This window comes from Sarcophilus harrisii, chromosome X (genome assembly GCF_902635505.1).
Source record: "Sarcophilus harrisii chromosome X, mSarHar1.11, whole genome shotgun sequence".
Classification (NCBI taxonomy): Eukaryota; Metazoa; Chordata; class Mammalia; order Dasyuromorphia; family Dasyuridae; genus Sarcophilus; species Sarcophilus harrisii.
The window spans coordinates 13,715,624-13,787,458 of record NC_045432.1 but is presented as its reverse complement, the minus strand read 5'-3'; the positions used below and the strand labels follow the sequence as shown (position 1 = coordinate 13,787,458).

The 71,835-nt window shown below is 41.4% G+C and overlaps 1 protein-coding gene across 1 annotated transcript; it reads left to right on the top strand.

Moving 5' to 3' along the window:
• Positions 1-38,845: 38,845 nt before the first annotated feature.
• Positions 38,846-64,139, top strand: LOC116420230 (HAUS augmin-like complex subunit 7). Its single transcript, XM_031944581.1, has 8 exons — positions 38,846-38,900; positions 44,309-44,424; positions 50,118-50,185; positions 54,590-54,651; positions 57,034-57,128; positions 59,902-59,986; positions 60,133-60,198; positions 63,554-64,139. The coding sequence occupies exons 4-8, from the start codon at positions 54,598-54,600 to the stop codon at positions 63,737-63,739; spliced, it is 486 nt and encodes a 161-aa protein (XP_031800441.1). The 5' UTR covers positions 38,846-38,900; positions 44,309-44,424; positions 50,118-50,185; positions 54,590-54,597; the 3' UTR covers positions 63,740-64,139.
• Positions 64,140-71,835: the final 7,696 nt, after the last annotated feature.

Sequence of the window (71,835 nt, the reverse complement as noted above, 5' to 3'; positions counted from 1 at the left end):
TCCAACTGATGGGCATCATCCACTCAGTTTCCAGTTTCTTGCCACTACAAAAAGGGTTACCACAAAGATTTTTGCACATGTGGGTCCCTTTCCTTCCTTTAAGATCTCTTTGGGATATAAGTCCAATAGAAACCCTGCTGGGTCAAAGGGTACGCACAGTTTGATAGCCCTTTGGGCATAGTTTCTGGATTTTTTTTAAACCAATTCTGGGATGGTTCTGATAAATGCTGCTTTATAATATAGTTTGAGATCTGGAAATGCTATTCCCCTTAGCCATGAGCATTGAATTATTTAGGTTGTGATTTATATTTTTAAGTGCTTTGTAACTGAATCTATACAAGTCTTTTTGTATTTTGCTAGGCCAATCCCCAGGGAGTTAGTTTATGCATTTTATAGTTATTTGGAATGAAATTTTTTTCTATGATTCTTTCTTATGTTTTGTTATTATTGTATAGCATATTTTTAGTATATTTAGCATATTTATATATAATAATATATTTGTATTTAGCATATATGCTAATATAGTATAATATATTTAATATATTGTGTATTATTATATAGTATATGGTAATGTTGTATTTTATATGCTGTTGATTTTTGAGGACTTATTTTGGAACTTGAGACTTTGTTAACGCTATTGTCTTAATTAGTATCTTTGCTGATTCCCTAAGGTTTTTCAAATATACCTTCATATAATTAGCAAACAGGAATAGTTTTTATATTTTCTTTACCTATCTTTATGCTTTTGATTTCTTTCTCGTCTTCTTGTTGTTACTAGCATTTTCAGAACTATATAAAATAGTACAGGGGAGATTGAGTATCCTCGTTTCTCTCCCATATTTACTGGGAAAGGTTCTATTGTATTGCATATAAAGCATTGGTTTGGGTATCTGTGCTATTTATTTTACATATTATATTTATATATTATTTATCTTATATTTTAAAAGATTCTTTTATCCCTTTAGTTTGTAAGGTTTTAGCATAAAAGAGTGCTGTAGTTTGTCAGAGGTTTTGGGGTTTTTTTTGGTATTTTTTGAAATGATCATGTGGTTTTAGATGTTTGAGTTTTCTATATAATCAATTATATATATATTGTTTTTCTGATGTTGAACCATTTTTGTTTCCCTCATATAAATTCTTTTTGGTCATAATGAATTATTTCTTAGATAAATCACTGTAGTCTGTTTGATAGGATCTTGATTAAAAATTTTGATAAATATTAATATAGTTTTCCTTTTGATTTTATCTTTTCTTGGTTTAGGTATTTGTACTGTGTTTATCTCAAAAAAAGCATTCTTTGTCAATTAAAAAAAAACAATTTGTGAAATATGGATACTAATTATTCTTTAAAAGCTTGCTAACATGGAATAGTATTGTTCTGTAAAAATGACCAGCAGGATGATTTCAGAAAGGCCTGGAGAGACTTACATGAGCTGATATTGAACGAAATGAGCAGGACCAGGAGATCATTATATACTTCAACAATAATACTCTATGATGATCAATTCTGATGGACGTGTCCATCTCCAGCAATGAGATGAAATAAATCTGTTCCAATAGAACAGTAATGAATTGAACCAGCTATACCCAGCAAAAGAACCCTGGGAATTGAGTATGAACCACTACATAGAATTCCCAATCCCTCTATTTTTGTCTGTCTGCATTTGTGATTTCCTTCACAGGTTAATTGTACACTATTTCAAAGTCCGATTCTTTTTGTACAGCAAAATAACTGTATGGACATGTATCCATATATTGTATTTAATATGTATTTTAACATGTATAACATGTATTGGTCAACCTGCCATCTGGGGGAGGGGATGGGGGGAAGGAGGGGAAAAATTGGAACAAAAGATTTTGCAATTGTCAATGCTGAAAAATTACCCATGCATATATCTTGTAAATAAAAAGCTATCATAAAAAAAAAAAGCTTGATAACATTCACCTGTGAATACATCAGGACCAGATTTTTTTTTCTTTGATAGTTCTTTTACAGCTACTATTTCCTTTTCTGAGATTGGATCATTTCAGATTTCTATTGTCCTAATAGTTTGAGTATTTTCTATTTTTGAAGATATTTCTCTATTTATTTTGTGGTTTTGGCCTTGTTGGCATATAATTGTGCATAATATGATGTGATTATTTTTATTTCTTCTGGTTTTGTTGTGATTTTTATCTTGCTTATTTACTATTTTATTGATTTGATTTTTTGCTTTCTTCTTTGTAATCACATTAGCTAAGGGTTTATCAATTTTATTAGTCTTTTCAAAGAATCTGCTTTTAGCTTTATCATTTCTATGAAAATTTTTTATTTCCATTTTTTCTATTTCCCCTTTAATTTTTAGTATTTCATTTGTGTTTATTTTAATATTGCTTATTACTGGCTTTCTAATGTTTAAAATGGATATTGAGTTCATTAATTTCCTTTTTCTATTCTATTAAGGTAAGAATGCAGTTTTACCCTTGAGGACTACTATAGCTGCATCCCAAAAATGTTGGTATGTTATTTCATCATTATTATTTTTATATAGTTATTAATTGTTTCTATGATCTGTTTCTTGACTCAGTTGTTATTTTAGGATTTCATCATTAAGTTTCCATTTGTGTCTGCATGTTTTGTTTGTAGATCCTGACCGATTACTACTTTTATTATGCTATGGTCTTTGTGTCCTAGCACATGGTCAATTTTTGTAAAAATTTCATGTGGCTCTGAAAAATCTGTATATTTTTTGCCATCTAGGTTAGAAAATGTAAGTCTTTTAACTCTAGTTTCTCCAGCATATTTGTTCAGTTTCAACTTTTCATTTCATCTTTCTGTTAGATTTATCCAAAACTGAGAAAAGGATCTTCTGTCACTACTGTGCCGTCCTTTCTATCTTGTAGACCAGATAACATTCCCTTTATGAATTTGCATGCTAAGGCATTTAGAGAGCATAGATGTTGGTTTGTTTATGTATTTTTTCAACATGATGTAGTTATTTTGATTGCCCCTTTTTACTTTTTGGTTGTTAGTTTTTACTTTGCATAATAGCAACTCTGAATTTTTTTCTTTGTTTTGAGTTTTTATATTCTCTTGATTCATAATAAGTCTTTAGATTCTCTTTGAAGCATAGGAAAAACCAAAATAATGTATTACGATAAAAGCGACATTGAAAAGACAAACAACTTAGAAATATTTAAGAACTCTGGTCAATGTAGGGACCAATCAAGATTCCAAAAGATTGATGATAAAACTTGGTGTTTATCTCTTAATGGAGAGGGGATAGACTGAGGGGACAGATTGGGACATAGATGTTTCACTTAAGCTAATGGGGAAGGGAATTTCTTTTGATAGTTGATAAATATTTGTTAAAAAGGATTTTCTTTTTTCTTTGCAAATTGAAGGGGTGAGTAAGTAAAAGGGGAAAAATAAATTCTTGTTAATTAAAAAATGAAATAGACTTCCAGGGGTAGAGCCAAAATGGCTAAAGTCAGGAAGCTGCTGGAATTCTCCCAGTTTCCCTCAAAAACTGCATGAAACCGAGCCTCTGAACAGAGTTTGATAGAATGAAACCACCCTCCAGCTCAAGACAGACTGAAAAAATTTCAATAAAGGCTAGTCTCATTGGGGTGAAAAGGGTATTCAGCCCAGGTCAGATAGACTCTGGGAAAGCCAGTGAGAGGATCTTAATCACAGCAAATAAGCAACTAAGACCCTCAGTCCTGACTCAATAGAGGAGCAAATGGGGGGGGGAGCTCCCAGTTCCAGCTCAGAAGGCAAACTCTGAAAAACCAGGCTGTTTACTGAACAGAGCAGTCAACACTACTCCCTACAAACACAAGGGAACCCATGCTCAAAGTCAATGCTCAGAACTGCACAGGAAACTTGGAACAGTGCCATCTTTAGCCCAGGAGCAGAGCTCGATCTTAAAAGTAAAAGAAGAGGAAATACCAAAATAAAAGAAAAGAAAATGAACAAGAAACAGGAAAGAACTTGACTATAGAAAGCTAGTATTAGTGACAGGGCAGACCAAAACACAAACTCAGATGAGGACAGAATGTCCATAGAGGAAATCTCAAAGAGGGGAATAAATTGGTCTCAAGCCCAAAGAGGCTTCTTGGAAATACTCATAAAAGATTTGAAAAGGTACATAAAAGAGGTAGAAGAAAAAAATGAAAAAGTAAATGAGAGGCATGCATGAGAGAATCAACAGTTTATAAAAGGAAGGAAAAATTGTCTGAAGAAAACAACTCCTTAAACAGTAGAATAAGCTAAATGGAAAAAGAGATGCAAAAGATAACAGAAGAAAATCACAGATTAAAAATGAGAACAGAGCAAATGGAAGCTAAAGATTTTGTGAGGCAGGAAGAATCAATCAAACAAACTAAAAAGAATGAAAAAATGGAAGAAAATGTGAAATACCTCCAGAAGAGACAATTTAGAAATTATTGGCCTACATGAAGGCCATGATGAAAAAAAAAAAGAGGCTGGATAGCATTCTACAAGAGATTACTAAGGAAACTGCCCCAATATTCTAGAAACAGAGGGGAAATGCTAATTGAAAGAATCCATCAGTCACTTCTGGAAAGAGAATCCTATAAGGAAAATCCCAAGGAACATTGTTGTGGAATTCCAAAACTATAATCTCAAGGAAAAAAAATACTACAAGCTGCCAGACAAAAATAATCCAAATATCAAGGAGAAACAGAAAAAATTACTAAGGATCTAATAGCTTCTACAATACAGAATTGGGGCCTAGAATACCATATTCTGGAAGGCAAAGGACCTGGGATTACAACCAAGAATTAAATACCCAGCGAGACTCGGCATCATCTTTCAAGGGAGGAGATGGATTTTCAGTAAAGTAAGAGATTTTCAATCATTTCTATTGAAAAAAACTATTCTCTGGGAAAGCCAGTGAGAGGATCTTAATCACAGCAAATAAGCAACTAAGACCCTCAGTCCTGACTCAATAGAGGAGCAAATGGGGGGGGTAGCTCCCAGTTCCAGCTCAGAAGGCAAACTCTGAAAAACCAGGCTGTTTACTGAACAGAGCCGTCAACACTACTCCCTACAAACACAAGGGAACCCATGCTCAAAGTCAAGGCTCAGAACTGCACAGGAGTTTCTATTTCTATTGAGAACTAAACAGAAATTTTAATGGACAAATCCAGGAGATAAACGGGGGGAAATATATATATATATATATATATATAATATATATATGGATGTAAAAAGTTTAATATATATATATATATATATGTATATACAGTTTAACCTGTAGATAGATAGATAGATAGATCTATGTGTGTGTGTATATATACATGTTAAACTGTTTACATCCCTGTTTACATCTGGAAAAAATCTGTAACTCTTAAGAACTGTATCTATTACTGGGGCAGACAAAGGAGGGCTCCGTATGGACTGAAGATGTGGTTGTGAATGGTCCGTGATGTGATGACATCAAAGAAAAAGACATTAAAAGATGAGAAAAGGTCTGTACTGGAAAAAAAGAAAGGGGAGGCATAATGGGACAATTAGTTCACATGAAAGAAGGAAGAGGGATGAGCATTGTCTAAAGGCTGATCTCTTCAGTTTTGGCTCAAAGAGGGAATAGCATAATCATTCAGTTGGGCATAGAAACATATCTGACCCCATAAAAAAGTAAGAAAACAAAGAGGAAAGAAAAAGGAGTAACTGGCTATAAGGCAGGGCAGAAACACTAGAGGGAAAGGGAAAGGAATGGAGAAGGGGTGATAGGAGATAAGATAGTGGGTGTAGTGGGTAAAAAATACATAACTGAGGATAGGGTGGAAAGAAAGAACAAAAATATATACATGGGAGAAATTAGGATGGAGGGAAATACAGAGCTGGTAATCATAACTGTGAAGGGGAATGGGATGAATGCTCCCATAAAACAGAAGTGAATAGCAGAGTGGATTAAAAAACAGAATCCTACAATATATTGTTTATAAGAAACACATTTGACACAGAGAGACACATACAGAGTAAAGGTAAAAGGCTGGAACAAAATTTTATTATGCTTCAGCTGAAGAAAAAGAGCAGGAGTCACAATTCTAATCACAGATAAAGCAAAAGTAAAAAAACAGATCTTATTAAAATAGATAAGGAGGTAAAGTGAATCTTGATAAAGGGCGTCATAAATAATGAAGTAGTAATGATGTTAAATGTGTATCATCAAGTGATAGAGCAGGCAAATTCCTAAAGGTTTTAATCCAGTTATAGGAAGAAATATATAGGAAAACTATTCCACTGGGGGACCTCAACCTTCCCCTCTAAGAATCAGACAAACCTAACTACAAAATAAATAAGAAATAAATTAGGGAAGTTAATAGTATCCCAGAAAAACTAGATTTGATAGACCTCTTGAGAAAATTGAATAGGGACAGAAAGGAATATACCTTTTTCTCGGCAGTACATGGCACCTACACAAAAAATGACCATGGATTAGGACATAAAAACCTCACAATCAAATGCAAAAAGGCAGAAATAGTAAATGCTTCTTTTCAAACCACACTGTAATAAAAATTATATTCACTAAAGGGCCAAGAAAAGATAGAATAAAAGCCAGTTGGAAACTAAACAATCGAATTCTAAAGAATGAATGGGTCAAACAACAAATCACAAAAACAATCCATAATTTTATCCAAGAAAATGACAGTGATGAGACACCGTACCAAAAACTATGGGATGCAACCAAAGCAGTTCTGAGGGGAAACATAAATAAAGCAGCTACATAAATAAAATAGAGAAAGAAGAGATCATGAATTAGTCATTTAACTAAAAAAGCTAGAAAAAGAACAAATTTAAAATTCCCAATTAAATACAAAATTAGAAATTTTGAAATTCAAAGGAAAGAATAATAAAATATAAATTAAGAAAACTATTGAACTAATAAATAAAACTGAGTTGGTTTTATGAAAGAACTAACAAAATAGATAAATCCAAAGGTTAATTTGACCAGAAAAAGGAAAGAAAAAAACCAAATCACCAGCATCAAAAATGAAAGGGGTGAACTTACCACCAATGAAAAAGAAATTAAAACAACAATTGGGAGCTATTTTGCCCAACTCTCTGGCAGCAAATCTGACAATCTAATAAAAAATGGAAAAATATTTACAAAAATATAAATTGCTCAGAGAAGGAGAGAGGGAAAGAAGAAGGGAAGAAAGGGAGGAAGAAAGAAATTAAAGAAGGAAGGAGACAAGGAAAAAGAGGAGAAAGGAGGGAAAGAAGGAAGGAGAGATGGAAGGTTGGAAAAAAGGAAGGGAGAAAGAAAAGAAAAAAAGAAGGAAGGAAGGGAGAAGGTCAAAGAGAAAGTTAAAAAAAAGAAAGGAAGTGGAGGAGGAAAAAGGAGGAAAATAAGTAGATAAAGAAAGAAGGAAGGAAGGAAGGAAGGAGAGAAGGAAAGAGAAAAAGAAGAAGAAAGAAAAAGGGAGGGAAGGAAGAAAAGAAGGCATGGAGGAATGGAAGAAAAGAGGGAAGGAAGGGAGGGAGGATTGAGGAAGAAGGAAAAGAAAGAGATAAGGAAAGAGGAAATGAAAAAGGGAAGGAAGGACAAAAGGAAGATAGAAAGGAAGGAGAAAGGGAAGAAAAGAATAAATAAAAGAGGGAAGAAAAGAGAAAGAAAAAAGATGAAAGAAAAAAGAGGGAAAGACAGAAAGAAGGAAGGAAGACTGGAGAGAGGGATATAAAGAAAAAGGAAGGGAAGCAGTTAATAAAAACAGAAGAAGAAGAAAAGGAAGGCAGGCAGGCAGGAAGGAAAGAAGGATGGAATGAAACTGAAAAGGAAAAATGGAGAAAAGGGAGGAGGAAAAATGGGAAGAAAAAAGGAGTGAGAGAAGGAAAAGATAAAAGAAGGGATCAAAAAAAGGAAAGAAACAAGGAAAGAGGGAAGGCATGAAAGAAGAAAGAAAGGAAAAAAGGAAGGAAGAAGAGAAGTAGGAACAAAGAAAGGAAGGAAGGAGAAAATGATCTAATGAAAGATAGAAGAAAACAGATAGTAAAAAAAGAAAAAAGGAGAAAAGGAAGGAAAGAAAGAAAAGAGGAGGGAGGGAACAAGGGAAAGTCAGAAGAAAGAAAAGGGGAGGAAGGGAAGGAAGGGAAAAGAAAAAAGAAGAGAAGAAGGAAGGGAAAAAGAAAGGAAGGGAGAAATGAAAGAAAGGAAGGAAGAAGTGAGGGAAGGAAGAAAAGAAGGAAGCAAGGAAAGAAGAATAGGGGAAAAGAAGGAGGGAAGAAAGAAAGGAAGGAACTAAGGAAAGAATGAATGAGAAAAAGGGAAGGAAGAAGGGGAATGGAGGAAGAAAGAAAGAAGGAAAGAAAGACAGAAAGGAAGAAAAGAAGGAAAGAAGTAAGAAAAAAGAAGGGAACAAAGGAAACAAAAATGATAGGAAGAAATGAGGGAGAAAAGAAAAGAGGGAAGAAAAGGAGGGAGGGAAGGAAGGAAAGAAGGATACAGTGAAGGGAGAGGGCAAGGATGCTGGCAAGGAAGATAGGAAGGAGGCAGGGAAAAACAGAGTAAAGAAAGGAAGAATAGAGAGAAGGAAGGAGGAAAAGAAAAAAGCAGAGTGAGAAGGTTAAAAAAAGGAAGAAAGGAAGAAGGGAAGGAAGGATGGATGGGGCAAAGATGGAAGGATAGATGAAGGAAGGAGGGAAGAATGGTGGGAAGAAAGGAAAGAAAGGATAAAGGAAGGAGGGAGTGAGGGAAGGAAGGAGGGAAAGAAGGAAGCAAAAAGAGAAGGAAAGAAGAATAGAGAGAAGGAAGGAGGGAAAGAAGGAAGCAAAGAGAGCCTTCTCTTTGAAGGCTTTGAAGGAAAAAAACAGAAAGGGAGCTTAAAAAGAGTGTATAACTCAGTTCATTGAAAAGAAAAGAAAAGAGAAAAGGACTGAAGGAAAAAAGGAAGGAGAAATGGAAGGAATATATAGGATAGAAGTAGTTAATGGGACCCAGATGGAAAGATAGATGAAAGAAGGAGAGAAGAATGATGGGAAGAAAGGATAAAAGAAGAAGGGATCTAGGGAAAGAAAGAGGGAAAGAAGGAAGCAACGAGAGAAGGAAAGAAGAAAGGAGAAAAGGAAGAAAGAAAAAGGAAGGAGAAAAGGAATGAGGAAGGGAGGGAGAGAGGCGAAGGAAAGAAGGGAGGGAGGAAGGAAGAAAGGAAGGAAGGAAGTAAAGAAAGAAGGAAAGATGAATGCAGCAAAAGAAAGAAGGCTGCAGCAAGGGAAGTAGGAAGGATGCAGGGGAAAACAGTGAAAAAATGAAGTAAGTATGGAAGGATTGAGAGAGGGAACTACAAAAGAGTATTGGAATCAGTTAATTAAAAAGAGAAGAAAGAAAAAAGGGAAGGAAGGCAAGATAGAAAAAGGGAATGGGGCAAAGAAGGAAGGCTAGACTAAGGAGGGAGGGAAGAATAAAGGGAAGAAAAAGCAAAGGAAAGGAAGGAGGGAGTGGGCAAAGGAAGGAGAGAAAGAAGGAAGCAAAAAAAGAGAAAAAGAAAGAAGGAAGGAAGGATGGATGGATGTATCAAAAGAAGATAAGAAAGATGATGGCAAGGAAGATGGGAAGGATGCTGACAAAGAAGATAGGAAGGTGCAGGGGAAAACAGAGTGAAGAAAGGAAGTAGGTAGTGAAGGATCAAGAAAGGAAGCCAAAATTAGTGGGAAAGAGATAAGGAAGGATGGAAAAAATTAAGGAGGGAAGGAAGGGGAAAAAAAGAGCGAGGGAGGGAGGGAAGGATACATGAAAAGAGGGGAGGGAGGGAGGGAGGAGGAAGGGGGAAAGGGAACAGAGGGAAGGAAATAAGGAATTAAAAAGGGGAAAAAGAAAAAGCTAAGGAAGGAAGGAAAGGAAGACAGAAAGAAAGGAGGGAAAGAAGGAAAGGAAGAAAGAAAGGAATGAAGGAAGGAAAAAAGATTAGGAAGAAGTGAGGGAGAAAAGAAAGGAGGAAAGAAAAGGAGGGAGGGAGGGAAGGAAAGAAAAAAGAAAGGAGGGAGGGAGAGATAGAGGAAAAGAGAGAAGGAACGGAGGGACGGAGAATGAATAGGAAACGGGAAAAGAGGAAAGGAAACAAGGAATTAAAAAGTGAAAAAAGAAAAAGAAGGAATGCAGGAAGGAAGAAAGGAAAAAGGAAGGAAGGATAGATTCAGTGAAGGGAGATAGGATACTGGCAAGGAAGATAGGAAGGATGCAGAGAAAAATGGAGGGAAAAAAGGAGGCAGGTAGGGAAGGATCAAGAAAGGGAGCTGAAAAAAAGTTGGTATGTATCAGTTCATTGAAAAGGGAAGGAAGGAGAAAAGGAAGAATGGCAGGATAAAAGGAGAGAATGGGGTAAAGAAGGAAGGAGGGAAGAATGAAAGGAAGAAAAACAAAAGAAAGGAAGGAGGGAGCAAACAAAGGAAGGAGGAAAAGAAAGAAGCAGAGAGAGAAGGAAGAAAGGAAGGAGGGAAGGAAGGATGAAATGGGGCAAAGACGGAAGGATAGATGAAGAAAGGAGGGAAGAATGGTGGGAAAAAAGGATAAAGGAAGGAGGGAGCAAGGGAAGGAAAGAGGGAAAGAAGGAAGCAAAAAGAGAAGGAAAGAAGAATAGAGCGAAAGAAGGAAGCAAAGAGAAAGGAAAGAACCAAGAGAAAAGGAAAGAAGGAAAAAACAAAGGAGGGAAGAATGGTGGGAAGAAAGGATGAAGTAAGGAGGGAGCAAGGGAAGGAAGGAAAGAAAGAAGGAAGCAAGGAGAAGGAAAGAAGAATGGAAGGAAGGAAGGAAGGGAGGGAGAAAGGGAGGGGTATTGCCCAACTGAAACTGACCACTTTGGTCTTCCAGTGGGCCAGCAAAACTACTCTTCACAGATTGTTTTTGTCCTTTGCTTTTGAGGACCCTCAATGATACTAGGAGGGTGATAAGACTTGTAAGTGATGGTATTTAAGTGAGGCAGGGACATGGAAAGTCTTCAGCCTCCCTTTCTCTTCCAGAGTCATCTGAGTCTAGTGACAAGACATAGGTCAGGACAACTGGAGATGAAGGGAGATGCAGTAGATCTTGGCCTTTTAAAATTATTTACCAGGTCTTAGTTTGTCTGAGGTAACACTTACTGAATGATTTCCTTCCTTCCCTCCTTCCTTGCCTCCTTTTTTCTCTTCTTCCTTAAATTCTTCCCTCCTTTCTTCTTTCATCCTTGTTTTTCTTCCTTCCTTCCGTCCTTCCCCCCTCTCTTTTTTCCTCCCTTCCTTTTTTTCTTCCTTCATTCCTACCTTTTCTTTCTTTGCTTCTTTTCTTTCCTCTTTCATTACTTTTCTTTTCCCCCTTCCTTCCTCTCTTCCTTTTTCTTTCCCCTTTCTCCTTTCTTCCCTTTCTTTTTATTGTTCTTTGCTTCCTCTCTCCATCTCTTTCTTCCTTCCTTCTTTCTTTCATTCCTTCTTTCTTTCCTTCCTTCCTTCCTTTCGTCCTTTATTTCAGTTGATCAGTTGATCCTCACATGGCAGGAAGTCATGGCCCTTCCCCAGCCTAACTCCCCTCTTAAATGCTCTGCAACTTATCAGCAACTTTCCTAAAGTGTTGCACCTGGGATGGAACACAGTATTCCAAATACGACCTGTCTAAAATAGAGTACAGAGAGACTATCATGTCTTTATTCCAAGTGTCAATCAACACTGTTGTGAGCTGGGATTAAAAGAAAAAAATGAAATGTACTTTCCTGGAGGGCACTCTCTAGGGAGACATGTCCATATATTTAAAATATATATGAGATGGGTAGTTTGAGGAAGAGGGAGACAAGGAAAGGCTTCTTCCAAGAGGTGGTACTTGATATAAATCTAGAAGAAGCCAAGGGATGATCATTATTCCTAAAAGCTAATAATAAGAGCATTTATTTATATAGCACTTTAAGGATCGCAAAAAGCTTTATGCATGTTATCTTATCTGATCTTTCCAATAATTCTGGGAGGTTTTTTTCCCCATTTTACACATGAGAAAATCAAGACTGAGAGACATGAAGTGATTTGCCTAGGGTCACAGAGCTAGCAAGTTTCTGAGGTCAGATTTGAATCTGGGTCCAATATTCTTTTCTCTCTACTACCTAAGCTTGGCTGCTCTCACTAAAGTTCAAGAGCCCATTTACCTTTTCAGGAGCCATATTGAATTGTTGATTCAATGTGTGTGAGCTCACAGTCCACAAAAAAATCTGCATCTTTCTTTTGGCATTGAAGATTGCTCAAGTACCTTAATCAACTTGGGTCAAAGTCACAGAAAACTGAGATTTAATTATTTAGGTCTTTCCTTCTATCATACACATATAACTATTTCTAGAAATGCCTCCGGGCTAATGGATCTTTGGGGTTAGGGATGTTTTGGTGGGATCAGTCAAGCAGTAAGCATTTATTAAGCACTTATTCTATGCCAGGCATTGTAATCAAAGACATATAAAAGACAATCCCTATCCCTGAGCTCACAATCTAATGTTCAAACAAGCTACATCCAGGATAAATAGGAAGTAATACAAGGGGAAAGCACTAGAATGAACAGGGCTTGGGGAAGGCTTCCTGTGGAAGGTGGGATTTTAGCTAGTATTTTAGGGAAGCCAGGGAATTAAGATGTAGTAATGAGGAGCAAGAGCATTCCAGGCATGGGAGGACAACCAGGGAGAATGTCTGTAATAACTGGGAAGAATTTCCTCTAGAAAATGGGTCCGATTATTTGAGGGGAAACTATTCTATTGTGCTAAGGCCTGTAAAAAGGAATTCTTCATGGGAGACTGGGGGGCCTCTGTGACTACCTTTTCCAAGAACATGCCAGAAACTCAGGCCCTGAGAAAAGACTTTGATCCCTCAGGGGCACCTATTACATGGAAACCCTAAGAACGAAATTGTGTGTGGGGATGTGTGTGTCTGTGTTTTTCTGTAGATTGAGACATAATGAATTGGGCATTTGCTTTGTATTAATATACTAACTTACTACTAAGGAGTGGGGGGTTTTTCTGGAGGAGGGAGGGATGTGGAAAAGTGATAATGGCCTCCTCCCCCCAACAAAAAAAGGATAAAAGAAAGGAAAAAACAAAGATGCATTTTTTAAATACGAAGTTAGAAGGAGACACCGACAAGTGGTATAGCTCTGTCATTAACAAATAAGATTTAATGCAAGATGTCCTAAAAAATTCTTCACTTTAAGTTATTAAAACAGGAAACTGCCCTAAGACTTCTAGGACACCTTACACATACTGAAGGAAACTAGCATTTATTAGCCATTTACTATGCATCAAGGTTTGTAAAGAGGGACAAAAATGCAAGTAACATGAAAATCCCACTAGAGCCTTATTTAATGGTGAGTGAAATGGGAAACTGAGGACTTCTCAGAATAATCACTTGATAATTCCAGACCCAATTCCAAAGGTCTGTTAATCCTTAAGGTTATGGGAAGATGAACAAAAGACTCTCTTCTAGCAGAAATATCCGAGGTAATCTCCTGGACCTTTACTTAACTGCTTAGAGAAGAATCTGACTATTTAATGGCCTGGATCAAATATTCTGAGAAGTCAACAAACTGATAATCTCTATTTATTGATTGAGGAAGCCTGAGGTAAACAAGGTCTCTCTGGTTATTCTAGTTCAATGGATTACTTACCTCTAATGGTTTCTCATAAAATTATTAACTAAGGTAGATTGAACCTATAACTTGAATTTAGTTTAAATTTAGGCAAACATACCTGCAAACATTTGTAAACCTTGTGAAACTGACCACCATAAACTCAGGTAAACGTCTGCAAGAAGCTAACTATATTGGCTTGGCTAGAATTTAACAAACCTGTGCTATTTCCATCTAAACAAGCAGTGAAAATTAACTGGATAAGGAGAGAGGGCGTCACGGATTCTTGTGAGTTGTGTAGTCATAACACATAATTATATAATTATAGAAAATAAAGACGTCTTTATTTTGTTAAATTTAGCCAGTTTGTTGACTTCTCAGTATATTTGATTTGGGGATCAATTGTCTAGGTTGGGGGAGACCCAAGAGATTAGCTCCCACTAAACTGAGGTGTGTGTGTGTGTGTGTGTGTGTGTGTGTGTGCGTGTGTGTGAATGTGTTTATTGTCAGACTGCAGAGGTCCCAAGGGAAAGGACTCACTGAAGCAGCTCTTGGTTGACCACTAGTAAAGAATGATCTTTACCAAAAAGATTGGGGCAAGAGGATAGTCCTCTCCAATCATGGGGAAAGCGCAATCAAGGTCCCCAAGCCAGGAACCAGGTCAGGGAGTGCCAGCCAATAGTCCATTAGGGAACCAGCTGCAGAATTGGAATGAATTGCCAAAGTACAAAAAGAAAAAGAAAATGATAAAGTATTGCTATTTTGTTTGGTGTGGACAAGATTTGGGCGGAGGAATCATTTGGCCAAAATATGGTTCCTCCAATAATTGGACATGTCAACAACTAAATTTGTATGTTAGTGGGAAAAGTCCCTTCAATCCAGAAGAATCAATGTATGCAAGCCTCTGGCTTCCAGGGACAAAATACTGACCGTTTTTAAGCCAGGCAAAAGAGTTGGAAAAAGAGCCAGAGACTGAGAAAATCCCATCCCACCCCTGGGATCTTTTAATTGCAGTCCCTCCATCTTATGAGGAAGCAGAACCAATAGGGCATCCTCCCTTGATTAAACTAGAGAACCAAGGGGCAGCAGGAGCCTACAAGGAACTAGTATATAGACATTTGGAAAGAGAATTACAACAGCTGAGGAGAGAATTATTGTATATCTTAGCCATTCTCTTCACTTCAGAAAAAAACTCAGCTATTAGAAAGGCAGGTATGGAAGAGTGAGAGAGACATCATCCCCTTGCAGAAGGAGTGATGGCTGTGGAACAAAAATATCTGCTAGTAAATCCAGGATGGGGTAATAATAATATTATTTGGGATAGATCTGGGATAATAATAATAATCCAGCATGCAGGCAGAATATGCAAGATTTAAGGGATCTAATTATTACTAGGACCAAGAATTCCTTTCCTGAAAGACAGAATATTAACAAGGCCTTAGAGGTTAGACAGGAAAGGGATGAATCTCCTTGCAGATTCCTAGAACATCTCAAAGAGGAGATTCAAAAATATTCGGGAATAAACTTAGAAGATCCAGCAACAGAAAGTGTGCTAAAGCTATATTTTATCTCCAATTCATGGCTAGACATAAATAAGAAATTGAATTGGAAGGATGGAATAATAAATCAATTGTGGACTTATTGAAAGAAGCAACAAAGGTATATGTAGAGGAGAGATTAGGAAAAAGAGAAGAAAGAGAATCAACAAGTCAAAATGCTAGTTCAGACTTTACAAGCTGCCCAAGGTCAGGGAAAAGGGTGGAATAAGAAATATCAGAAGCAAGGGGTGACAGGATCTGCAAGGAATAGAGCAAGATAAGTGAGTAGCCCAGCATGGGGCCCTCTGACCTGTTGGACCTGTGAGAAAATGGGGCATGTTTCTAAAAATTGTATCAGGAGAAGAAAGAAAAAAATTATTAGCAAGTTTGCTCTCATGGAATTGGAGAGCAGGAAAGTTTAAGAGGGTTAAAGTCAAGCAGACAAATTGGTAACTCAGTTTGTCTGCAACATTTGATTAGGAATTTTGGAAACTTAGTTTATTTTAAAGAGTTGAGAAATAATTTTCCTGCTGCCTTACACGTGCCAGTTTTATTCTGAATATAAGATCTTAGAATTGGTTTGAATATTGAAATCTTTACTACTTGAGATTTAAAAAATTAAGCTGTATTTGATTTGGTTCATTTTCACAATGGCTTGTTAAAACAAAGTTCTGATAAATTGCCTGAAGAGGTCACATGAAGTATATTACCTTTTGAAATATTTTGGGGTAATTTGTAAATATTATAAGTTGTGCTTTAAATTCTGTCAGCTCTGCTGAGAGCACGTGTATGGGTTTTATGGCATTAGTTAACTATTCGTTGTACTGTGAATCTTAAAGGTTCGGAAAGGAAAGGAAAGGAGAATGAAGGTGATTTAGGAAGGATTGATTTGTAGGAGCAATTGAAGGGTTTGAATGATTTCAAGAAATAAGAGGGAGAAACAGGAGAGGATCTTTTGTCTTCAAAGGTGAAGGTTTAGTTAAAACTTTTTCCCTTCCTCCCACCCCCACCCCCACTGCTTTCTGCTACTTTAGCAATGGAGCATCTAGTTGGAAGGGTTGTTGGTTTGGGAGTTTGTTTAAAATATGTAGCAAAAGGAAAAGAGAAATGCTGAGTGGGGGTTGGGAGTTAGGGAGAAATGCCACGTAGAGTAGGGGAAGGTCAGCAGTGGAAAGGGCCTTCTTAGTGTTACTTGGACCTCTGATGTAGAAAGGCAAATTATGATTGTCTACTTTTTAAGGTAATTGATTAAATATTTCTTTCTTTAGATGTATAATGGTTTCCTTGTTTAAAGGGATATAGTCGTAAATATGATCTATAATTTGGGAGGGTCATTTCCAAAAGTTTAATTGCTGTTTTTAAACAATCTTTCAGATTGTTTTATATGGAATTAGGATATTCTGTATAAGTTTTAATTGATTGAGTTATTATAAAATTGGACCATTATTCAAAGGGACACTGAGAATAATAATTTTTGTCTTTTCCCCTTTGAGAATATTTCTGTTATGGACAATATGCAATTTAGAATTTTTGTGTGTATTGGGTATTTTAGAGCAAAATTATCTGTGTAATGTTCAACTTCTGAAAACATCTACTTAGGTAAGATAATTGTGTGAAATTACTGGGACAAATTTCTTACTGTTATCAATATAAGGTCATGGTAAATACTTGTTTGGGATTTATCTGAAACTTTGGTTAATGGGATTTGTTATTTTCGAATTGGGGTTTGCCGTACCACACAATGGGAAAGAAAACAGTCAAAAGGAAATTGAAAAGAGACAGGATGAGGAAAGAGTCACAAGGAGGAGGGAATAGGGAGTTTGAAATTCAAAAAGTCAGGAAAGAAAGAGATTAAGATCTGAAAAGAAAAACAATAAGCTGTACATAATGAAGATTTATATTTTCAAATGCAAGTCTCGTTTTCTGTTCTCTGGATAAGAAAAAACTCACATTTGTGGATCTTTGGCATGTTCATAATAACAAATAGGAAAACTTTTTAAAAAAGTCTAGATGTGAACTGGGGCTATTAATAGGCTGGCTGCAAGACTCTGGATGACAACAGCTCTGCCCTTAGATCTGTGGCCCAAGTAAAGTGTCATTAGTGTGGCTTTTAAAAATCTGATTTCTTACAAGAAAGATATCCTGAGGGGCAGCTAGTTAGTGTAGTAGATAGAGCACCAGCCCTGAAGCCAGGAGGACCTGTGTTCAAATTTGACCTCAGACCACCAGCCCTGAAGCCAGGAGGACCTGTGTTCAAATTTGACCTCAGACACTTAACACTTCCTGGCTGTGGGACCCTGGGCAAATTGCCTCAGCAAAAAAAATAAAAATAGAAATAAGATACCCTGAGCTCTCATGAAAACAGTTATTCCTTATGGGTCCCATGAAGTAAGGGAAGAAATATATGACTTTTAATGGGTAATGAGGCATGGATTGTAAATATTTTTTAGATTTTTTTGGAGAAATTCTAGATGGGAAAACAAAGAAGCAAATTTGTGATAAATTTATGGAATAGCATATTGGATAGTTTTGCACTTGAAAGACCAGACAAAGCCAAGGGGACTCTGGGATAAGGTGTATGTATTGGGAGGAGGGGGACCAAAAGGGAAGGCTCCTCTCTGTAGTTTAGGAAATTCCTGAAACCCTCTGCAATTACGGCGTCGGTCAGAGCCTTGCCCATAGACAGTGAGAGAGGTCTCTCCTCATAGAAGTCACTAAACAATCCCTTTGCTCTATCTGTATGTGAGTAGGACATTGTCTCATGAAGGCACCTGCCTACCACACAGGTGCCACGTGGAGACCCATTGCACCATTGCATCAAACAAGGGCAGAATGGGGACTCGGCCTATTTCTTGCTGGTAAATCAGAAAAAGTATGACTAATGGAGATAGGAATATTAGTTGATGCTAGAAAGGGATATAAGTGTGACTCGGGATTTCTAGGGCAGATGGAGCATTTAAAGGACCAAAAAAAAAAAAAAACAGAGGGTCTCTGTGGTGCCTTTTTTTGGTCACAAGAGGGCGGCATCGCCACACAACGGGCCATTTACTTCAGCTTTTTGGAAGGAGGGCTGTTACCTTTCTGGAGGGCTTTGGCCATGTTCCTTCTAGTGACCCAAAGAGCCAGGAAGAGATGTTTATGCAATCCCATCTCCTCCACAACCTTGCCACTCACTTTGCCACTGGACTCTGGACACTTTAGCCATTGAGACTTTGGCCTAATTCAAAGCTGCTCCACCCTTGACTTGTCTCCCTTCACTTTCTCCTTTTTACACACTTTCTAAAGAGCCTTCCCAGCAGCCTCAAGGCCACACACAGACTATGCTCTCCTCCCCACCTTCTCAGTTTCTGGAAGCATTTTCACAACAACTCTGCCATTGTTCTGGGAAAAAGTGTGTCCATCCATTCCTCTAGGGCTCCACTATCATCCTTGTAACATTTCAGACCAATATCCCTCCCTGGCCACTGCACCTCCCCAGCCCTGTGCTCTCTTCTCTGAAAATGTAACTGCTTTGAAAGAAAGAATGATCTTTGCTCTTGTATTTGTACCCTTCCTGCTTAGCACAGTGCCTTAGCAAGTAGGAAGTGCTTAACAAATGCTTTTTCATTTCTTCATAATTCATTCAATTTAACAATAAATCATCAAGCATATATTAAGTGCATGTTAGTCCCCATAAATAACAGCAGGTGGAGAATCTGATGTTTTGGGACCCCATTTCCCTGGGCTCTGAGTGTCTAAAGAGATAGAGAGCACATTAATGCCAGGCCCCATCTGCCCCCTCAGGATTTGGAGGGTACCTAGGAGGGTTTGAATGTATTTCTTCTCTTATATTAAGATCTCGAGCCCACATCAGCTGAGTTCCTCTCTTTGTTGCCAAGTGAGTAGCGACCCAACTCTATCTAACCACTTAACATCAATTAGCTTTTACGATGGTATATTTCCTTTGGAGATATAACAAAAGCAAAAAGATTCCCCCCCCCCCAAAAAAAAAACACCTCAGAAGCACACTTTACTTTATACTACCTCAATCTCTTAGAAGAATAGGCTCAAAATTAGTTCAGTCTATATAATATTCATCCCAATAAGTCACGTCTAATGGCAGTTTGACTGCAAAATGAATCCTTGTTTCACCCCCCTTTCACCTGGCTCCCAGAGATTATTCCTGAAAGTAACTTCTTGCTTCTCAATGCATTAATGTTGCCCTGCACTTGGATGCTGCGGTGTTAAGGCAGCAGGACACAAGTGTTCACTCTTCTAACCATTAGACATTTACAAGGTCAGAGGATCTAACCTTTTTACAACTAGAACAGAAAGGAACAATTGTAGAGGCCAAAGACCCCGGTCCATTTCACAGGGCCACATGCTGGCCTCAGTGGGGAAAACCCAAGGTTTCTGCTCTTTTAGAATTTTCTCTTGCTGGATACTAACAGTAAAGGACTCAAAGAAAGGACAGAGCAGCTAAGAGGAAATGACCAAGACTAGTCCTTAGTCCCTTCGATTCGCCATACAGTTAAGCCATCTGAAACTTGTTAAAGGAAGGTCTCTCCCAGGCACTTCCAATACAAAGCATCCCCCCCCCCCCCAAAAAAAAAACTGGCTCTGAGCCTCTTTCACTTAGGGAGAAGCTGTCAGAGGTTCTTTATAAGTGTACCAGGCTCTGTTTCATAACCATGTGCTCAACCACATGGTAATCATGACAAGGAAAACCAAGTAGTTCAGTGGAAAGAACACCAAATTTGGAGTCAAGATCTGAGTTCTAATCAGACCATAACCATCTACACTTGCTGAACATGCACAAGTCACACGACTTCTATATGCCTTACCTTTTTTTATTTTTATTTTCCCCAGTTACACATAAAAAATATGTAACCATAAAAGAAAACCACAAAAGAAAAAACAGAAGAAAAAAGAAAAAAGTGAACATAGCATGTGTTTTTGTCCATATTCAGTCTCCATAATTCTCTCTAGATGTGGATGGCAATTGCCATCCAAAGTTTATTGGATTATCCTGGATCACTGAACCACTGAGAAGAACCAACTCTATCATAGCTGACCATCCCACAATCTGCTTTTACTGTGTACAAGGTTCCCTTGGTTCTGCTTATTTCACTCAGCATCAATTCATGTAAATCTTCCCAGGCCTTTCTAAAACCAGCTGGCTCATCATTTCTCATAGAACAATAATATTCCATGACATTCATATCCCATAACTTATTCAGCTATTCCCCAAGTGAGGGGCATCCAACTCAATTTCCAATTCTTTGCCACTACTAAAAGAACTGCTACAGGCATTTTTGTTTTTGTAGTTCCTTTTCCACTTTTATTATCTCTTTAGAATACAGATCCAATAGTGTGTGCCTTACTTTTGTCACCACTGTAGTGAGGGGGTAAATTAGCTGGCTTCTAAGGTCTAGAATGATCTCTGCTGAGAGTTCCTGAAGCCCAGCTTTTTGTAGGCACATTTCCTTTAAAGGAGAGGAAAGTTTCAAGGACACTTGATCCGTGAATCCAGCCTTCTGGAGAGAGAAAGAAAAAGAGAAATATTGACCAATGTCATTCCCTTGGGACAACTAAGTGGCCCTTCAGTAGATAGAGTACTGGACTTGTAGTCAGGAAAACTCCTCTTTCTGAGTTCAAATCTGACCTCAGATACTTCCTACCTATGTGACCCTGGGCAAGTCACTTCACCCTGATTGCATCAATTTCCTCATCTGTAAAATAAGCTGGGGAAGGACATGGCAGACCACTTCAGAAGTTCTACCAAGAAAACCGAAATGGGGTCACAAAGACTTGGACGTGACTGAAAAGGACCAAAGAATAAGTAATTCTCTTGGAAAGAGATGAGGGCTTAAAGGTGTTCACGTAAAGGCTGCCAGCTAAATCCATCTCTCTCTCACATCCCATCAAAAGCAAGAATGAATTTTACCTTGTGAAATAGCTTAGGAATGAAAATAATTTTGACCAAGGTAGGCAGTAGTGTGCTGGTAAATGTTTAAAAACCATCTCTCTGAGAAGAAAAAAATTGTGAAATATTCAAGGGATATTTTTAAGTTTAATCTGCATTGTTAACATTTTCCATTGTTTTCTTAATTCTAAACAATTAACAAAACAATAAATCAAATCCCCATTTATAGTGTTTGCCAAAGTCCAAGGTTTAAATGTTACAATGAATTTTTTTTTATTATAGCTTTTTATTGACAGAACCCATGCCAGGGTAATTTTTTACATTATCCCTTGCACTCACTTCTGTTCCGACTTTTCCCTTCCCTCCCTCCACCCCCTCCCCTAGATGGCAGGCAGTCTCATACATGTTAAATATGCTATAGTATATCCTAGAAACAATATATGTGTGCAGAACCAAACAGTTCTCTTGTTGCACAGGGAGAATTGGATTCAGAAGGTAAAAATAACCTTGGAAGAAAAACAAAAATGCAAACAGTTTACATTCATTTCCCAGTGTTCCTTCTGTGGGTGTAGCTGATTCTGTCCATCATTGATCAATTGGAACTGAATTAGATCTTCTCTTTGTCAAAGAAATCCACTTCCATCAGAATACATCCTCATACAGTATCGTTGTGTATAATGGATCTCCTGGTTCTGCTCATTTCACTCAGCATCAGTTCATGTAAGTCTCTGCAAGCCTCTCTGTATTCATCCTGCTGGTCATTTCTTACAGAACAATAATATTCCATAACATTCATAGACCACAATTTAACCAGCCATTCTCCAATTGATGGGCATCCAATCATTGTCCAGTTTCCGGCCACTACAGAAAGGGCTGCCCCAAACATTTTGGCACATACAGGTCCCTTTCCCTTCTTTAAGATCTCTTTGGGACACAAATCCAGAAGAGACACTGCTGGATCAAAGGATATGCACAGTTTGATAACTTTTGGGGCGTAGTTCCAGATTGCTCTCCAGAATAGTTGGATTTATTCACAACTCCAACCACAATGCATCGGTGTCCCGGTTTTCCCACATCCCCTCCAATATTCATCATTATTTTTTCCCGTCATCTTAGCCAATCTGACAGGTCACATTGAAAATTTAACCAACAGCTCTTGTGATCCTGTTCCAGCTAGATCCAGCACATCTGGGCAGTAAGATAATCTTCAGTTTTAAAAATTATAAAATAGCAAAGGACCATGCTACCAGCCCAAATAACACTAACGTTGTGCTAATCAAGAGTTAGTTAATAAGCATTTATTAAGCATTTACTCTGTAGCAGGCATTATGCCAAGAACTAGGGATACAAAGAAAGACAAAAATACAGATCCCGCCCTCATGGAGCTCACAGACTAATGGGAGAAACAACCTATAAACAATGATACACAAATAAGCTTTAGAAAGGATAAATAAATAATAACCAAAGAGAAGGCAATAGAATTAAGATGGGTTGGGGAATGATCCCTGTAAATGATAGGATTTTAGTTGCGATTTAAAGGAAGGCAGTAGCCAGACATGAGGAAGCCACACACCCATTTATGGAAGATAGACACCAAAAATTGACAGAGCCGAGAGATAGACACCTAGGTGCCCCATAGACAGAACTCTGAGTCTGGAGTCAGGAAAACCTGAGTTCGAATATGTCCTCAAACATGAGCTATGTGACTCTGGGCAAGTTACTTGATCCTGCTTGCCTCAGTTTCCTAATCTGGAAAATGAGCTGGAGAAGGAAATGACAAACTACTCCAATATCAGGGTCATAGAGAGCCAGGCATGACTGAGCAACAAGAAATGGAGTGATAACCTACACATGAATTAAGGAAAATTTCTCTCTTTTCAAATACAGTAAAATATAAAAATCATTTTTAGATCCTAAGCCATTAAAATAGACAGTGAGCTAGATTTGGCCTTTGGGCTGTAAGTCCTGCAAGTCCAAAACATTATCAAGGAAGGTTATTGCAGACTTGAGAAGTTTGCTCTCTGAGTCCAATTCTTTTTCTCATACGATATTTATCTACCCCAGTGTACATTTGTTGCGCTGACAAGCTTCCACCTGAAGAAGTAAGGAAAGCTCTTGTTTAAAAAAAGTTATGAAATGGATTGAATGTGGGTCACAACATAGTATTTTCACTTTGTTGTTGTTGTTTGCTTGCATTTTGTTTTCTTTCCCATTTTTTCCTTTTTGATCTGATTTTTCTTTTGCAGCATGAGAATTGTAGAAATATGTATAGAAGAACTGCACATGTTTAACATCTATTGAATTATTTGCTGTCTAGGGAAGAGGGTGGGAGAGAAGGGAGGAAAAAAATGGGACACAAGGATGAATGTTGAAAATTATCTGTGCACCAGCCCTTTTTGTAGTGGCTAGAAACTGGAAACTGAATGGATGCCCATCAGTTGGAGAATGGCTGAATAAATTGTGGTATATGAATATTATGGAATATTATTGTTCTGTAAGAAATGACCAACAGGATGATTTCAGAAAGGCCTGGAGAGACTTACACGAACTGATGCTGAATGAAATGAGCACAGGAGATCATTATATACTTCAACAACAATACTAGATGATGACCAGTTCTGATGGATCTGGCCATCCTCAGCAATGAGATCAACCAAACCATTTCCAATGGAGCAGTAATGAACTGAACCAGTTACACCCAGTGAAAGAACTCTGGGAGATGACTAAAAACCATTACATCGAATTCCCAATCCCTATATTTATGCCCACCTGCATTTTTGATTTCCTTCACAAGCTAATTGTACAATATTTTCAGAGTCCGATTCTTTTTGTACAGCAAAATAACAGTTTGGTCATGTATACTTATTGTGTATCTAATTTATATTTTTATATATTTAACATCTACTGGTCATCCTGCCATCTGGGGGAGGGGGTGGGGGGTAAGAGGTGAAAAATTGGAACAAGAGGTTTGGCAATTGTTAATGCTGTAAAGTTACCCATGCATATAACCTGTAAATAAAAGGCTATAAAAAAAGAAAAAAGAAAATTATCTGTGCACGTTTTGAAAATAAAAAGCTTTTATTAAAAAAAAATGAAAAAGTTGCAAAAAGGATGAGGCTTGTAGGATTGCCAAGGAGGTAGTTGATTGTCATCTTAGTGCTGTGCCAAGCTCTCCCTCTAGGTCCTGGTGAGGCTTCTGGTGAGCAAGGCCAGCTCATGAACTCACCCTCCAATCAGTGTGTGCCCATTTCTCCAAGAAGTCCTATAGTAGCTGAAGTGAAGCAGGACTGAGGGACTCAGGACTTTTTGTTCCTATCTTCAGAGAAAGAAACAGGGAAGGATTCTGGGAAGATGGTGGAATAGGTATGTAAATTTCAAGCTCTCTCTATTTCCCCCACAAATAGAACAAATGTGTGCCTCAGTGCAAACATAGACTCGGGAAAAATCAAGAATACTTGGGATAGAATAGGGGTCCTTTAATACAACTTGAGATCGGAAGAAAGACCTGGGCTAGGATTAACCCATGTGAAGCGCAAACACCTCTAGGCTAACTCCAAGGAAACATCAAATGGGGACTCCCAAGGTGAGCCTCAATAGGAACTACAGTCTGTTGAGTGGGGGGTCTGAGTCTGGGAAGACTGAGGGAACCTCACCTGATTAAGAACATCAAGCCCTGCTGTGCTGCTGAGACTGGGCCCTGGGTGAGAAGGAACCAACACCCCGTGAATGCAGAGGCTGTGGGGCAAGGACGCTGCTGGCTGTGGGCACTTGCTGGAGGGTGGAGTTCTTGGTTTGGGGTTTCTAATCAGAGGGAAGAGCTGAAGTAAAGCCAGAGACACCACCCTCCCCCCAAGATTAGAAGTGTTTACACTAATATCTCTTGTTTTAAAAAAATGAGCTGGCAATGAAGAAAGAACCCTACCATAGAAATATACTATGGGAACAGGGAAGACCGGGGCTCATCTTCAGAGCAGAATTAAAGCAAAAGGTCAGCAGGGATTGGAAAGGTGTGTGTATGTGGGCATGTGTATGTGGGGGAATGTATGTATGTATGTATCTATCTATCCTTTCTTAACTATAGCCTGCTTGGTGGTGAGGGGGAATTAAAGAGGGAAAAAAAGAATAAAGTAAAAAAGGTGCACAGCAGAGAACAAAAGAATAATTTATTTACAAGGAAGTAAAGAAAAGATAGATGCTCACGAATTTGATTTCTTCTACTAGTAGTCTATATACTTTCTTGAACTGGTATTTGTGGTTATATATTTTGAATCCTCCCTAATGTTCTGCTGGGCACATGACAATGTTCTCTTTTGTTTCATTTTGTTTTGTATTCCTTTTCTGTTTTTTGTTTGTTTTCCTATTCTATTTCTTTAAATAAAATAAATTTGGAAAAATAAAAATCCACTTTGGAATTTCCAGGGAATCTAAGTCAAGCTCCCTGTCCTATAGTTTGAATGACCAGTTCCCCTCTCTTTTGGAAGATCAGAGCAGTTGCTTTTCTTCCATTGTGAGCTATTTCTCCCATTTTTCATCATTTTTTTAATCTTAAGGATAGGAGTTTGGTGGGCCCAGTGATGGAGCTCATCTGAGTCAAGTGGCTGGAATCATCAAGGGCATCCCAGTATTCTATCTGTATCTCTTTACTCATGTGAAGCAGTGATTCCCTGTTAGTCATTTGCATTCTGTTATTCCCAGCAGAAAGATCATTCTACTTTACAGAGGAACCAAAAACAAAATAAGGAATGAGCAGTTCTGCCTTCTCCAGGTTGTCAGTTATCATGATTCCATCTACCTCTAAGTAAAGGTCTGCTCTCTTCTTTGAATCTCCTTTTTCTCATAAAATAACTAAAACCGCTCCCCTTTTCTCTCCTCAACATTACTGACACTATTTTTGAAGGATCATGCTACTCTTATATTCATCTTCTGACTCCTAGCCTTGCTTCCATTTTCCATGCATTTCATTTTTTAAAAATCTAAATCAGCTGGTGAACTTCCTATGTAGCCACATAAGTCTCTTTCAAGAAATCCTCATTTTTCTTCCTCAATAGAATCATTTACCTTTCTGCCTTTAAGTTTTCATTCTTGACGAACAACTTTGAAAGTCTTGGGAACTCGGATCAGCCCAGAGACCAGCCACAAATCCAGAAGACTCAAAATGAAATATGCTACCCATCTCTTGACTGAGAGGTGATGGATTCAGAGTGCAAATTGAGACAAATTTGTTAGACATAGCTAATATAGGAATTTATTTTGCTTGACTATATATGTCTGTAAGAGAATTTTTTTTTCTTGATTTCGCAATGTGGCAAGGGGAAAAAGAGAATAAATCCAATAAGAAAATAATATTTAACAAAAATGTAATTATTTCATTCTTGAGCATCTTTCATCTCAACTGGGCCAATTTACCCTGAAGCAGTTTACTCTGTGGGATTCTATTTATCTTTCATCTGAACTCTTTGAAATCTACTTTCCCAAAATCAAGATGTGTGTCCAGATTTCTTCTTCCTTATTACAAATTCTAGGAGGGAGTAATCATTTACCCTCAGGGTTTCCATCATTTTATGCCAACAACTAGGTACTCTGTGTTACTGAGAATCAGGTCTAAAATAGAATTTCTCTTGTTATGTAGCATAACACTGATTACACTGGTCCCCACTGACAAAAGGCCAGAGATATTATATATCCCCCCTTCCTCAGAGTTCTCAGGTATCCGTAAGGGAGTTTGGGATATCCAGGCTCTCTGTCAGTCCCCATAGTATTCCCTAGATTGTAAGGATGTGGGGTCTCTGAACTCCACTTTCATTTAGCCACTAATAGTCAGATTAGCGTTTACAAAGAAGTATTTATTTCAAAGTATAATCACAAATGTATAAACTTATTGCCTAAGGAGTGGGGCTTAATTCCCACTCTATGCCATCTCATAAAGATGGGAAGGGAAGTGGATTAAGTTCATAGCTTAGCTCAGTTCCTATGGTACACGGTCCTAAATTCCAAGTCCAAAGCTCCTCTTGGGTTTCAGTCTCAAGTACCTTGGCTTCCCTGTAGGCTGAACTTCTGCAATCCTGACTCCAAGGTCAGCACAGCTTTAACTCCAGGGACCAGTGAGGATTATTGCCTACACCTAGAAACTGAACACAAATAAAACAGAATAGAATCATAGCCCCATAGACCCATTTTTCCAGACCCACAAGCCCTAAAAGGAGAGGAGAAAAGAAATACTCTTCCCCCTTACTGATCCAGCTCAAGACACCCACACTGTGGGTGAAATGTGGGTGATCTTCACCCTCCGGATGCAACAGCAAAGAACACCCAGGAAAGAAAGTGAGACTGTCCTAATTTAAGGTTTTTTTTTTTTAAACCCATCCTATTCCAGTTTCATAGCCAATCACAAGTATACCCAAATGCAAAGTTTTGCAGATTCAACAAAACAAGAAACATTTCAAAGTTTTCCAAGTATTTCTGTCTGCTTAGTCTTAGCCTTTTCTTAACCCACAAGTAGGTTCATTTAGAAAAGTGGCAAAAAATGTAAACTCTCTGAGAGTTTTAGGCTTTCTCACCCTATGAAGTTGTAGGGCATTTTGTTTTCACAAAAAGCAGTCGTCGCAATCAGTTTAAATGCAGAAAAAAGCAGTAGGAGCATTTCTGCTAACCATGAGCAGCCTAGTGATTCCATAATTCCCCCTATTAAACTAAATATCGTGACTCTTTTAGGAAATCACTAATAGAGCAGATATCAGTGTAGCAATACTATACAGGATTTAATAATACAGAAAGTGTCCATGTTTAAATAATCAAGGAATCAGCAATTGAAAAGTTTGCAAAATTATGTCAGTGGAACTGATTTGTGAAGTAACACACACTATTAAAAAATCTGCTGGATTGATTGATTGATTGATTGGGGGGAAGGGGTATCTCTCAGATCTCTCGGCCTAAGGATATCTAAAACAAATATCCCAGCCAAACACTCTCTCCAGGAATCCTCATTAAAATGAAGAGCCCGATTTGATCACAGATAAGGTCCTATATGTAACACTGGCTACCCTAGCCTTGGGTGTCCGAAGGGTAGGATTGTTACATTTCCCTCTTCTTCCAGAGTTCTCAGGCCTGCTCAAGGGAGATGGGTATATAGAGGTTGGGGTACCAAAGTACTATAAGAAGTTGGGGTATCTCGGCTCTCTGTCATTGATTCCAACACTGATGCTGTTTCCTAGGAATGTGCAGTCCCCTGAACTCCACATCCATTTAGCCACTAACAGTTGGGTTAGCTTTTTACAAAAGAATATTTATTTCAAAATACAATTACTAATATACAAACTTACTACCCCACACATTGGGTTTAATCCCTCCTCTATACCACTTCAACCTCTGGGGAGGGAAAGAGGATTAGGTTCATAGCATAACTCTGTTCCTATGGCACACAATCCCAAATTCCAAGCTCAAAGCCCTGCTTGGGCTTCAGTGCCAGGCACTCTGGGTCTCTCAGGGCTTCCTAATATTGGCTACAATATTCCACCTGGAATCCTGGCTCTAAGGTAGTCATGGATCTACCTTCAAGATCCAGTGGGGATTTCTGCTTACACGAAGAAACTAAGGAACCCCCAACAGGGCTCAAAAATTGAAAGGAGAAAAAAATTCCTCCCCACTTCCTGTTTCAGTTTAGAGACCCCACATTACTCTGGTCCCATCAGAAAAAAAAAGAGCAAGGTTGTGCCAGTCTGTTAGTTTTCAAAATACATCCTAGCTCTCTTTGCAGCCAATTGAAGGAGGTAGTAGGGAATCCATTTGGTGAGGAAATAAAGAGAAACAGAGTGCTTCCATCTTAGTCAAGCTAGGAATTTGCCAACAAAGCCCATTATAATAAAATGAAATTATCACTAAGGGAAGTTAAGAAGTTATTAACTATCCTGCTTTTGTCAGAGTGGGAAAGCTCTATGCAATGCCTGGATAATTAAAAACCCCCATCAGTACTATATCATACTTCTGTTCTGAGCTTGTGATCTTATTTTCTCATTCTGTTCCAATTATCGTACTACATGTCAATGAGAAAATCCCTCGTGTTTCTCCCTCCTTTGATCTTCATAACTGTACCCTATTCCTGGATTTCTTCACATTAGTAAACCTTTTTAATATACAATTCTATTCTACCTCACCCAGCTTTTGTTTGTCTTGGTTCTTTTGAATAAAGTAAACCCATCGAAACTCAAAATCTAATTATAGATTTTCCTCTCACTGGTTCTCAGTGAAACCCGTGAAGTCAAACAGACCATCTTTATTTAAATCATCTAGTTCTTGTTAAATGTGGGACGGTTGTTTATGGATATTTAAGGCCATGACTTTACTACTGGCTCCTTTCTTGGATTTGTCTCCTCTGAATTCCTGAGTGCCTCGATTGCTATTCACCTTCCTTCAGAGTTGCTACTCTCGGAGACATCTAGCTTGAAGGATATGCATAGGCAACTTTCTCTCTTAATCCATCATTTGTAGTGTAAAGCCCCTTTGTTTTGCTAGTTAATCATTCCACTAAGACTCCAGGGCTCTAACCTGGATCTTCCCCAGTCCTTGTGGTTTCTAGGTTCATTACTTCTCAGTAGGGGTCACAAGTTCCCCAGTTCTAACATCCATTGGTTGCTCACTACCATCCTGATTATATTGGGGACAATTCCACTTTTGTTTCTGCTCCAGGATTTTTCCTCATAAAAGGAAATGAGTAAAAAGTTATCTACTGTACAAACATGAGCCAGCTAGAGGACAAATCCTTTATTCTGGCTGCTAACTAGTCATTTACATTTCACCTCTCCAGAGCACAATCCGATCAAACATTGTCTTCTTTCTAATGGCCCCTCTTTCTCCTTCACTGATTCTTTGTAAAGGAAACAAGAGATTGGGCTGGAGACACGTGGCATGAGATGAAAGGCACAAAATCAGATGATCGGATGATGAGTCTCATGTCGCTATTCCCTTCCTTCTGAGGACTGGAGATTAGGTAGGAGAGTATGTAGCAAGGGATATAAATTAAACCTGGCCAGTAAAAGGAGAAAGTCTGCTTTTCTTATTCCACTCTCCTTAAGGGAAGGTGCAGCAGTCCGAGGAAGAGCTGGCTCCTCTTATCTTCTTCTTTTTTTTTTTTTAATGTGTTTCATCTCTGGCCAGAAATCTGTGAAACCTAAATTGAAACTGTGATTTAGAAATCCAAGTATCTTCCTCTGATAAAACTTTTTTTAAGTTACATGTTCATTCCTTAAATTATTTTTTTCTTCTGGCCTCAATGGACAATAATGATGAAAATATAACCTGTGGTCCTATAATCTTCAGTTTTTTGTGCAAGGTTTTGTTATCACTAGCAATATAATTAGTGAAGCTGATAAATAAATCAAAAAAGTCTGAAAAGATATAGTGCATGAACATTGCATATCTTTTCAGACTTTTTTGATTTATTTATCAGCTTCCTGGACCTCCCACCTCTGCAAAGTAGTGGTGGGAGGAGGTATCTTTTCATGTTCTCTTTTGGGGACCACTATCTTTCTTTGTAATCTTGTAACCTCAATCTTCTGATTTTTAGCTTTTTAAAAAAATCAGTATTTTATTTTCTAAATTCATTTAAAGATAGATAGTTTTCAACATTTATTTTGGTAAGATTTTGTTCCAAATCTTTCTCTCTCCCTCCCTTACCTCCTCCCTCCTCAAGACAGCAACCATCTGATATAGGTTAAACATGTGCGATTTGTAGCCTCAGTTTCCAATTGTTTTGTAGTCGGGAGTCAAAGGGCATCATGTTAAGAATCCCTGTTGTAGGGTACAACAATGAAACAACATAACCAAAACTTCTGGGCAATTAAAAAAAGATAAAGATTTTGTTAGTGGGGGAAGTGGGAGAAAGTTCATTGGTTCTTTTCCAGTCTTCTCCATCTAGGCCAAATCTTATAATTTGCAGAAAAAAGAAAGATGTAGGGGAAGAAAGGGTAAAGCAATATCTTCACCATCACATGTGTCGAGTTGTTTTTCAATCATGTCCAACTCTTTATGGCCCTATTTGGGATTTTCTTAGCAAAGATACTGGAGTGGTTTGTCATTTTCTTTTCCAGATCATTTTACAGATGAGGAAACTGAGATAAACAGGGCAAAGTGACTTGCCCAGGGTCACACAGCTAGTAAGCTTCTGAGGACAGATTGGGAGTCAGGAAGGTGAGTCTTCCTGACTTTGAGCTCAAAGCTCTAGCCACTGCAACAGAGTCAACTGTGAAGGCAGATAGATATATAGATATATATATATATATATATATATGTGCACACACACATATATATACATGTATATATATATATGCACACACATATATATACATATACACACATATATATGCATATATATATATTTGAGTACTTACTATGTGCTAGATGCTTATAGTGTGTTAGATGCTAAGGATACAGATATGAAAAAGAAATCAATTCCTGCTCTTGAGAAGCCATACTCTTTTTAAAGAAGAAATACCTGAGTATAATCAGTTCTGGCATCTATATTGTGTGTTTCAAAAACATAATATATTAAGGAACAAAAACTTCAGATTTCCTCACGGATGATTTCTTCTGTAAAAAAAGTGAGAACACAGAAAACTGCACTTCAAAATACCTCCCAACTCCTGATGCCCACTTCTGCAAGCAAGGGAAAAGTCTTTATTTTAGGTACTGTGTGTCTTCTGGTGCAGTAGAAACTGGGGATGAAGAAGGGCCGGTCCACAACACCCCAAATCTACCCTCATCCCTTCTGGCCAAGACCTGTAGGTCCCAAGGTCCAAAGCCTGCTCAGTTTGCTTATACAGACCAGGGTGCAGGCCAAGAAGAATCCTGAGGGTACAGACTGGGTCATTATTTTTATAGCGTTTATTTGTTCTTAACCATTAAACATAAGGAAAACTGTTAGCAATTTTACTGAGGTTTTTTCTTTTTGATGTGTCGCTGACGAAATGTCTCAGCATTGTGCACCAATGCCATTTTCCCCATAAGTGTTTTGGTTTTTTATTGAGAGAATAGGAAGGAGGTAAAATAGTACTTATTAAGCACCTGTATGCTAGGTACTGGACTAAGCACTTTACAAATGTGATTTCATTTGATTCTCATAGAACCTTGAGAGGTAGGTGCTGTTATTATCTTCATTTTACAGAAGAGGAAAGTGAGGCAGAGAGAGGTTAAAGTGACTTGCTCACTGCTGAGATGGGATTTGACCTCAGGTTTTCCTGACTTCGGACCCAGTTCTCTAATCACCAAGTCACCTAGTGGCTTCCATGTTGGGCAAACTTCCTCATTACGGGTCCTTGGAGATCATTATTTGGACCATAGTGAAGTTCTTTAAAATGATTTCTTTTTACACTGTTGTTAGAATAGAAATCATTTCCTGGTTCTCATTTAACTATATAACTTATACATGTCTTCCCAGGTTTCTCTAAAACTGTCTTTTGGGGTTTCCTACAACACTTAGTATTCTATGATATTCATGTACCATAATTTTGTCAGTCATTGGACTGACACCCCACTGGTTTCTAGTTCTTTGCCAATACAAAGCAGCTATTCCAGTATGTTTCTACACATGAGGATTTACCCTGATTTTTTTATCTCTTTGGAGATCAAAGGCCTAGTAGTAGTATTGCAGGCTCAAAGGGTATATGCACGAACAGCTTTTGGGCTGGACCAATTGAGAGCTCCATCAACAATGCCTTGTGCTAGCTGCCACCTGTCTCCTTCCCGGTGACATGTTTCCCCGACCACCCTCTTCTGCACTAGTTGCACTGTGAATCATTCTCCTCATCTCACTGGTTGAGGCTGGGGAGTTAGAATACTTGTGGTTCCCCGTGGCCATTTCCAGGCTCCCTCTCCCACCATGGCTGCTGCTTCGATCCATATTTAGCACCCAATTAAGATTCTAATAACTGCTCTCTACAGATGTGCAGACCACTCCCCTTCCTTCCTCAGGGAATTCAATACTGGCTAAATAGACTTTCCTCCCCAACTCCTCATACAAGAGGATCTCGGTATATTCCACAAACACTGTGATAATCTCTCACCACACAGATCTTCAATTTAGTCGTTTCCCATGATCTCCTCCTCCTCCTCCCACCATAGCTACATGCAGAGGCGATCTTAAACTTGATGTTGCCATCACCTATGCTTTGCTAACCCTGTTCTTCATCCTCATCAAGACATCAGTCTCTCCACTCTTCATCTCTTTCTCAGGTCAGCATCCTTGCGATGGACGCACGCTCTTCTTTTTCTCATCTTTGCCCCTTTGGTGAAACAGTTCAACACCCCCAATGCCCTCTTCCCTTGCGTCTGTAACATATTAACAATCTCGTCCTTTCAATCTCCAGATGAGTTTTCCTCTCCTCTTTTTTCCTACTTACTGGCTACTGAACAAAGCTGGAGAAAATCAGGAAAGTTTGCTGACTGATTTGTGTTCTGGACCCCCAAATGCGTTCTCATTGAAGCAAGGTAATCCTGCCATATTTCCTTAATCTATTCTCCCACTCACCACGGTGGCTTTGCCAGTCTGTGCAATAGCTCCTCAAATCCCACAGCTCTTTCCATGTGGTCAGCCTTATGACAATGCGGGTACTCACACATGCACACCTATGCACAAACAAGCACGCACCACAGCACACAAATGAACACGCAAACTCACACCTATGCACACATCCATTTGTACATGCATACTCATACAAAACAGGCTTCCACACGTATTGTCACATTTACATATACATGTAAAACTCTAACACAGAAACATACAGACCCATGAATACCCACAAGTGTGTGCACATTCTGTGACACATACAAACTCACAGGAACACACTCTCACAAATGGACACACACATACACAAATGTGTGCTCACACACATGCACACAATCACCCAATATACATGAATATGCTCTCACGAACATACTGTGAGGATGTTTGGGTGTGTGTCTGTTTGTGAGTGCTCTATAAACACATGTGAGAGTGTGTTTGTATATCTTGAGCCACTGTGTGAATGCACCTAAGTCATTTTGTATACATGTGTGCCTTTTTATGAGTGCTCTGTATATATAAAGGTGTGTTTGGGTCTCTTCTGTGGCTGTGTGTATGCATGTAAGTGCCTGTTTGTATACGTGTGTGCCTGTTTGTGAGTGCACTGCACGACTAATGGTGTGTTTGTATATCTTGTGGAACTGTGTGCACATGTATAAGTGAATGTTTATGTACATAAGTGACTGTGTTTATACACGTGTGCTGGTGTATCTTGTGTGACCATGTCCATGTGGACATGTCACACATGTTTATATATGTGTGTCCCTGTTGTATTGTGCACATATGAGAATATGTTTGTGTATCTAGTGTGACTGTGTGCATGTGTGTGCCTGTTTGTGAGTGTTCTGCACATGTGAGAGTATATTTGTGTGCATGTTTGCACATGCAATATATCATTGTGTGCATGTGTATAAGTGCATGTTTGTGTGTGTGCCTGAACATTTGAAAGAGCTTATGTGTGTTTGTGAGTGCGCACATGTGTTTGTGTATTTTGTGTGCCTATTTGTAAGTACTTTGAGTATGTGTTTGTGTATTTTTGTGACTGTATGCAAGTGCATGCTTGTGTATGTGTGTCCCTGTTTATGAGTGCTCTAGATAAGTGAGAGTGGGTTTATGTATGTGTGTGCCTGTGAGGATTTGTGTACATGTGAGTGTGAATGTGTGCCAGTGTGTAGGTGCAGGTTTTTGTGAGTGTGCCTGTTTGTGACTGCTCTGCACATGTGAGTGTGTATTTTTGTGCCCATTTGTGAGTATTCTGCACATGTGAGAGTGGGTTTGTCTATGTGTATGCTTGTGTTTCTGTACATGTGAGTGTGTATCTTGTGTGACTGTGTGCATGTGTGTAAGTGCATGTTTGTGTATGTGCACACCTGTTTCTGAATGCCCTACCATGTGAGTGTGTGTTTGTGTATTTTGTCTCCATTTGTGAGTCCTCTGCACATGAGAAAGCAATTTGGTGCATGTGTTTAAGTGCATCTTTGTGTATATATGTGCCTGTTTGTAAGTGCTCTGCACATGTGAAAATGTGGGCATATTTTTCAGCTTGACATTGTGACCCAAACTGTTTTTTTCTTTTGAGATTTTGTTTATTGATGTTATGTGGAATTATTATATTGTTTTGAGTTGGGGATCTTGGGGACTATGTTTGGGGAAGAGTTCTTTAACTTGAGCTTCCCTTATTTCTTATTTTTCTCTTATTTCCATTATTCTCTGTGTCTCTTAAATGACTTGTTTAGGATCATATAGCTAGTAAGTAACTGAAGCTGTATTTGAACTCAGATTCTCTTGACACCAGGGCTGATGCTCTAGCCACTGTGCCATCTATTCTTAGTAGCCCCTTCTATTATTCTTTTATTCATTTTCTCAGGCGTCCTTCCTAAATTGGGAGCCTATGCCGGAGCCAACCTCTGCCTACTTTTAGAAAAAATGTTAGAGTATTAGGTCCTAACTGATATTCTCTGGGATCCTGTTCCAGCTTTCTCTGGATATTCTATGTTCTTCAGTAATCTTAAGAGTGGCTCAGGCCAGGAAGCTGCAGTCACACCCAGTCACCCTAAAAAGTTCTATCTAGGGTAAAGTATGTCCCTTGTCCTTTTGGTCTGACTTTGTAACCTTCTGATCCCAGTTAGGGTTTGGTGAACTTGACTTTAGATTTGCCCTAGTTATTCAGCTACAGCCTAATATTGGTACTAGGTTTTCTGGATAAAAGCAAAGTAGTACAGTAGCTAGAGCCCTAGACTTTGGAGAAAGGAAAATCTGAGTTCAAATATTACCTAACACAACATAGAACTGCATGACGCTGGACAAGTCACTTAACTTCTAAGTTTCCTCAACAATAAAACGGAGATTATTTTTTAGTCTATTTTTACCTTTCAGAAACAAATATCAATATGTAACTCATCAAGGTACTGTGAGGATCAAATGAAATAATATTGGTAAAGTGCCTGGCGCGTGTACATAGTGCCTATGCTTGTCCTCTTCCTTCCTTTCATGTACCTTGAGATTTTAGATTTTCTTCCTATGATAATGTGGCCTGGAAAAAATGACCCGCTGAAATTTCTTTTGGGATTTTCTGACCACAAATCAGTCCTGTGATTTTCAAAGTATATGAGTGTAGCTATGGGTTCTATTGCTTCCTCCTACTCTCTCATAGTTGTCATAAATGTATGTGTGTGCCTGCTTCTACTTCTCCCTGCCCCTCTCCCCACTTCTTTCACGTCACTAGAAAGAAGAAACCTGGAAAGGATTTCTAGGAACAATTTCTAGGGATTTTTTTCTCAGGAAACTAAAATACATTTTGGGATACCTGTCTTCTTTTACTTCTTTTGAATGATAGTTGGGACTTTGTGGAGAGAGGATGTGAGAAATAAACAGCTGGATTTTCAGATGGTGTGGCAACAGGACATGGGAATCATTGATATCGTCTGAAGAAATTGGGAATGTTATCACTAGTAATAATAGCTGGTGTTTCTCTAGCTCCTCATGGTTTGCAAAATACTAAACAAACTTTTTATCATTTGAACTTCACAACACCCTTGTTGGAGTAAATACTATGATTGCCTCCATTTTCTAGATGTGAATACTGAGGCTTACAGAGAAAAATTAAGGTTCCCATGATCTTGTAAATAGCAAGTATAGGAGCCAGAGGGTCAACGCAGCTCCCTCTGAGGCCAGGAGAGGATGTTTCTGCTTGACCAGGATGCTCTAATTAGAGGAAAGATTAGGGATTTTCCAAGGTGGGAGGGGATAAATGAACAGGTTCCCTTTCTGAATTCAGAAAGAGGTGTCCCACTCCCCCAAAGGAATATAGAAACAATAACTGATGTCCCAATATGGGGGAAATTTCCCAATAAGACATATGGGATGCTTGAGACGTGTAATTGTGAGAAAACTCCTTGCATCAATGTTTGCAACTGACTGTTTCTGCTCAGCATAGCCTAGTTCATAACTAAAGGGTCTCTAAGCAGCAGATAGGGGTCACCCAGCTTCCCAGCCATGCTATTCAAATAATGCAGTTCCCCTAACTGAATCAAGTTCTCTCACAGGAAAGAAATAGCCTTATCATTTGGAACAGAAAGATCCACTTTCATAGGTATCACTGAGAGGGGACTTTAATCAGAGACCAGGTCTTGCTTAAGGGAAATAACTGATGGGGCTGCCAGGAAAGAAGTATGTGCCAAGAAGACACGAAAGTGTGGGCGTGTGAAGAAAAGAGGGGCAGCTGCAGTTGAGGACAAATGGAAGAAGCGCATTATGCTTACCTAATATGGATGACAAAGCTAGGACAGGGTCAGGTCACAGGAGTGATGGGGAACTTTGATCATCCAGATCTAGTGCTTTTCCACTGATAGTTTAGCTCTCTCAGGAGGCAGAGGGAATCACTCCAGACCTGATTCTGACTCCACAGGGGGTCGAATCCTAGTTCTTCATGCTTTCTAGAGATACTGAGCTTCCTTTGGGGGGGGGGGAGACTAAAGAGCTCTCAAGGTTCCTTACAGCCCTAAACCTGTGATTTGGGAGATGTCAATTGTAGGACTGAGCACTTTAACAAGCCCTTTTTCGGGGAGTCGTTTGCTTTTTTTCTCCTCCCTCAAATGCAGAGATTGAACAGAAGCTTTTGGAAGGGTCCTGGAAGTTTTAAAACCTGTCTAAGCTGCAAACTTTGGGCTATTATGGGTCTCAGTTTCTCTGTGAAAGGAGTGAGAGGGGCTCATTTCCAGGGGTCTTTTCAGGGCTGCCCACGATTCTAGGAGGCTGCTACCACAAGCAAGTCCCTTCTCTTCTCACAACGAGTCCCCCTCTTCTTGAGGGGGAGATCGGCCCCAGAGAGCCGCCCCAGCTTGGCGTCTAGCCTGAAGAGGGTAGTTATAAGGGAAAGGAGAAGTTCTCCTCAAACTTCCAGGAGGGACTGCTTGCTTCTGGTGGGGGAAGGAGAGTCTGGCAGGGCAGGGGGTATGGGAGGGAGGTTCTCCCCGGGATGGTGAGGAAGAAGGGGCCGAAATGGTACCCCCACATCCATCCAAGGGCGTTATTTGGACAAGACGACTTTTCTGGTTTAAATTGGGGTTGGGTGACCCCAAGTTCAGACTTTCCCTTCTTGCCCTCCCCGGGCTCCAGTCTCCCTCTTGCTAGAATGCTTTACACGAGCGTGTGCCGGGGTTGGGGTGGGGGATGGAGGGGGTTGTCCCTTGGACCTTCCCCACGTGCGGGTTGCTCAGCATTTCCTCCACCCCCCGCCCCTCGGAAGGTTTTCCCCCACCGCCTGTTTCCCCTCCCAACCCGCCACCCCTCCCGGGAGGGTGGCGAGTATCTTCCAAGTTCAGCCAAAGGAATGCGAGCGCAGGGGAAGGGAGAGAGGGACAGGGGAGCCGATAGGGACAGGGTGGGAAAGCGGCGGTGCGACCCCGTGACGTCACAGATCCGACCAGTGGGCGCCCCGGGGCGGACACTGTGATCTGTCGGCTCTGTTTGTTGTCCGTGCAGGGCAGTGGCGGCGTTGGGCGGTTTTGGGATAGGCAGGTCAGGAGTGGCCTGGGAAACGGGTGGGAAAAGGGGCCGAGGAGAACATTGGGGAAAAGGAGAGGGACGAGGGGGGGCCCAAGGGAGGGGGGAGGGCCGGAGGGGAACAAGACAGGGACGATGAATGGCAGGCGATCAGGGGATGGGGAGGAGAGGAAGAGGGAGGAGGGACAGGATTGGGAGGACAAGACCAGCGGGAAACCGGGGCTCGGAAAGGGTGGGTTCCAGGACCAACCCCTGACGTGGGGGCAAGAGGGGAGGGAGGGAAGGACTCCCATCTCTCTCTAGAGGCTCTTCGGGTGCTGGACAGGTTGAAGGTGCGGGGCGAAGGGGGCCGGGGAAGGCCGGGGGAGAGAATTTTTAGTGGGAAAGGGTGATGCCTGGGGTGTGGAGGCCGCCGGGTGGTGGCCAGGGTTGGGGGGGGGGGAAAACCCAAAGGGACGCTGGGGGGAAAGCCAAGGGGACCTGGGGGGGAAAAGCCAAAGAAGGACGGGGGGGGGGTAGGGAGGACCGGGTTTCTGGGATGGGGTGGGGAAGGGTCTCTCCCAGATCCCAGGGTCTTGCTAGAGGGTCAGGGAGGAACTGGGGGGGGAAGGGAGGAGGGGTTGGCAGCACGGTTTTGGAATGTTGGTCCCGGGGTAATCCCCTGGCGGCCCTCTCCCTAACCCCGTTCCTCCCCTCCTTTTTCGTCTCTTTCTCTTCTTTCCTCTTTCTTTCCCTTTTTATTCTTCCCCCCACTTTTTCTTCCTCTTTTATCCTTCCCTTCCTTATCCTTTTCCTTTTTCTTCCCACCCATTCCTTTTTCCTTTCCCCTTCCCTCCTTTCCTTCTTTCTTTTTCCTCCATTCCCGCTTTGTTCTTTCCCCATTTCCTCCTCCTTTTCCTTTTTCCATTTCCTTTTCCACCTTCCCTCCCCCCTCCTCCCCATTTTTCCCTCCTGCCTTTTTCTCCCTTCCTTTTCCTCCTTCCCCCTTTTCCTTTTTTTCCCTCTCTTTCCTTTTTCCTTTCCTTCCCCTCCTTCCTTCTCCTTTTTTCCCTCCCACCTTCCCAATTTTTTTCCCTCCCCCAGCCTTTTCCTCCTCCATTTTACCTTTTCCTCCATTTCCTTTCACCTTCCTCCCCTTCATTCTTTCCCTCCTGCCTTTTTCTCCCTTTTTTTCCCCTCCTTCCACCCTTTCCTTTTTCCACATCTCTATTCCTTTTTCCTTTCCCTTCCCCCTCCTTTCCTTCTCCTTTTTTTCCCTCCTCTCCCTTCCCAACTTTGTCCTTCCCTCCCCCCATGCCTTTTCCCTCCTCCATTTCACCCTTTTCCTCCATTTCTCTTTCCTACCTTCCCTCCCCCCCATTTATTCCCTCCTCCTTTCCTTCTCCCTTCCTCTTTTCCCTCCTTCCCCCCTTTTCCTTTTTTTCCCTCCCTTTCCTTTTCCTTTTTCCCCCTCCTTTTCCTTTCCTTTTTTCCTTCTCCTTCCCCTTTGCTCCCTCCCCCATTTTTGCCTCCTCCATTTTCCATTTTTTTATTTTCTTTTCCACCTTCCCCCCTCCTCATTCTATTCCCCTCCTCCTTTCCTCCCTTCCTCTTTTCCCTCCTTCCATCCTTTTCCTTTTTTCCACATCTCTGTTCCTTTTTCCTTTCCCTTCCCCTCCTTTCCTTCTCCTTTTTTTCCCTCCTCTACCTTCCCAACTTTGTCTTTCCCTCCCCCCTTTTGCCTCCTCCATTTCCCCTTTTCCATTTCTCTTTTACCTTCCCTCCCCTCCTCATTCTTTCCCTCCTGCCTTCCTTTCCTTCCTCCCTTCCCTCCTTATCCTTTTCCTTTTTCCCAATCTCTTTCCTTTTTTCCCCCTCCTTTCCTTCTCCTTTTTTTCCCTCCTCTACCTTCCCAACTTTGTCCTTCCCTCCCCCCATGCCTTTTCCTCCTCCATTTTACCCTTTTCCTCCATTTTCCTTTCCTACCTTCCCTCCCCTCTCATTCTTCCCTCCTCCTTCTCCCTTCCCTTTTCCTTCCATTTTTCCTTTCCCATCTCTGTTCCTTTCCCCCTCCCCCTTTTCCTTTCCTTTTTCCCCCTCCCACCTTCCCAACTTTGTCTTTCCCTCCCCCCCATGCCTTTTGCCTCCTCCATTTCACCATTTTCCTCCATTTCTCTTTCCTACCTTCCCTCCCCCTCCTCATTCTTTCCCCCCCCTTTCCTTCTCCTTCCTTTTTTCCCCCTTTCCATTTTCCTTTTTGCATCTTATTCCTTTTTCCTTTCCCTTCCCCTCCTTTCCTTCTCCTTTTTCCCTCCTCTACCTTCCCAACTTTGTCTTTCCCTCCCCCGCCTTTTGCCTCCTCCATTTTACCATTTTCCTCCATTTCTCTTTCCTACCTTCCCTCCCCCTCCTCATTCTATTCCCTCCTGCCTTTCCTTCTCCCTTCCTCTTTTCCCTCCTTCCATCCTTTTCCTTTTTTCCACATCTCTGTTCCTTTTTCCTTTCCCTTCCCCCTCCTTTCCTTCTCCTTTTTTCCCCTCCTCTACCTTCCCAACTTTGTCTTTCCCTCCCCCCCATGCCTTTTGCCTCCTCCATTTTACCATTTTCCTCCATTTCTCTTTCCTACCTTCCCTCCCCCTCCTCATTCTATTCCCTCCTGCCTTTCCTTCTCCCTTCCTCTTTTCCCTCCTTCCATCCTTTTCCTTTTTTCCACATCTCTATTCCTTTTTCCTTTCCCTTCCCCCTCCTTTCCTTCTCCTTTTTTCCCCTCCTCTACCTTCCCAACTTTGTCTTTCCCTCCCCCCCATGCCTTTTTCCTCCATTACCATTTTCCTCCATTTCTCTTTCCTACCTTCCCTCCCCCTCCTCATTCTATTCCCTCCTGCCTTTCCTTCTCCCTTCCTCTTTTCCCTCCTTCCATCCTTTTCCTTTTTTCCACATCTCTGTTCCTTTTTCCTTTCCCTTCCCCTCCTTTCCTTCTCCTTTCTTTTCCCTCCTCCACCTTCCCGACTTTGTCTTTCCCCCCCCCCTTTTCCTTCCAACCTTTTCCTCCATTTCTTTTCCCCCCCTCCCCCCTCCTTTCTTTCCCTCCGCCTTTCCTTCTCCCTTCCCTCCCCCTCTTCCACCCTTTTTTTTTCCCATCTCTATTCCCCTTTCCCTTCCCCTTTCCTTCCCCTTTCCCCTCCTCTACCTTCCCAACTTCGTCTTTCCCTCCCCCCACCCCCTCCTCCATTTTTTTTTCCTCATTTCTCTTTTACCTTCCCTCCCCCCTCATTTCTTTTCCCCGCCTTTTCCTTTCCTTCCTTTTTTTCCACCCTTTTCCTTTTTTCCACATCTCTATTCCTTTTTCCTTTCCCTTCCCCTCCTTTCCTTCTCCTTTCTTTTCCCTCCTCCACCTTCCCGACTTTGTCTTTCCCTCCCCCCCACGCCTTTTCCCTCCTCCATTTTACCATTTTCCTCCATTTCTCTTTCCTACCTTCCCTCCCCTCCCTTTCTTCCCTCTTTCCTTCTCCCTTCCTCTTTTCCCTCCTTCCATCCTTTTCCTTTTTTCCACATCTCTGTTTCCCTTTTTCCTTTCCTCCCTCCTTTCCTTCTCCTTTTTTCCCCTCCTCTACCTTCCCAACTTTGTCTTTCCCTCCCCCCCATGCCTTTTGCCTCCTCCATTTTACCATTTTCCTCCATTTTCTCTTTCCTCCTTCCTCCCCCCTCATTATTCCCTCCTGCCTTTCCTTCTCCCTTCCTCTTTTCCCTCCTTCCATCCTTTTCCTTTTTTCCACATCTCTGTTCCTTTTTCCTTTCCCTTCCCCCTCCTTTCCTTCTCCTTTTTTCCCCTCCTCTACCTTCCCAACTTTGTCTTTCCCTCCCCCCCATGCCTTTTGCCTCCTCCATTTCACCATTTTCCTCCATTTCTCTTTCCTACCTTCCCTCCCCCTCCTCATTCTATTCCCTCCTGCCTTTCCTTCTCCCTTCCTCTTTTCCCTCCCCTCCTTCCTTATTCTCTCCTTCCTCTCTCTCTTTTCCCTACCACCTTTCCCTTCCTCCCCCTTTCTGCCTTCCTTACCCCCTCTCTTTCATACTCCTTCCTTACTCCCAAGAATTCCTCTTCCCCTTCCTCTCCTTCATTCCTTCCCCATCTTTTCAGCCTCCTTTCCCCTCCCTTTTGTCCTCCCCTCCTCTTTATATTTTTCCTCCCTTTCTATATCCTCCTTCCTTTCTTTTCCTTCTTTTTTCCTCACCTCTTGCTCTTCCTCTTTCTCTTCCCATCTTTCCTACCTCCTCCTTCCCCCCTTTTTTTTAACCTCCTCTTTCCCCTTCTTCTGGCCTTTCCTTCCACTCCCCCTTCTTCCCTCTCCCTCTTCACTTCTCTCCTCCCTTCCATCCCCTTTCTCTTCCTTTCCATGTTTTCTACTCTTCCTCTCTGTCCTTCCCTTTTTTTCCTCTTTCCCAACTTTCCAACTTTCTCCTTCTCTACTCTTCCTCCTCCTTTCTTTCCCTCATTCCATCTTCTACCCTTTCCTTCTTCCATCCTCCTCCAGGGCCCCTCCCGTCCAAGGATTGATAAACCCACAGGCCTCCCCCTTGCTTCCCCAACCTAAATCCCACACCACAATGTACATTTTCAAGCCGTTTCTGTCCCATTGTTGTTGCTTTTGTTATGTCTTTCTAGCCTCCATAAACCCCAGTAACTCTGTAGTGCCTCAGTGATCAGATAGAGAGTAAATCTTAACCCGACCTTCCAGACACTCTACACTAATCACAAAAAAAAACACCTCTCCAGCCGCATCTTCCCCTGGATTCCCTTCACATACCCTGTACCCCACTGAAACTGGACCTCTTGGCTCACACTAGCATAGCTGTGCTTGTCTACCTCCTTTCCTTGCCTCACACTGCTCTCTCAGCCCCCACCAGTAATACCAACTCCCATTTTTGCGTGACTTTAGGATTTAGAAAATTTAAGGAATACTTAAACATCCTTCTAAGGCTCTTTCCAGGAAGTCTTCTCTGCTCAATGTGGGCAGAAATGAGCTCTTATTCCCCTAAACCCCCCCTTTTTTTTTTTTTTTACTGTGTATCATGTTTGACCTCGTTAGAGTCATATATGTTCATACTTAATTGTCTTGTGCTGAACTGTTTGTATTTTTTTTCTTTTTGTCCCCTTCCATATCTAGTGTGATGCCTCTCAAGTAAATAAGCAAATATATAGTTTATAAATAAATATAAATATATGACTATTTGTAAATATATATTTTATAAATAAACATATTTGTAAATATAAATTATGAATATTTATAAATATATATTTTATAAATAAATCTAAGCTATAAATAAGCATAAAATGAGCAAGGTAAATTTCAGTTAAAGACAAGTCCTTTAAATAGCTATGAGTATTGCACAGTGAAAATACTTTGTGATATGAAAATTGACTAAGAAGAATAAGGATGTTAAATTTGGTAAACCAAGAGATCATTGGTAGCCTTGGAGAAGGATGAGCCGAGTAGCTGAGTGAGGAGATCAGAAGTCAGACTACAAAGGATTTGGGATCTTGTGCAGAGCTGGATTTTCCAAGAAGCTTAGCTGAGAAGAGCTAGCTAGGGGATGAGAGCTCCCAGAGCTGGGTGAACCTGATGACTGCATGATAATTTGTTGGGGTTACTGTAAAAAAAAGGCTTTGGCCATAGGTGGGGGAGGAGGAGTCAGACTATTTCTTAAGACCTCTCCTAGTCCTTTTAACTACAGCTGATTTTTCTTTTTCCCAATTCAGATCATAAACTGCCCATTCCTGAAAGGTCTTTATAAGAGTAAACGGAAGACAGCCAAACAGTTCCTGTGTACTCCCTCAAACTACCGTTTGGATATTCTGGCTTGGTTATTTGCACGGTAATCCCCCTACCTTCTTCTCTGTGGCCTGAGCAGCTCTGCTTCTCAGACAGACGTGTTTATCATGTTTTCATGCAATCGTGCCCCTAGAAGGTGCCATATTGTGGCCCCAGATCAGCTTTACAAACCACTTGTTTCAGGCAGGCACATAATGGACACAGGTCATACTGACAAGCATTTTTTTTGTTTGTTTGTTTGCTTTTAAGTGTTTTATTTTGTTTGGGTTTTGGAAGCAATTGGGGTTAAATGACCTGCCCAGCCTCACGCAGCTAGAAAGTATTAAGTGTCTGAGGCTGGATTTGAATTCAGATTCTTCTGACTTCAGACCCAGTGCACCATCTAGGACGGACATTTGCTAAAGCCCTACTATACACAACACTGTTAGGCACCAGGGTTACAGACACAGAAAGGCAAAGCAGTTTAAAGAGCTTCTATTCTGTTTAAAGAGACAACAAGCTTATAGGAAGGTATATGCCAGATAAATATGAGATACTTTAGGATTCTAGGAACTAGAAGCTAGCCAGGAGGAGGCCTTGCCTAGGCTGAATAGGCAAGGAGCTGAGAGATATGGAAAAAGAAAATGTTTAGTACAAGGGAGACAGCTACTGCTGCACAAACCCAAGTGATGGGGAAATAGCAAAACCTCACTTTTTGGCTAGACTAGAGAGGGCAAAAAGAAAAGGGACAAATAATGAGCCTGAAAAGGTAGAAGGGGGTCTGGTTGTGAAGAACTTGTAAGCTAGACAGGTTTGATTTAATCTTCTGCACAACAGGAGGTCACTGAAATATACAGAAAATTATGGTTTTCCTGAGAATTTTAGATCTATTGGTTTTGTTTATGTGAAAAACAATTTTAAATATTAATGATCAAAATTGTCTGTTTTATTCTATCCATGCTGCGCCCCCAACTCTTTTCCTGTTGCTAGTTTGGAGTGGTTATTTCTTGTTTAATTTGTCGGTGATGTTTTCTTTTTTTTTTCTGAGAACTTTTTATTGTTTTATTTTTCTGGTTATAAATGTATATTTAATTGTTTATTAAATACACATTTCTTTATGCATCAAGTTGGGAGATAAAAATCAGAACAAAAGGGAAAACTGACAAGAGAAAAAACACAGAACAAAAAGAAAAAAAAAACCAGTGGGCATAACATGTGTTGATTACATCCATTCTCTCTCTGGATACAGATCACATTTTCTATTTAAAGTTTATTGTGATTGCCTTGGATCAGTGAACCATTGCGAACCAAGTCTTTCAAAGTTGATCTGTCTGTGATGTTTTCTAGCGGTTTTGTTTAAGGAGTCCATACCCTGGTATCTTGGGTCTGGAGGTTGATTTTACACTGTGGTACCATCTTCATTTTCTCCTGCATGTTCTGTATTCTCTGTGGTAATTTTCATTTTAATGGTTTCTATTCTGTAAAATGGTTGGTAATCTGGTACTCTTGGACCCATTTCCTCACATTTTTCATTGTTATTTCTCTCAAAATTCTTAACTTTTTTTTCCTCCAAATGAGGCTCCCAATCTTTCTTTGCTCCCCACCTCCTGCCTTCATACTAGGAAACCTCAACACTCCCTTAAACACCTTAACCGGCCAGCTGCTTAACTTCCTCCCCCTTCCCTGAGCTACTGCTGCACTCCAGCTCAGCCACACAGAAATAGTGATGTCTGGCCTTGCTATCACCACAAAGTCACTATCTCTGCGCATAATGCCTTTCTCTCACACAGACTGTTGACTTTCTACCTCTCCCGCTGCCTTCTCATGCCAAATCTTACTCTTTGTCCACAATGTGGTCTTTAGCCTTTCAGTTCCCTGCAGCTCTAATTACCCCTGTACTATTCTCCCCTTTCCCACCCTCTTGGTGAACCAGCTGAACTTTCCCTTCTCTTGAGTGTCTCTTGTCCTACTGCTCATGCATTGTCTTGGATCATTGCTACCATCCACCTTTGGTCATTTCCAACACACTGCTTAATGAAAGTGAAAAAAACTGAAACAGTTTTGACTGCTTTCACTGCAACTTTATGTTACACAATGTTAATTAAGTCCTCACGGCTGCTAAGCAGTTCTTCTCCACCTCATCAGCTCTCTATCTTGCTCTCCAAGCCTTCTCTTCCCTCCTCAAATTTCTCATGGCTTCCTCTCCTCCCACTCTCAATTGAGAACCTTGACTCACATGGAACTGAAAATATTGAGGCCCTTCACCAGGTTATCTTTTCTTTCATTCTCCTCATCTCATATCACTCAGGTGCCTTCTACCATTATCCCCTCCTTCCCTCCTGTCTCAAGTGAAAAGGTAACATCACTCCTTAATAAGGCTAACCTCTCTATCTTCAGAAGTGATCCCATTCTATTCTGTTTATTCTAAAAGATTTCCCCTCCGCCATTCTCATGCACTTTTTCTGTGTCCCGGCTCTTTCCCTACTGCCTAACAATATGCCCCTGTTTCTCTATCCTCAAAAAACTTTCACTTGCTCCTTTGATCCCTGCTAACTCTTATTTTATATCTCTTCTGCCCTTTGTGGTTAAACTGCTTGGGAAGGCCTTCTATTAGATGCTTCCACTTCCTTTCCTCTGGCTCTCTTATTAACTTGGACACTCCAAGGAGTATAAAAGCTGCAGAGAAATCAAGAGGGATGGGGGTTGAGAAAAGGCCACTGGACTTGGCGATTAGGAGGTCCTGAAGCAGTCTGGGAGGACAGGCTAATGGAATAATGAAGCTGGAAGCTGGAGTGTCCAAGTTAATACTCCTTGATTCCCTTTTCTCTCCAGGATTTCAAGACACCCCTCTTCCTGGTTCTCCTACTTTCCTTCAAGTTTCTGCTAAATTCCACCTTCTACAGGCAGTCTTTCCCAACCCCTCTTCATTCTCGTGCTTTTCCTCTGTTCTTTACTTCCTATTTATCTTGTTTATAGTTTGTTATGTATTTGTTGCCTTGGTGATTCTCTTTCCCCCACCCCAATTGGGTGATGAGTTTCTTGAAGGCAGGGATTGGCTTTTCTTTGTATCCCCAGTAAGTGCCTGGCACTTATAAAGTGCTTAAAGCTTATTGACTGACTGGGCTGTAGGGGAGATGGAGGTGTTAGGGCAGTAATTAGCTAAGAGAGCCTTCAAGGCTTTTTACAAGAAGAAAGTGAGAGGGATTAGGGCGGAAAGTTTTTGTTTGTTTGTTTAGAGAGGAGCTTCCAAATAAGAAGATTAGTAGATTTGCTCTGCCCAGACTGGAAACAGTGTTTTTAGCAGGAAAAGATGTCTGCTGACCAGAACTCTAAAGCCTTGGCAACATTTCAAAACCCCTCAAAACCTCTTTCCAATTCTAATTTAAAAAGAAATAAATAAAACCATTTTTACCAGCTTTTCCTATTCTAGGTTGTACTAGTCTCCAGAATGCACATTAAAGGAAACTAAGAGAGGCCTTTGCTCTATTGAGTTGATGCTTTCTGGGAAGAAATAAATGACCACTTGCCAGGATGTTTTAGGAAGGATTCTTTTGGGGTTGGTTGAACTAGGTGGCCACAGATTCCTCTGCCAACTCTCAGCTTCTGGGTCGCGGGGCAAGAAATGCCTAGCATGAGGAGGTGGCCGGGTGGCAGAATTGCCCACAGCAGAGATGTTGTGGCTCTGACAGGCTTTCGCCCCCCTCCAAATGTAGGAAATGGGATGTTTTTTTTTATAGCAAACTAAATCATAGAGTCCAGAAACTCTAACTGCATTTCTTAATGCGTTTTGTTTTGTAGAAAACAGTACAAAAATAAAGTACCATATATTAATCAAACTTTCCAAAATGTCAGGGTTCTAAAAGCCTTTCTCCCCTCCACTTCAAAATTCCCTGAGATTTTTTAATCATCTGCTGTGCAGAACTATTGTTTAGCCCCAGGATGGGAACCCTTCCTCAGTTAGGCAGGTGGCTAAGGGGACCTTCTGGAAGGGCAATAAGCCTTGCCACAGGAAGCAGAAGCTCTTGATCAGGGATCCCTGTTTTGTAAAGCAAGGGTCATATGGATTCCCTTCACCCCTTGATTTCCTTGTCATTTTAGAGACTGAGTAAAAGCTATCCACTAAAATAAACGTGAATTGTGTAGTTTCTCTAATAAGGTCATTTGGGTTTTTGCACACCATTTTAAGATGTTGAAGTAGTTTGTTTGTTTTTAGAAAACTTTAAAGCTAGCAGATTTTTGTGTATTCTTCTTTATGTTTTATGCCTTCTAATTAGGAATGTTTCCTTAGCACCTAAGATAAGTGTGCCCATTTTCTGAACAAAGTAGCATTAATAATATTGTAAATGACACAGGCTGCCTTTCCCTACTTGCCCCTCCCCAAATCAGGTTGAATGCTGGACTATATTAAGTAGCAGGTTGTACAACTGAGGCAGAAAAAAATTGTACATTTAATTAGCTTTCATCCCTCCAGACTTGGATGCTTGGGGCTGTTCTTTTGTGTATCAAGATCCATAAGTCATTTAGACGCACGGCTTTAGTACAAATACTATTTTACTACAAATACTATTTTAGTATTTAGTACAAATACTATTCGGTCACTTTGGCTGTTCCATATATCAGTTTTCCAAGTTCCACTTGGTTATGCTGGCTAGTCACTGGTAGAGCAGAAGATGCAGCAACATAGCCTTTGACAAATTTGTTTCCTCTTAGATCCTGTTTCTAGCAATGTAAAAGGAGGGTTTGGCCATAAAACTCTAAAGACCCATGTCTGATGGCTTATGATCTATGAACACCAAGGATATTCGGTGATATTCATGAAAAGCCGTTTAAGTGGCAAATTTATCCCCCTAATACAGTTGTTCAAATCAATCTTAAAGTTGAATCTTTTTTTTTTCTTTTAATTTTTGTTTATTTTTTTAAATAGCTTTTTATTTACAAGTTATATATGCATGGGTAATTTTACAGCATTGACTATTGCCAAACCTTTTGTTCCAGTTTTTCCCCTCCTTCCCCCACCCCTCCCCTCCATGGCAGGATGACCAGTAGATGTTAAATATATTAAAGTATAAATTAGATACACAATAAGTCTACATGACCAAACCGTTATTTTGCTGTACAAAAAGAATCGGACTCTGAAATATTGTACAATTAGTCTGTGAAGGAAATCCAAAATGCAGGCAGGCATTCAAGTTGAATCTTGACATTCTAAGCATAAGGAAAGCCAAGAAGCAAAGGACTTAATTAAGCTGGCTCCTTGCTTATGCTAATGCCTTATTTTAGGGACACCCAGCAATAAGTCAATGTCAGTTATATTCAGGAAAATTCATTGATTATAAATGGAGCACCAGGCAGTGGCCTGATGTGCCCCTTGCTTCAAATTGCACAGGTTTGAGTTTGCAAGTATAGGTGATCCCCACCTTGAAGATGCCATGGCTTTCAAGAGGGAAAAGGCCAACTGAATATGTATTGGCTACTTTGGTGAGAGATTTTGGGGCCATTGGTAGAACCATAGCAGGAAGGAATAAAAAGAGAGGGGAGATGTGACCCATAGAAAGGTGTCTGTCAAGCAACTTGAAACTCTAATTGCCATGTCCCTTTCCATGCCCTATTCTACCATCTGTTGCCCTTTCTTTTAAACTGGATAAGCTTACCTTCAAGATAAAGATTTGCTAGAAATCTTAGAAATATATAATAAGCATAGTTTCTTCTAAGCTTTAACACCATGTCACACTTACACTTTTTGTTCTTTCCCTTTAGACTGTATCCCCCATTTGAAGAATCATTTGAAACTTGGCAGGAATCTAATGCTGAAGAGAAAATAATAGGTACAACTTTATTATGTCAGTGGCTTTATTTGATCTTTTCTCAGTTCTTTAAAAATTATTTTGAATTTGACAAACATCAACAGAGGCGAATATTTCCTCATACAAAAGAGAACAGAAAATTGAGCATTGTGGGTGAAATCTCTATTATATACAGCTTGTTGAATTTCATTCATTTAAGTAGATGTTAAGAATTAACACCGTTGCTCCCAGTGCTTTCCTGCTTGTTTTTCTCTTCATCTGAACTTCTTTCTGCTCTCATTAATGTTTTTTTTACAAATGTTTCCTTAGCATTCTTTTCTTCCCTTGGGGGTGGGGGATGGAAGTGGTATCATTATCATTAGACCATTTTCCACAGAACGATTTCTCCTCTTGGCTTCCCCCATAAAGTCCTCCCATACAATAACAGGTATAGTTAAGCAAACCCCACATTGGCCATTTCAAAAAATGTATGTCACATTCTGCATCCGACTAGAGTCTGTCACCTCATTCTTGAGAGATAAGAATGGTGTTCCATTATCAGGTTTTAAGAATAATGATTGGGCATTGCATTGCCCACAAAACTGATCATTTCTGTAAAATAGATGGATATTTTAAAAATATAAAATGGTCACATTAACAAAGTAAGAATTAATGAATTTAATCCAATTCCTAAAAAAGAAACTGAACAAACCACGAAGGAACTCCGTAGATAAAAAGCACCAGGACCAGATGGACTGATTGGCAAATTCTAGTACATTCAAAGAATTGATTCTGGTAGTATAGAATTAGTTTACAAAAAGGCAAACTGTCAGGTCCCTTTTCTGAGGCAGATATAATCCTGATACATAGAAAGAAAAAGCAAGAGAAAGAATAATACTATTCTCTCTAATGCACTAAAAAGTAGGGAATAAAATATTACTGACAGCCCTCACCTGATAATAATAGTATTATAATAACATTATATATAATATGATTATTAAAATGATAACATTTACATATTACTTCAAAGTTTACAAATTAATTTACAAATATCAAATTCAAATTTTAATCCTCACTACTGTGGAGGTAAGTAGCACCATTATCCCAGTTTTACAGATGAGAAAACTGGGTCAGGTTAATTAAATAACTCGCTTAGTTCTTACACCAACGAGATCAATAAAATACCCCACCTCACCGTCCCTACAACAGCTTGGTTGTTAATAATATTTCATTTTTCTCAATTACATATAAAGAAAAATTTTAAGTCGTTGAAAAATTTTTTTGCTTTTGAAATTTTTCCTTTTCTCTACCTCATCTCTCCCCTCCCTGAAATGCTTAGCAATTTTATATAGCTTATAAATGTGCAATTGTGCAAAATATATTTCTATGTTAGTCATATTTTGAAAAAAGAAATAGACTCCCCCCCCAAAAAAATGGAAGAAATAAAGTGAAAAATAGTATGTTTCAATCCACATTCAAACTATTACTTCTTTCTTGAGAGTTGGATAACATTTTTTCATCATGAGTCCTTAAGAAGTGTCTCAGATCATTATATTTCTGAGAATAATTAAATCATTCACAGCTAATCATCATATAATATTGTGATTACTAAGTACAATATTCTCCTGGTTCTGGTTTTGCTCACTTCACTTTGCATCAGTGCTTGTAAATTTTCCCAGGGTTTTCTTTTTCCCCCTGAGGCAATTGAGGTTAAGTGATTTGCCCAGGGTCACACAGCTAGGAAGTGTTAAGTGTCTGAGATCACATTTGAACTCAGGTCTTCCTGACTTCAGGGCTGGTGCTCTATTCACTGTGTCACCTAGTTGCCCCCCCCCCCCCAGGTTTTTCTAAAATCAATTCCTACAAAAACTTATTAAAAATAATTATATACGATACCAGCTTGGATTTTTTGTAGAGTGAGGAAAATTGTAAGCATAATACATGACATAACAAAAACAATAAAATAACAAAATATATCAGTAGATGAAAGAAAAGTTTTCCACAAAATACAACACCCCTTTTTTTGTAAAAACAAAACAAAACATTAAAGGGCTTAGGAAAAAAACAGCCTTTCTTAATAAGATAAATAGTACTATCTAAATAAAAAGTTGGCATTATCAGTAATGGAGGAAACACTAAAGGCCTTTTCAATAAAATCAGGGGTAAAGCAGGGAAATCCATCATCACTACTGTTATTTGCTACAGCGTTTAAAATGCTAGCTGTAGCAAAAAGACAAGTTAAAAAGAAATTAAGGAAATAAACCTAAGGAAAGAAGACAAGAAATTATTGCTTCATTTGGCATTTCCCCTTGGAAAACTCCAAACTTGGCCAAAGCCTGCTTAGCAAGCAGACTTATTTAATTGCTCCCCTTGGTAGCTATACTTTCTTTCCATCGGAGCAACTCAAAAGTCTGTGAATGTTTACACAGCTTCTTAGAATTAGGCCTCGCATGAGAGGCTTGGAAAGGAGGACCTGCCAAAGCAGAGAATCCAAGAAGCAGACAAAGCCCACCTTCTTGGCTAGGCCAGGGTGAGGCTTCTGGGGAGACTTTTCTGGGTGTGGGCAAGGAAGAGTCAATCATGATCTGTCTCTTCTCGAGTGCAGTCTATGTGGGTCTGTGGCAAATATGTACCCTTGGGTCTGCATACAGATGTTACACGTGGTGTTCCCGAGAATCGACACCGGGGTCGAGGGCTCACAGAGATTGCTCTGTAACCTCCTGTCTGCGTTCAGTTTTTTGGCAGAAATCGTTCCTAGCTCAGTTAGGAACTTTAGGAAAATTTGAGCAAAGTCTCAGCCCCTTAAGACGGCGAATAACTTTTCCGTTTCCAAATGGATTGGAGGCTTCAGGCCGCATCCGAACCAGATGGAGTCAAAGAGGGAAAATTGTTTGTTGTCCCAATTTCGGCCCCGGCCAGCGCCAGGGCCGGTGAAGCCGATCGGGGCGCTGACTCGGTCTCTCCGTGTCACCCTCTTCACAGCCAGGCCCGGGGCAGAGCCGACGCTTAGAACAGCAGCGTCCCTGGCCGAGGTGACCAAAGGAGGGGTCCCCCGTGCCCAGCTCTCACTGTGCACGTGCCTAGGGCATGTGCTCAGAATTGGCTGGAGTCTAAATGATGATCGAGGAGGAGAGAACATGAATTGTTCTTTTTTCAGAAAAGCCATCCCCCTGTGTCCTTGTGGTCGTAGATCACACAGCGGAGAGTTAACCAGAAGGGCTAACGCTAAAGTCAGCCCCTCCCCCCCATTTTACAGAGACTGGGATTGCAGATCAGAGAGAGGAGTCGAGGGCCACGGTTTGGTGCCTAAATCCCTTCCTCCCCAGAAATCAGTGGGGCATCGGCTTGGCTCAGCCAGCTCTCTGATGTCCACGTTCTTTCCCCAATCCCCAGGCAGCTTCCCCTTCTCTGTTCTCTCTATTTTGGAGACAATGCAGAAAAAGTGGGGCTCTTTCCAGGGAGTTTGGCAATCTGGGACGGAACAGCCGCTCCCTCCTTTACCTCCCATTGGCCAGAGCGGACATGCCGTCACGTTGCCGTCGGGGTCGCACGCCCCCTCCCCCCCAGCACGCAGGCTCTCATTGTTGGGTTGGGAAGAGTTAGTGAGCCTACACAAGTGCGGGTGGTTCGGGTTCTTTTTGTTAGCGTCTGGGTGATGCCCTGGCATTTAGCTCCCTCCCTGGCACCGCCCCCTCCCGCCCCCCCCCAGAAAGCTGATGCTCCTCCACAGCTTCCTTTCCAGATGGTGCAACTGTGACCTTTGCACGCACAGAGAGCACACCTGCCTTTACTCAGCACCACGGCATCTTTGTCCCCACGGCTGGGAGGGCGCTCAGGGCCGACTGGTCCCGTTTGGGGCACGGGGCCCAGAGTGAGCGGACGACAGGTCCCGCGGGTCGTCTCAGAAGTGGGATCGGAACCCAGCTCTCGGCTCGGCGTTCTGGGCCAGGGAAGCTCTTTGCTTCCACTCGGGACCTTCTGAGGTGGCAGGAGCTCGCATGCTCTCACCTCCTCTAGATGAGGAGCCTCAGGCCAGGGAGGGAAGGAGATTGGCTTGAGCTCACACAGCAAATTGGGGGGTTAGTTAGGCCTGGGGTGAGGATTAGAATTCAGACCATAATCCACTCTGGTTTGGCTGCTTCCTCCCCAGGGTTTACTCTGTCAGGCTGGCCTGATGTTCTCCCTTTCCTGCTTTTCCCTGGAGTTACCTGAGCTCCCACTTGCTCGGGTCCTAATTCTGCTTCTGTCCTGCTTCCCAAACCCCTTCCTGTGCACTGAGCACAGCTGAGGTTCGGGGGGACAGGCTCTCGTGAGAATGGGGGGGGACCCAGCTGCTCGTGGCTGTCCTAGCGAGAGCCAGGGAGGCCTGATGCCCCAGGGCTGGCGCTGAGTGGTCTTCTCCCCCCTCCCTCAATGGCAATAACCGAATCCTTATCATCTTGGCAGACCTGACCATGCTTGGTCACGAACTGATGCTGTGCGGGCCGGACGATCACGATCTCATTCAGGTAAGAGAAAGCGCCCGGTCAGTCACAAATTCCTCCCTTCCCTCCTTTTTTACTGCCCTCTCTTCCCCCCTCCTTTCTTCTCTCTTCCCTCCCCCCCTCCTCCCTCCCTCCTTCTGTCTGTCCCTTCCTTTCTCCTTCCCTCCCCCCTCCCTCCCTCCCTCTCCCTTCCCTCCCTCCCTTCCTTCTTTCCTTCCTTCCTTTCTCCCTCCTTTCACCCCTTCCTTCCTTCCTTTTTCTCTCCCTCCCTCCCTATTGTACCCAGGGAACTGTGCTTAGAGCGGGGGTGGGGGGGGTGGGGGGGTGTTAGAGGTTAGATGAGGGAAAGGCCTTACTGTCTGGCAGTAGGGAGGTGCTTCTGGGCATTCACATACACCTCCCGTGCACACACTGCCCATACTTCAGGTCATTTTCAGAATCTCAGCATACATCAAGAGCTTCAGGGAACTGCCAAGCCCAGTTCTCCGAGTTTAGCAAGGGGAAAGTCAGTTCCCCCAAAGGCAGCATCAGTGATGGCTTCAGGGAGGAGGCGGCCTTGGCTTTGGCCTCTATGGCATGACCCGAGAAGCCCTTGGGACTGGTATGGGGGAATGGGAAGTGTCTGCCCGCTCTGGGAATGGGCGCAGCAGCGGGGCCAGAGTGGAGCATGTGCCCGAGGGAGACTCGTAGCAGCTGGTGACTGGGGAGGAAAGGCCACGGGTGGGGAATGTGCCACTGTCCCCCTCATGTCCCAAGTGAGGAAACAGGATGAGTGACAGCTCCCGGGATAAAACAAGGTGAAGGAGCAGGTTGAATGAGTTGGTAAGCTCAGCTTCCATATATTATGATCAGGAATTCTGTTCTTATTGGGCCACCTTGGAGTTAGTCAACTCCATTTTGTGCTAGGGGAGTGAAGCAGTTCATATGCAGAAATGTCGGCCATGTTTGTGGCTTTCTCCCAGGTCTTTGTCCTTCCTGCTCATACCCCTGAAAAGAAGCCCTGAGTCATCTATTTAAGCTCCCAAGAAAAGACCTTAAAAGTTATCTGAGCCATCTTCCTCATTTTGCAGATGAGGAAACTGAGGCAGACAATTTAAATGACTTTTTTCCAAGTTAATACAGATGGTAAATGGTAGATTGAGGATTCAAACCCAGCTCTTCTAACACCCCCTGGCCGCCCTTGGACATCCAGGTTGCTGCCAACAGACTTTGGTCTGCCTGATTTACTTTGACTCACTGAAAATCAGGTGGTGAATTGCTGGGATGCATTTCAGACACAATCCCATACCTCTCTTTGGAGGCTGAACTTAGAATGTGGGTGGGCCTAACCCCCCAGGTAGTAAGCAGCCTGACCAGAGACCCCTGGGAAGAGGGAATCTCTGAACCCCTAAAGCACCATGATTCCTGTTGGGTTCTCATGGCTAAGACATCTTTCCCTCAAGACTAAACTATGTTCTAGGCAACTTCTCAATCCATTACTCTGAGTTCTCTCCTCAGAAGACCAAGAAAAAGAAAAATCAGCTTCATTGTCTGTAATAGCCTGTCAGGTCCATGAAAACAACCCCCATGTTTCCTTTCATCCCTGTCCCATCAATTGTTGATTTTCACCTTTCCCCCAGGCCCCTTGCTGCACTGGCCATTTACTGGTGTATGTTCTCCAGCTGGTCACTGTCTGCAGGAGACTGGGATAACCACAACTCACCAGCGCATAGTCCAGCTTGGCCCTTCCAAGGACACAACGTGGAGCTCCCTCCAGCTCCTTGGCCCCGGCCACCATGACTGTTAATGCAACCCCAAACCACCTGAACTCTGCTCACAGGGCACATTCTTCAGGCACATGACCCCATCAGCCGCCAGATTCTTACCAGATAGACTAATGTTTAACTAGTTCTCCCCAATGTGAGACTTAGGAGATGGCTTTTTTTAAAAAAAAAATCAAGTCTTTGCACTGAATCCAATTAAATTTCATCTTAGAGTTAAAGCTAAATTCTAGCCAGCCAAGTTTTAGATTCTGGAATGGACTAGTGGCAGTGAGGATGCTCTGTCTGTCTTTGCTCCTAAGAAGCCTAGCTGTATTACTTTTGAAGACAGTTATCTTTTAATAGTCTTGTATGTTTCCAACTTCCAATTTCACTTGTCCAATAACTGCGGGTGAAGTGAGGCAGGTGTCGTTATTCCCAATTCTCAAAACAGGAAACCAAGGCCCCCAAAGCTAATGGGTCTTAAGGTTTCACAGAGTTTACAGATCTAGACCCAGGGTTCTCTGACTCCCCACCCAGAATTCTTTCCAGCACACCACAGAACACGAGGCAGTGAGTTTGGAGAATAAGAGATGGTGGGGAAAGCTGGGCCTCTTTGTGGTCTGATATTTGTTCAATAAAAGATGTTTGTGTTTTCTTTTTACAGGGCTGTACCCAGGGGAAGCGACAGCTTGGATTCATACATGAAGCAATCAATCGTATAGAAAGTTTGAGCTCTGAACTTAGTGACAAGTCTGCCAGGTAAAAAGTCAAGGGATGCTCTCCCAGGAGATCCTGGAGAGAACTGGTAGAGGGGGTGGGCGTGACGAGATCCACTTTACACCCTTTTATTTTGGTTCTGTTCTCTCAGGCTGAGATGTGTAGATTCGCACAGTTGGAAAGGATTGTAGAGGTCATACAATAAAACTTCCCACCCAATGCAGGAATCCAGGCCTGACTTAGAGGGCGACTCCCCTTCTGTCACATCAGGGCTTATAGGTGGTGAAACTACTTGAATAAACAGATACTTAGTGAGCAACAACTATGGGCCAAGCCCTGTGCTCTGGGGGAGACAAAGAACATGACTCCATGGCCCCTGGTTGGTTTCAAAGTTCATTGATAGAGAGAAAATATGTTCGTGAAAAATTAAGTAGCACTCTGGAAGGAGAGGAAAAAGGATAGAAGAGAAGGGAAAATAATGCCGGGCAATCTGGGATTGCTCCATGAAGGGCCTGGCCAGTGAAGCTCTTAGGGGCTTGGAGTTTGGAGGAAGGCTCTTGTCACTGAAGGGAAGGGTCAGGATGGTTTGGGGACCAATGGGAGCTGGATCTGAGAGGCTGGGGTTTTGAATGAAGGCATTTCCTCCATGAAACCCAGGGTTGTCCAAAGTTTGGGTCCAGCACTCAGATGAGGTTGAAGCCTGGTATGGGGAAGGGTGTGGTTCACAGTTACCCCACCTCTGACTCTGGGAAATTGCTTTTGAATTGGATTGGCCTCAGTGGAACATCATCAGGATTCCATTTGCAGAATGGACTTGAAATCTGTGACTTAATGAAGAAAAAGATGATGTTAACAAAATACTAAAATGTAAATATACCTCAGGAGATCAGAGACCCCACGTTGAACCCTTTCCCTCCAGTAGTAGAGCCCCATTCTGAAAAGAAGGAAAATGTTTCTGGAAAGTATGTGCTTGAGGGCCTAGAAGAGGAACCCCTATGGCTAGAGGCCTCAGGTGGCCTGCAGGTTCAGATGCTGTAATTGAGTCAGTGTTTTGCAGCAGACTCATCCTAAGGGATACTACAAGGAATGCTTGACTCTTTATAACAGATGACTTGGGGACACCCATTTAACTAAAAATTAAAACCACCTAACACAAGCTCCCTCTGGTCCCAGAAACAGGCCTGCCCAGTGAGAATAGCTGCCCCTGTAAAGAAGGGTGACCCGAGGTCCAATGGCTCAGGTTTGGGCCTTAGGCCACCGGTGCATTCCAAATCAGGGCCGTAGTGCGGAACATAAATCCCACGAGCTAAGATAGGCTGGTGAGGGGAAGAAGGCTGAGCAGGGGAGGAGTCGGGGGTAGGAGAGAACAGAGCTTTCCTTTCAGGGCTCTTGATAAAAATTCCACCCAGTCATGGGTGATTGAGAGACCTGGTACCTGCTCACTACTCTTAGTGTGAGCTCGGGCCAAGAAACCAGAGATAGCTGAGCCATCTCCCATCATCTTGATGTATATCTGGCCACTGCACCCAGATGGCTCTGGAGGGGAAGGTGAAGTGGGTGACCTTGCCTGGCCCGGCCTCTCTTAAGTCCAGCTCACTTGCATGTCACGGCATCTCCTCCCTGATGTCACGGTCCTCTTCAAGAACGAAGGGCAAGCGACAGCAGCAACAGCGATGACGGCTACAACTACCACCACCTCTGGTAGGCTGGGCCACTGTGCCAAGTGACAAGGCTCGATTTTTCTCTGGCCCGCCTCAGGCACATAGAAAAGGAGAGCCACCGTAATGCAGGTGACCGGCTTGTTTCATGTATCAGGATTTACAAAGGACATGTTCCTTTGGCGCTTTAAAGTAAGAGATGTGCAGGTTATTTGTACTTTTTAGATGGGAAAACTTGAGGGTGACATAGAGGGAAGAACTTGCTCAGGGTCACCGAGCCAGTAAAGTGGCGGGGCCAGTTCCCTCTTCACAATTCTCCAGCAAGGATTCCGGGGACCATCTGGCTGGAGTCACTGCCTGGTCCTCAGCTCTTTAGCAAGCAACAGCCACGTTTCTGGGGCCTAGTGCCCAGGAAGTGCTTCACAAGCACACAGGAAGTACTTGTGGATTGAATGGTTGGCCTCCTTCCACACCACATTTGGGAGCCATCTTCCTGGGCCTTGTGCCTTAAGGAGCCCTGCAGTTTAGACTGGCAGTGACTGACAGGGCCTAGGGAGAAGCTTTTGTGAGAGGGTGCCCCTTTCCAGAGCCCTAAGCTGCCCCTGCCCCCAGCCTAAGATTTTCCTACACACAGAGCATCCCTCAGCCCTGCCAAGCATCCTCTGTAGAGCATCCCTCAGGCTTCATGTTGCCCTTTGGGAGACGTAGGAAGGAACAAAGAGCTCTGTTGCTGCTTTGCTTCCCTCACCCTCCCATCCCCAACAGCACTGGTTTTGTGAACTCTTTCTGTCCCTTGCTTGATATTCTCGTGCTCCCTCCCCGGGGGCCTAATGCATTGCCCATGGTAGCATGGTGATTCCTCTTCCTACCCTGGAGAGCCCTTCAGAGAAGGGGGCCCTCCCAAGGTATCATTGTTTTGTGGCATGGATTCTGCTCCCGGGAAGATCTATTCCCCATCCTGTCCCGAGAAGGAGATCTGTTCCCCGTCCTGTCCCGAAAAGGAGATCTGTTCCCCATCCTGTCCCTAGAAAGTTTTCCTTCCCACCCCTGTGGCCCTTGTACCTGCCATCACTCTCACCTGACGTCTGCCACATCCCTGGCCCCATCTCTTTGTGGGGAGGGTTATGCTTAGGAAGCTGACTTGCTTCTCCTTCTAGGCCACAGAGGGCAAAGACCAAGGTGGAAGAGCTTTCTGAAAAACTGAATAAACTCACTGAAATGCTACAGGCACACAAGGAAGAGGTGAAAGAAGGAGGCGAGCACGGGGTCCTGAGTGCTCTGCCAAGTGCTTGCCCCCCCCCCCCGGGAATGTGGGATGGCAGGGATGAATTGGGAGAAGATGAGGGACTAGGATAATTGAATTTAACACTGCTGGCTGTCTCCTCAAGGTCCTCTGTCGTCAGGAGAGCACCAGTAGACTGTTTTCACCAAGTCCCCCCGGACTTCCCAAGCAGGTGAGTAACCCGGTTCTAGGGGAGTTATGGGTGGTTCCATAGAAGCTGGACGGCGCGATCCCTTTCAGATCTTGGGAGAGATTTCCACTCTTTAAACACTTCTTTGCGCCAGACATTGGGGACATAACGACAGTCAGTTCCTAGGAGCTTATGTTCTGCTGAAGGAACCCAGAGTTCCTCCAGCCATTGACCTGTATTGCTTGCCAACCCTGTGTGTTCCTTACTTGACTCCCTCTCCTATGGGGAAATGGGTTAGCTTGCCTCCCCAGCTTGAGTAAAAGGTCATCAAGGACAAGTATTATCTGGTGTTTGTCTTTGTAGCCTGGTGCCTTGTCCTCAGCTGCTGCATCAGGGTGTCCTTCTGTGGCCCCCACAGCACAACCCCAAGAGCCCAGGAAGTATTCAGTCAATACTTGTTGGTTCCACTGGAGCTTGCACGCATGGATTCATGCCCATTTGTTACACTGAGGGAGAAACTGAGGTACACGTGCTGCCCATTGTATCAGTGTGATCCAAGGCAGTGGGGGAGCCCCCAACAAGGTTCTTGGAAGCTCACAGAATGAAGGCCTTGATCTCTTGTGTCTGGTTTTGCAGTGTTCTTCCCACTGTGGGAAAATCTCCAGCCAAGGTAGTGGCACCTTATTTCCATCTGACTTTCTCTGATTCCCATCAGTTGGTCATAGTTTTCATAGACATTTATGCAAATGAGCTTCATGAGTTCTGTAATCGCCCAAACCCCAATATCCACCCTTGTGGTCCATTATTTCAATCTATAAATGAGACTCTGATGCTCTTCAACCAGGTAAGCCCCATGTGACCTCCCTCCTGGCCCATCCCTGATGAGCTTCAATCTGAACTTGGGCTTGTCATTAGGTCCTGTAGACAATAACCTCTGTAGGGTCAGCATGATGTTCTCAGGGCCAGGAGACTCCCCTCCCCTCCCCTTTTGTCCAGAGTATGTCCTAAATTAGAATCCCCCCCTTTTTAATATAAAATTGTATTTAGATATTTTGTTTACCATATCACTAGCATTTTTCCTAGTATCCCTCCATTTGCTCCTCTCCAAAAGTCATCTCATATTACAAATATTTTTGAAGAATTAAAAAGAGGAAGGGAGAAAAAGCAAAAGTGATCAATATATAGAAAAAAATTGCAAATATATTCAATGTAATCACATCGAGACCTCCCACCTCTGAAGCTTGCTGCTCATCTTTTTGCAGTCACCCTTCTTTTTTGTAATTTTGTAAAATTCACTTTTGATTGTTTTGTGTTGGATCTTTCTACTTCTGCTGTACAGTCATGTTTATTTTTTCTTGTATTTGTTTACTTCACCCTATCAAATCATGTAAACCTTTCCATGCTGCTCTCCATTCATCATATTCACCATTTCACAGTAATATTCTGTTATATTCATGCACCACAATTTGTTTAACCATTCCCCAATGCATGGTCCTTTTTTTTGTTTTCATTTCTTTGTTGCCACAAAAAAGTGCTGCTTTAAATATTTTGGCATGGTTTGGGATTTTCTTATCAATCATCTCATTGGTGGATATATCTAACATTGGAATCTTTTGATCAAAAATTAGGGATATTTTAGTCACTTTATTTGCATCATTTAATTGCTTTTCCAAAAGATCGTATTGATTCCCAGCTCCACCAACAATGCATTAGTGTGCCTACTGCCTTACTCTCTCCAACACTGACTCTTGCGATTTTCCATTATTTTTGCCAATTTGCAGGTTGTGAGGCTGTTGCACGTTGTACCTCAGTCTTTCTTTGATATATAGTTGTCTTACTGTTTCAATACATGAGACCTAAGTCTTTCAAAGTTGCTTGTGCATAAACTTTTAAATTGTATGTAATCAATACTATTTTACCTCCTGTGAGCTTCTCTGTCTCATGTGGGATCTTTGGCTTTTCATACACTAAGTCATATACATATTCATTTACTTCTGCTTAATATATACCTAACCTATGCTATTGGTCTATTTCTTATGTAGCACCAGATTATTTTGATGATTATGTCTTTATATAGTATAGTTTGTAATCTAGTATTGCTAGTCTTCCTACCTTCTCGCTTTTTTAAAAATTAATTTTTAAATTATTCAATTTAATTTAAATTCAATTTAAATTAATCAGATGAGCTGTGTTGTTTCTGACTAATTCTTTCGGTGGCTTCATTCATTATCATTGAATAAGTTAATTGAGATATACTTTTTATGATTTTTAAAAAGGTCCATTTTGGCCTATAGTTCATAAGGTTTTTAGCATAAATGAATGGTGATGTACTTTATTGGAAACTTTTTCTGTATCAGATTAAGCATGTGGTTTTACATGTTTTTGTTTTTAGTATGAATATCAACTGTTTTCTTCACGTTGCACCATCTTTGCATCCCTACTCTAAATCCAATTTGGTTATTTCATATGATTTCTTGAATTAACTTCTATTTGAGGAGATATTTTTAAATTTTGGCAGTTTTGAGAATAATTTATGTAGTATCATTGAACAATACTACATACTTTCAATGTAAAAAATACAAAGTTTGATGATGTTGTCATATGATTTTTAGAAGCTCGGCATAAACTTCCCACCTTTAACAAAACTGCATGTTTATGAATGGTTTGTCTTTTTTCATATAATTATTCATTGTTCTATGATTTGTTCTTTTCCTCACTAACATTTAATTCTTGTTTCCTTTGGGTCTAGAGTTTTTCTTTGTGCTCCCTGAACTGCTTCTTGTTTTTACTACGTTGTGGTCTATAAGATTTGTGATTTGTCTTGTTTCTTACCAAATGTAAAGTTTCCATGAAAACAGAAACTAAGACAGATGGCATCAAGCCCAAATAGAAACAGATCCTTGTGGACCATGTACTGATTTAGAAACCCACAATTAACATCATCTATTTTGTATTGTATTGTAATTTATTGTATTAAACATTTCTTAATTACATTTTAATCCACTTAAGGATGTACTGCTTATAGGCTGTTTGCAACCTGCAGGCTGTGAGTTTGATACCTCTGCTATAGTCTGTGGGAGTATGAACATCACAAAAGGACATGGGAGAGAAGAATATGGGAACCTGGGGAGAAAGGGGTAGGGGAAGAATAATAGGGGAGGTTTGTAACACACTGCAGATATTTGGGGCTTTCGTGGGAATCCACAAGTAAGGAAGATCCCCTCTTTTAGGGGGACTGAAACTGATGTGGAGTAGAGGAACAAAACCCTACTGTTAAGTGATGTATCGTGGATGATTAGTCCCAGTGGATAGATAAGATACAGGGAGGGCAGGGCAGGGCATTTTCAGAGTTGACATTCCCAGCATGAAGACATTTATTTCTGTGCTTTTTCCATAGGGCAAGAAAGCTGTAACTGAAGGGGTCGCTGCTTCTATGAATGTGAAACAGGAGAAAGCCTGTATGAGTGGAGGCGACTGCATGATGGCTTTGGGGAAGCAGCCTCTGCTTCTTAAACCACGGACAACCCAAACTAGGCGTCTGGGTGTCCCCTCCCTGGAAAGTGAATTAGGGACATTTCCATAATGGCCACGACTCAGCAATATATCTGGCCTACTATTCAGTCATAATAGAAAAAAATAAGAATAAATGATGATAAAAATTTATGTAGCACTTTAAGGTTTGCCGAGCACTTTGCCAGTTATATCTTGTTCAGTTCTCTTAACAATTCTTCAAGGACCAAACTGCTGATTCTTGGGAAAGTCTTATAGCAGTTAGATAAGGAAGGCTCTGGTGGTCCCACCTCAGAATGAAGAGTCTATCTTCTAGATCAAAGGGTACATGAGCAAGACTCGTACTCTATCTAAGCTTTCCATTTTCCATAGAAACTAGTACTATAGAAATGCTCATTTTTTTTATAAATTTGGCTCAGTTTCCTTTATATTACAGAAGTGACAACCTTATCAGAGAAACTTACTGTGAAAAATTTTCCCCAGATTCCTGCTTTTCTTTTAATTATGGTTTTGTTTCTGCAAAAAAACCTTTTAATTTCATACAATCAAAATTATCATTTTGCCACCACTTATCTTCTATTATTTGGATACAAATTCTTCCTTTATCCATAGATTTAACAGATAAGTTTTTCCATGTTCCTCTGATTTGCTTATAATATCATTTATGTCTAAACCATATATCATTTTGACTTTTATTTTTGTATATGGTGTGAGATGTTGGTCTTTGCCTAGTTTCTGCAAAACTACTTTCTGGTTTTTCCTGGCAGTTTCTGTCAGATCGTGGGTACTTGACCTAGTAGCTTGAATCTTTGTAGTTATCAAACATTAGGTTGTTATTGTCATTTACTATTGAGTATTGTTTACCTAATTTATTTTATGTTCTACCACATTATTTTTTATCTGGTACTAAATTGTTTCTATGATATAGCTTTGTAATAAAGTTTAAAGTTTGGTAATGTTAGGCTGCCTTCCTTTCTTGTTGATTTTTGCATTTCTTTTTCATTCATTCCCTTGTTAATCTTTTTTTTTTTCTATTGCTCATGCAATTGGGGTTAGGTGACTTGCCCAGAATCACACAGGTAGGCAGTGTTAAGTATCAGATCACATTTGAACTCCAGCCCTCCTGACTTCAGGGGTGGTGCTCTATCCATTGGGCCACTGAGCTGCATCCCCTTCCCCCAGATATTCTTAACTTTTTAATTGTTATTAGGTTTTCTAGATCTATAAAATTCCTTGGTAGTTTGATAGACATAAAAATGAGTAACTCAATTAATTTAGGCAGTATTGTCATTTTTATTATATTGCTTTGCCCTACCAATTGGTATTTCTCCAATTTTTTAGATCTTTCTTTGTTGGAAGACTGTTTTGTAATTGTGTTCGTGGAATTCCTGGGTGTATTTTGGCAGTTTGGTTCCCAATCTGCAGTTATTTTAAGTTGAATTTCTCTTTCTCTTTCTGCTGGGTTTTGAGATGGCTTAATAAATGTGTGTTGAATGAATATATCAGGACCGGGCAAAGATCAGGAGTCCATCTGGAAATCTGGGATGTGGCCACTCTAAGTGTACTGCTTCTGTTCTTTTTCTCTTCTCTTGGCTTTGCTTGCAGAGAATTAATTAGGTGACCAGTTATTTAGCCCCTTTGCTTCTCCAAGGCAGGTTAAAGAGGGCAAATCTTGCATCAGCTCCAAGTGTAGGACTGTTTCCAAGAGGAGGAAGAGAAGTAAGGGATGAAGGAGGGATCAGGAAGGGGAAGTTGAACAGATTTTTAATTCTTTCTGACTCAGATCCAATGCACAATGTGGCTTCATTATTTTGTTTGAAGTAGATTCTCGGAATATCACACATTGCCAGAGTTTCATAGAAGCATAAAATTCATTCCCAGTCATGCCAGACTTAGTGGATAATTGAATGTCCTGGTGGTAGCCATGGCCTCTGCCCCCCTCATGGCAGCTGCTTGGGAGATGGCAAGTTTCCTCATTAGGACAGATTGTGGCAGCTGGCAAGGGTCTTTCCTTCTTGGGGTTCTAGTTTTCCCCCCACTGACATGAGAGTAGACTAGTTGTCATCTTGAACTTATGTGAAGTAGCTCCCCTCCCAATAGAACAAGCAAACAGTGCCTTTCCCTACGTGCTGTTATCCTCTCCTTTTTCAAACGCAAACAGCTGCTTTGGGGTTAGACTCAATTATTCCCCTCTCCCTAATCCTGTCACTGAGAGAATGTTCAAAAGTCAGGGTCACACGTGGGAAGAAAGTATCCCAGACCCTCGAATGGACATTTATTAGAGAAGGGACATCGGGCAAGTCTCTATACCTCTCTGAGCTTCAAGTGAGTCACGTAGACAAAGAAGGGGCTGGACTAATGTTTGATAATGTCCCTCCCAGCTCCAACAATCTGACCCAGGAGGAACGGGCTTTGAAAACCTCCTGGGAGAGGGGTTTTGTGTCTTTGGGGGCAGTGGGTTTGGGGCTGCCTTATTCATTCAACAAAGGGGGTGGGTCTCGTGCTAAGTGCCGGGAATGCCAGTATTGTCAAGGACTCAGACTACCAACAAGGAGCAGCTGTTTTACTAGCCTGGGATGGGGACAAGAAGGGCCAGCGTGTTCCCAGATACTTGGCCATTTTAAGGTGGCATTCAAGAAGAGAGCAAGACAAAACGAGGATCCCTAAAGGGAGAGCTTGTAGCGCGGCTGGGGTCGACGTGGCAGAGCGGGAGATGGCATGGGGGCAATTGGGAAAGACTGGGCCCAATATTTCGCACCTGAACAAAGGGTTCAAAGGTCAAGGGCTGGGGTGAGGGGAGGACATGCAGAGTGGGGGGGGGGGACAAGCTAGGCAAATAGCTAAGAGGCTGGAGAGGGACTGCTGAATTCAGAGGGCAGCTAAGGGTCCAGTTTGCTGGAATTTCACACTGGACAGAGGATGGAGAGATCGTAGAGGACCTTCAAAGCCAGGCTGAGAGTCCCTCGTCCATCTTGCAAGTGGAAGGGAGCCCTGGGAGGATGCTGAGCAGTGGCATGCCCCAATCAAAACCGTGCCTTAGGAAGCTTCTTTGGGCAGCTGATGAGTAAGGCATCGGATAGGGCAGACACCGGAGGCACGACCTCCCTGGGGACATGACATTGGGGCCGTCCAAGGCACATCTAGGCCACGTTTCCTCCATACTTGTTGAATGAATGGGAAGCCACGAGAGCCTGACTCAGAGTGGGGACTTTGGGAATACAAAGAAGGGCAGGCAGGTGTGCAGGGAGAGGAGAGGGGAGGGTTGCTACCACTTTGATTTTTATTGGATAATGGGGGTGGAGAGAAGGAAGAGTCAAAGACCGGATCAAAGCGGCTGGAGGTTGGTGGTGCCCTCGAGAGGAAAGGGCGAGTGAGGAGGGTGTGTGTTTAGGGAGGAAGATGAGGATGCACTCGGCCTTGACTTCAGTAAGTCTGAGGTGCCCACAGGGCCTCCCCGGTGGTGGTGGCCCAGGGGTAGAGCTGGAGGCGAGAGGGAAGGAGAAACATCAGGCCAGGGTGTGCAGAGTCACCTGCATAGAGATGAGGGAACCTCTGGAAGTGAAGAAGCTCACCGAGGGGGAGAGAGAGAGGAGAAGAGGGCTCAGAACATCCCCAATTTTAGGGAAGCCCCCAGTTAGAGAGCAAGGAGGAAGACAATGAAGGCAACTGAGAGACTGGCCATACAGGTAGAACCTGTAGGGGTAAAGCCATGGAAACCTCACTGGGGAGAGACCAGCCTGGGGTGGGGTGGGGTAGCTTTGGTATCGGCTCAGGGACAGATGTTACAGTGGTTTGCAAGGAGAGGGAGACTTGACAAAAGCCCTTAGAGGGCCTCAGTGGCCTTGAGAGAGAGGGGAGTCAGGAGAGTGGTGGCTCTGGGAGCAGTCAGTGGGGGCTTGGGAATCACCTAAGGTCTTTCTCCAATTCGGCAGGTTGGTGTCAGGGTCCAGGGCAGAGCTAGTTTTCTTTGCCTGGGGCTTGGCTTCTCAAGCTGGGAAGCTCTGAGTGTGTTTTAGCCACTGGGGAAAGAGCCCGTCTTGGGGCAGTTAGGGGGCAATGCACGATGGGACAGGTTCCTGATGGGAACAAGAATCCCGTACTCCTGCAACTTCTTAATATTCTTCTCTCTTCTCCCCCTTCCCAGCTGAGAAAATGAAGGCGCTAATACAGAAACATGAATTCTTCCAAGATGGTCCTCAGACATCCAATGAAAGTATGAACCAAAGCTAAGCATCCATTCCTCAGTCCTCAGTCCTTGGGACTTGTGTTTGGGAAACAAGGGGGAAGAAGCTGGTCATGGGGCAACTTTCTAACATGTGCTATTCTCTGTGCTAAATGATGGTCATACAAAGAAAGGCAAAAGATAGTCCCCACTTTCAAGGAACTCAGAATAATAGGGAAGACAAATTGCAGATGAACAACTATGTACAAACTCTGTGTGAGTGTGTGTGTGTGTGTGTGTGTGTGTGTGTGTGTGTGTGTTGTAGGATAAATTAAAGGTAGTCTCAGGAAAAAAGCACTGGGAAAGGTTTCTTGTAAAAGGTGCCACTAAGTGGCAAAGATGAAGGAGAGTGTCCCATGTATCAAGGTCAGCCATTGAAAATGCCTGAAGTTGGGAAATGGAGTGTCTTGTATGAGGAACAGCAGGGAGATCAGGACCACTGGATCACAGTGCTTATTGAGAGGAATAATATATAAGATGACTAGTAAGATAGGAAGGAGTCATTGTATTAGGCTTTAAAAGCCAAAGGATATTAGATACCGAAGGTAATATAGAAACCCACTGAAGTTTATTAATTAGTGGGGAACAGATGTGACATGGTCCAACCTGTACTTTAGAAAGGTCAATTTGAAAGCTGAGTGGATAGTCCTTAAGGAAGCAACATCAACCATGCGGGTGTTTCAGTAGTTTAGAGATGAATTGATAAGGACCTGCACCAGGTGGCAACCATGTCAGAGATCAAAATGGCAGGCTGAGGCAAAAGCTTGGGTATGAATTAATAGATAGTGAGGAATTGAGGGTGACATCTAGGTCTCAAGCTTAGGCGAGTAGGAGCATGGTGCTACTCTCAACAGTAATAGTGACATTTGGAGGAGGGGAGTGTGGGAAAATAATAAGGTCTGTTTTGAACATGTTGAGTTTAAGGTGTCTATGGAGCATCTGATTTGAGATGTTTAATCGACATTGGAGATACGGGACTGGAAGTCAACGGAGAGGTTGGAGTTAGACAAATAAAACTGAGAATCCTGTGCATAGAGATGATAATTGAAACCATGGAAGTTGATGAGGTCACCAAGAGATTGTATAATATAGATGGAGAAGAGTTCTGGACAACAGAGCCCTGTGGGGTACCTATTGTTATTAGGCATGGCCTGGATGATGATCCAGCAGATAAGATTGAGAATGAGTGACCAAACTGGTAGGAGAAGAAACAGGGAGGTCCCGCAAACCTACAGGGAGGTGAATAGCAAGGAGAAGTTTGTCATTAAAACTGTCAAAAAGTGCAGAGATCAAGAAGGACCTTGCTATAGCAGGAATAGACTAGAACAGCCAAGTGGACTTATTAGCAAAAATCAAAACCAGTCCACTAACACACGGAATAATTCACATGTACAGCAATAAACAGATGCCATGGCATCCACAGCCTATTTCACATAAGCATCCTTAGTATTGCCACCTATAGCCATATATAACCATATCCTCCAAATTAGGTGTCCCTGGCTTAGCCCAGGGCTTCTTAAACTTTTTTCACTCACTACCCCTTTTCGCCTGAGGAATTTTACATGACCTTGGATACATAGGTATATCAAATAGGCATACAGATCAAATATTTACTGATAATAAATCATAATTTTGACCCCCCACATTCAGTTACAAGACCCCCTATGGGGTTGTGACCCATAGTTTTAGAAGATGGGGCCTAGTGGGTCTAATTCTCTTGTCACTGATGGATTATTCTACTCTTATGCCCAAACGAAGAAGAGAAAAAGAAAGACGTTTTCCTGAATGAGAGGACAAAAATCTCCTTGTGAGACACAATTGACAACAGGAAAAATGTCTGGACCTTGTAAGTCAAGGTTCCACTCACATTTTGAGCCTGCAGCAAGACTCATTTGAGTGCAAAAGGCTAAGTAAGGAATGGAGGCAGAGGAGATGCCCTTGGATTCAACATAACAACAATAATAATTCGTTCTAAAAAATCCTTCAAAGTGATTCTCAAATAACTGCAAGCTTGCAAATTGAAATTGTAAACTCAGATGTTTGTAGAAAAAATTCCAATTTAAACTCATTCTAAGCCAGCAAAAATATAAACAAAACATCAGTAGGTCTGCTAGGCCATACATGAGCTGTAGCTCTTGTAGCCTTTATAAATAAATATACATAGCACTTCCATGTTATCTATTTTAAAAAAGAAAAATATGTCTTATTCTGCATTTTGAGTCCATCTGTTCTGGTCTAGAAGTGCTTTGTTATGAGTCCTTTGCAATTGTGATTGGTCATTGAATTGTTCCAAGTTCTTAAATCTTTAGAAGCTATTTTTATTGTGTAAATTGTTCTTCTAATTCAGCTCCCTTCACTCTGCAGGAGTTTATAATTGTCATCTCAACACAACGATCTTACATTATACTCACTTGCCATAATTTCTATCCATCCCCCCCCCCATATTTTTCTCTATATGGTCTCTTTTCCCCTTGCTTTGATCTCTGGAATATAACATAGCTGGATTAAAAGGTATGCCCAGTTTGGTGACGTTCTTTTTCAAGTAACTTTTAGTGACTTTTTTTCCCCACCAAATGTTTTCTATAAGGTCTGGACCAATTCACAGCTCCACTGACGGTGCATTAATATGCCTATACTTCCACTCCTCATTGAATATTCTTGTTGAGGAGAAAAATCTGAAAAGATGGTAGAGTAGGTCAGAAAATTCCAAGCTCTCCAGATTTTCCCCCACAAACAAAACAAAATATCATCTCAGGGCCAATGTAGATTAGTGAAAAAAATAAATAGGAGTTGGGGCAGAATAGTGATCCTCTTAGGACAACAGGAAAAAAATCCAAAGAAAGGTACCAAGATGGAGGTTTGGCTCCTGTGAAGTGTAAACAATTCCAGGCTAGTATCACTGAAACAGCAAAGAGGGAACCCTGAGGTTAGCAGGGTTTGGAGATAGCTTCAGCCACAGGAACTTTCACCTCCCAGACGGTGTGGGGAGTTGGGGATCTGAGTTTGGGAAGATTGAAGGAACCGCTGCTGATAAGGAATGCCAAGCCTAGCTATGCTGCTGAGATGCAGCCTTTGATGAGAAGGAAGCAGCACATGCCAGGTGAGTGCAAAAGCAGTGAGTCAAGGACACTGCTGGCTGTGGGCACTTAGAAGAGGGTGGAGTTCTTGGTTTGAAGTTCCTGAGAGAACTGGAGGGAATCTGATCCCAGAACTAGAGGGGATTGCACTTAAGTTCTTGTTTTTAAAAAATGAACTTGCAAAGGAGAAAAAAAACATAGAAAGTTCCTATGGGAATAGGAAAGGAATAGGGAAGACCAGGGTTCATCTTCAGAAGAGGATACTGAAGTAAAAAAAAAAGCCTCTCCTACCCCAAAGAATAACATTAAATGGTTACCTTCCCAAAAAGGATTTATAGAAGAACTCAAAAAAGACTTTAAAAATCAAATTAGAAAAATGAAGTAAAACCTAAAAAAAAAAAAAATCCAAGAAAAACAGGATTATGAAAAAAAAGTCAGCCAACTAGAAAAGGAGATCCAGAGTCTTAAGGAAGAAAATTATTCTTTGAAAGTTAGAATTGGGCCAGTGAAAGTATAAAAGACCAAGAAATAATAAAGCAAAAATCAAAATTCAAAACAAAAGGAATGTGAGACATAAGAAAAAATAGATCTGGAGAACGTATTTAAAAGAGAAAACATAAGAATAATTGGACTACCTGAAAGCTATGATCAAAAAAGAATCTTAATGCAATAATACAAGAAATAATTAAAGAAAAATGTCAGAACAAGAGGGGAAAGTAAAAATAGAAAAAAAATCCAATAATCACCTGAAAGAGATCCTACAAAGAAAACATACAGGAACATGATGACTAAATTTCATAATGCCCAGATCAGAGAGAAAATTTTACAAGCCACAACAACAAAAATATTCAAATATGCTGGAGCTACAAT

Coding starts and splice junctions, on each gene's coding strand:
- LOC116420230 (XM_031944581.1), top strand. CDS start 54,598: ATGCTTGGTCACGAACTGATGCTGTGCGGGCCGGACGATCACGATCTC. Junction 57,129..59,901: donor CTTAGTGACAAGTCTGCCAG/GTAAAAAGTCAA, acceptor TTCTCCTTCTAG/GCCACAGAGGGCAAAGACCA. Junction 60,199..63,553: donor CCCCCGGACTTCCCAAGCAG/GTGAGTAACCCG, acceptor CTTTTTCCATAG/GGCAAGAAAGCTGTAACTGA.